The 54094-nt window shown below is 52.9% G+C and overlaps 1 protein-coding gene across 1 annotated transcript; it reads right to left on the bottom strand.

Annotated features, from left to right (window-relative positions):
• Positions 1-32137: 32137 nt before the first annotated feature.
• LOC123354637 (elongation factor 1-alpha 1-like) lies at positions 32138-52012 on the bottom strand. Its single transcript, XM_044996747.1, has 7 exons — positions 51941-52012; positions 50581-50727; positions 48896-49075; positions 47648-47935; positions 46109-46235; positions 44471-44786; positions 32138-32252 (listed from the first exon to the last, which is right to left on the bottom strand). The coding sequence occupies exons 2-7, from the start codon at positions 50704-50706 to the stop codon at positions 32138-32140; spliced, it is 1152 nt and encodes a 383-aa protein (XP_044852682.1). The 5' UTR covers positions 50707-50727; positions 51941-52012.
• Between the last annotated feature and the right edge of the window lie 2082 nt (positions 52013-54094).

Below are 54094 nucleotides of genomic sequence, written 5' to 3'. Positions count from 1 at the left end.
ACTTAGCGTACCTTCTCTCGGACAGATCCCAGGCAAATGCCCTCTGTTAGCCTCCGCTGTTTGCCGCGGCTCATCAGTACAAGATTTCTATATGAGGCTTTGAATCAAAGTTTCATGAAAACAGACCCAGTACAAGGGGTTATATGAAGAGGCCCAATGTAAAGTCATATGAAAATTATCAGAGATTTATCTACAGAAGCCCATCATTGGAGAATCATGGGGGGGCTAAGGGGAGGCGGCTGGGTGGCCCTGCTGCTCTCCTGTTCTAGAGGAACAGAGGTGACTCTAGGTACCAGAGCCATCAATCCATCACCTCTCCAGTGAGCCATTCAGTCAAAAAAAAAAAACTTCAAAAAAACCTCGCAAGTTCCATTTACTGCAGCAAAATGTCTTCAAAGGATCAGACAAAGGTATTACCAGTGGCATGCGCAGAATATCAACTACAACCCCATTCAGGGAGGAAGTGACAATTCCAAGTGGCTGAAGGCTTAGTGCAGAAAGGCAAGAGAGATGCCTGAGAGCTCGGATTAGGTGTCTGGATTTTATTGCTGGAGCCTACATCATACATAAAAGAACCTGTGGGGATGGGTGTGGGGAGCACCCCACCAACCCAGATCTGCAGGGGGACTGCATGATACGTGAGAGGGATTCAGTGGGGACCAGGCCATCTTCTGTGCTGGCATGGGAGAGGGGGCTGATCGCGGATGTATTTTTAGTGAAGGGGGGGAATCAGATTCACTCATCTATGGGTGTAACCATTGGGTAGGCTGTGGGAGTGTGGTGCCCCCTGGTGGCTGGTTCCACTTACAGCCAATGAAGTTGTTCCCTTGGCTCAAGGGAGTTGGTACTTGTGGAGCTACAGGTCCAGGGCACAAGCTCTGGGGCAGAGGGTATTGTAAATATAGCATTTAAAACAGCCAATCTTGCTGCTGCTAGAGAAAACTCAGCTGCCATCTTGGAAAGCGTGGGGTGCAGACATGAGCTCTGGGGCCTTTCTCATTCTTTAGGGGACAGCTTAGGGACATGGGCTTCTAGATAAGGCAACAGACTGACTCTTGGGAGATGTAAGTTCAGTTCCTGCCTCTGCCGCAAACTCCCTGGGGGGACCTTGGATGAGTCACTTAATCTCTGTGGGCCTCAGTTTCCTGTCTGTAAAATGGGGATAATACTCCATCCTCTGTCTGTTTGGAGAGAGGGGACTGTCTCTTACTAGCACACTGGACCCTCATTTGGCTAGAGCCTCCAGGAGCTACCTTCCTACTACCAGAAGGGTTTTTTCAGACCGTATAGGCCCCCCTTCCATAAAGGTGACCTGAATGAGTGGAACAAGAAGGGATCAAACTCAATACATATGTGGGCGATGGCATGGGTCTGGTGGATGGGACACTGGACTGGGAATCAGGGGAGCTGGGCCCTGATCTGAGCTCTGCCACTGACCCATTAAGTGGCCTTGGGCAAGTCACTTCCCCTCTCTGTGCCTCTGTTTCCCCTCCCAACCTGGGCCTGTCTTGTGCACGTAGATTGCAGCCTCAGTCTCTTTCCACGTGACTATACTGGGGGTCCAGATCTTTGTTACGGTCTCTGACTGCACCTATAACACAAATCCTGCAATGGAAGAACGCTTCTGAAGTGTTCTAGTCCAGACCTGTATTAGCCAGGAGTGTTGTAAGCAAGACACGAGAAGTAATTCTTCTGCTCTGTTTCACGCTGATTAGCCTCAGCTGGAGTATTGTGTCCAGTTCTGGGGGCCACGTTTCAGGAAAGATGTAGACAAATTGGAGAAAGGCCAGAGAAGAGCCGCAAAAATGATTAAAGGTCTAAAAAACATGACCCATGAGGAAAAATTGAAAAACTTGGGTTTGTTTAATATGGAGACTGAGAAGGGGACATAACAATTTTAAAGTACATAAAAAGTTGTTACAAGAAGGAGGGAGGAAAATTATTCTCCTAACCTCTGAGAATAGAACAAGAAGCAATGGGCTTAAATTGTGGTAAGGGTGGATTAGGTTGGACATTAGGAAAAAACTTCCTGTCAAGGTGGCTAAGCACTGGAATAAATTGCCTAGGGAGGTTGTGCAATCTCAATCATTGGAGATTTTTAAGAGCAGGTTAGGCAAACACCTGTCAGGAATGGTCTGGGTAATAATTAGTCCTGCATGAGTGCAGGGGACCGGACTAGAAGATCTCCCAGGGTCCCTTCCAGTCCTACAATTCTATGGTTCGATTTAATCAGCCATTTTGTTGCCCAGTCACTGAGTTTTGTGAGATCCATTCGTAACTCTTCAGTCAGCTTTGGACTTAACAATCTTGAGTATTTTATATTGTCTACAAACTTTGCCACTCACTGTTTACCTCGTTCTCTACATCATTTATGAATATATTGAACAGCACTGGTCCCAGTACAGATCCTTGAGGGACCCCGCTATTTACCTCTTTCCAATTTGAAAACTGGCCACTTATTTCTACCTTTTGTTTACTGTATTTTAATACTGATCTAGAAGAGGACCTTCCCTCTTATCCCAGGACTGCTTAGTTTGCTTAAGAACCTTTTGGTGAGCGACCATGCTAAAGACCTTCTGAAAGTCCAGGTATATCTATTGGATCACCCTTGAGCATATATTTGTTGACACCTTAAAATAATTTTACTAGATTGAATTCTACATGATTTCCCTTTACAAAAGCCATTGACTATTCCTCAACATATTCATATATAGCAGGGGTAGTCAATAGGCGGACCACGGGCCAAATCCAGACTACCAGATGTTTTTAAATGGACCCCAAAACCTTATTTACTTATAATTATTGTTACTGCACTGTATTTTATTATTTTCTCTGGAGACTGGACTTTGCCTACGTCTTGACCAAGATATTTGGACCTTGATAAAAAATAATTGACTACCCCTGAGCTATAGAAAAGAATACAATTGTCAGGCACACAGTTTCAGCCAGTTTGCCTGATTGTGATGTTAGGCTTACCAGCCTGTAATTGCCAGCATTGCCTTGAGGCCTTTTTTTTTAAATCGGTATTATGTTAGCTACTTGCCAGACATCTAGTGCAGAGGCTAATGTAAACAATAGGTTATAAACCACAGTTGTTACCCTGCAGTTTCATGCCCTGTCACAATTTGCTGCTTCTGCCTTTCCCCACCCTACAGCCCCAGGGCAGTAAGCTGTGATGTATGGAGACATTCCCACCACAGTTTGGTACCTCTCACCTTTCCCCACTTTCTGCTCCAGGGTAACAGACTGTGGTGGATGGGGTTCATCTAGCATCGTTTTCCCAGCTCGGCCTCTCTCCATCCTTTGGTCCAGGGTTGGTAAATTCTGATGGCTGGGGACATTCCCAACACAATGACCTTTCCCTGTTCTCTACCTTCCCCTATCTCCTAGACCGGGGGTAGAGAGTTGTGATAGATTGGGGATATTGAAGCCTATAGGGCTAGCCTGCTTACTTACCTATATATCTTTTCTTATGGGTTTGACTATTTGTTTTATTATAATAGGTTATAATATGTTTAGAGATGTATATTAGAGTGTTTTGGCTGCAATGCAAGAGACCTCCAGGCCACATCCTGTATGTTGTTCTAAGGCAAAGTTAGTGTACATGTGTTTAGGGCCTTTCACCTCGAGAGGTGGTGATGAGTAAAAGCATAAGATCCATATATGGTTGCAAACTTTAACAGAGCTAGATAAAGAATGTGTCGAAGCAGGGTGGTCAGGGGGGCTACCTCAGTGCATACCCTCTTTCAATGGCTAACAGGGGAGTTTGAGTGGGAGTTCCCATTGGAGGAGCCAGGTATTTTGTGTTTGCGTCTGTCTTTGGGGTGCTTGTGTCTCTCTCTGTCGGGGCAGACTGCTGAGCCCTGATTAGGGGGCAGAGCTAGGCGGAGGAGGGGGGCCTATAAAAGCGGCTGCCCAGCCAGGCAGCAGCACAGCTGATCGCAGTGGCCCAGGAGCCGGCCAACAGGGCGGCTAACAGGGGAGTTTGAGTGGGAGTTTACAGGGGGAGGTGGAAGGGGGCGGCGCCGTGTCCCCCGTGTTCCCCAGGTAAGAACGCCGAGCGAGGCCGAGACAGCAGCAGCCATGAGCCAAGCTGTGGAGGATACACCGAGGATGAGAGCATGCAGCAGCTGTGGTATGTACATGGTTCTAGCGGGGGACCCAGAACAGTACTATGTATGCATGAAGTGCCGCCTAATAGAGCTGCTGGAGGAAAAGATCCAAGGCCTAGAGCTGCAGGTAGAAACCCTGGTAGAGCATAGAAGGGGGTTCGAGCAGCTGATGGAGCAATGGCAAGCAGTGACCGAAGGGGAATGCCCAGGGGTACAGGGGGAAGCAGGGGCTAAGGCCAGTGAGGGGGGACCGCCGGATGAGGAAGATGGGCGGTGGAAGCTTGTGACCGTGAGAAGCAGGCTGAGAAAAAGGAGAGCCAGTGAGGGAGAAATAGAGCTAAGGAACAGGTTCGAAGGTCTGGAGAATGAGGAAGGGGTAAAGCAGGTGGTAGCTGACAGTGGGAGGCCAAGGAAAAAGAGAAGAGCGGCTAGTCCGATAGAAAGAGGGGAGGAGTCCATGGAGGCAGCACCAAGTGTGGGCCAAGGGAGGATACAGGATGGCTTAACGGGAACCACAAGGAATGATAGGAATGAAAGGAGCTTGCAACCAGGGGGGACGGAGGATAGGTTAGAGGACCGCACTGTCCCCAGGCAAAGGCAGGTCTACGTGATTGGGGATTCCATACTGAGAAGGTTGGACAGGCCTGTGACCAGGGCCGATCCGGAGAACAGAAGGGTGTGCTGTCTACCGGGCGCTAAAATACGGGATGTGGACCTGAGGTTGAAAAGGATCCTAAGAGGAGCAGGTAAGAACCCTTTGATCATCCTTCATGTAGGAACGTATGACACGGCTAGATTCTCGCTAGAGAGGATCAAGGGAGACTATGCCAGGTTGGGTAAGACGCTCAAGGAAATTGAGGCTCAGGTGATCTTCAGTGGGATCCTACCTGTCCCTAGGGAAGGGCGCCAAAGGGGTGACAGGATCGTGACGATTAATAGTTGCCTGAGGGAGTGGTGTTACAAGGAGGGCTTTGAGATGTATGGGCACTGGGAGGCTTTTGGGGACAGAGAGCTGTTCTCAAGGGATGGGCTCCACCTAAGTAGGGAAGGAAGTAGACTTCTAGGAGGGAGGCTGGCTCATCTGATTAAAAGAGCTTTAAACTAGACACTGGGGGGAGACGGTTGGGAGAGGTCCAGGTGCTCTCCACGCCAAATTTATACATTGGGAGTGAGAACAACAGGATAACAACAGATATAGCCGGAGGGGGACGGTTAGGTGTAAGGAAGAGGGGGGGGGACGGATACTAGATCGACAGGTCATACTGGTAATACTGTGTCCCTACCAAGTTGGGTGAAAAGGGTGAGAGGAGCCAAACAGCAAAAATTAGGATGTTTGTTCACCAATGCGAGAAGCTTAGGTAACAAAATGGAGGAACTGGAGCTCCTGGTCCGGGAATTGAAACCGGATATCGTAGGAATAACCGAAACATGGTGGAACGGTAGCCATGACTGGAGTACAGGTATGGAAGGGTATGTGCTGTTTAGGAAAGACCGATGCAAAGGTAAAGGTGGGGGAGTAGCATTGTATGTCAATAATGAGGTGAAATGTAACGAAATAACTAGCAATGCAATGGATAATACGGAGTCTGTTTGGGCAATGGACACATTGGGGAAGAAAACTACTAGAGCCTCCCCTGGGATAGTGATTGGGGTGTGCTATAGACCGCCAGGATCTAGCCTGGATATGGATAAAGAGCTCTTTAATGTTTTTAAGGAGGTAAATACTAATAGGAACTGTTTGATCATGGGGGATTTTAACTTCCCGGATATAGATTGGGAAACAAATGCTAGTAATAATAATAGGGCTCAGCTTTTCCTAGACGTGATAGCTGATGAATTCCTTCATCAAGTAGTTGCTGAACCGACGAGGGGGGATGCCATTTTAGATCTGATTTTGGTGAGTAACGAGGACCTTGTTGAGGAAATAGTTGTAGGGGACAACCTTGGCTTGAGTGATCATGAGCTAATTCGTTTCAAAATAAATGGGAGGATAATCAAAATTGCATCTGAGACTAAGGTATACAATTTCAAAAGGGCTAACTTTACTAAATTAAGGCGACTAGTTAGGGAAGTGGATTGGACTAACATATTTAGGGATCTAAAGGCAGATGATGCCTGGAGTTACTTCAGGTTGAAGTTGCAGGAGTTGTCAGAGGCATGTATCCCGAGAAAGGGAAAACGGCTCGTAGGTAGCAGTTTTAGACCGAGCTGGATGAGCAAGCGTCTTAGAGGGGTGATTAAGAAAAAACAGAAAGCGTACAAGGAGTGGAAAATGTGAGGGATCAGCAAAGAAACCTACCTTATTGAGGTCAGAGGGTGTAGGGAAGCAGTGAGAAAGGCAAAGAGCCGGGTGGAGATGGACCTAGCGAAGGGGATTAAAACCAATAGCAAAAGCTTTTTTAGCCATATAAATAGGAAGAAAACCAAGAAGGAAGAAGTGGGACCGCTTAAAACTTTAAACGGAGTGGAGATTAGGGATTATCTTGGAATGGCACAATATCTGAACGAATATTTTGCCTCGGTCTTTAATGAGGCTAATGAAGGGCTAAGGAATAGTGATAGAGGGACTGGTGGGAATGAAGATATGGGGGTAGACATTACAGTATCTGAGGTAGAAGCCAAACTTGAACAGCTAAACGGAAGTAAATCGGGGGGCCCGGATAATCTTCATCCTAGAATATTAAGGGAATTGGCGAGTGAAATTGCAAGCCCGTTAGCGATGATTTTTAATAAATCTCTAAACTCGGGGTTTGTACCGTTTGACTGGAGATTAGCTAATATAGTTCCTATATTCAAGAAGGGGAAAAAAAGTGACCCGGGTAACTACAGGCCTGTTAGTTTAACATCTGTAGTATGCAAAGTCATGGAAAAAATTTTAAAGGAGAGAGTGGTTACGGAGCTTGAGGCCGATGGCAACTGGGACAAATTACAGCATAGATTTACGAAAGGTAGATCGTGCCAAACCAACCTGATCTCCTTCTTTGAGAAAGTAACAGATTTTTTAGATAAGGGAAATGCGGTGGATCTAATATATCTTGATTTCAGTAAGGCGTTTGATACGGTACCACACGAGGAATTACTGGTTAAATTGGAAAAGATGGGGATCGAAATGAAAATCCAGAGGTGGATAAGGAGCTGGTTAAAGGGGAGACTGCAGAGGGTCGTATTGAAGGGGGAACTGTCGGGTTGGAGGGGGGTTACCAGTGGAGTTCCTCAAGGTTCGGTTTTGGGTCCAATTTTATTCAATCTATTTATCGCTGACCTGGGAACCAAGAGTAGGAGTGGGCTGATAAAGTTTGCGGATGACACCAAGTTGGGAGGTATTGCCAATTCGGAAAAGGATCGGGATATCCTCCAGGGAGATTTGGATGACCTTGTAAACTGGAGTATTAGTAACAGGATGAAATTCAATAGTGAGAAGTGTAAGGTTATGCATTTAGGGATGACTAACAAGAACTTTAGTTATAAGCTGGGGATGCACCAGTTGGAAGTAACGGAGGAGGAGAAGGACCTAGGAGTTCTGGTTGATCGTAGGATGACTATGAGTAGGCAATGTGATGTGGCTGTTAAAAAAGCTAATGCGGTCTTGGGATGCATTAGGCGAGGTATTTCTAGTAGGGATAAGGAGGTGCTAGTCCCGTTATATAAGGCGTTGGTAAGACCTCATTTGGAGTATTGTGTTCAGTTTTGGTCTCCCATGTTTAAGAAGGCTGAATTCAAACTGGAACGGGTACAAAGAAGGGCCACTAGAATGATCCGAGGAATGGAAAGCCTGTCGTATGAAAGGAGACTTGAGGAACTCGGTTTGTTTTCCTTAACCAAAAGAAGGATAAGAGGAGATATGATTGCACTCTTTAAATATATCAGAGGGATAAATACCAGGGAAGGAGAGGAATTATTTCAGCTCAGTGCTAATGTGGACACGAGGACAAACGGATATAAATTGTCAGTCAGGAAATTTAGGCTTGAAATTAGACGTAGGTTTCTAACCATCAGAGGAGTGCAATTCTGGAACAGCCTACTGAAGGAAACAGTGGGGGCGAAGGACCTCCATGACTTTAAGATTAAGCTAGATAAGTTTATGGAGGAGATGGTATGATAGGATAACGGGCTTAATCAATAGGTCAATTAAGTGCCACACTGGTAATTAGTACAATGGGTCAATGATAGGATATTGTTAGCCTTTTTCCAGAGGGTATGGCTGGAGAGTCTTGCCCGCATGCTCGGGGTTCAGCTGACCGCCATATTTGGGGTCGGGAAGGAATTTTCCTCCAGGGTAGATTGGCAGTGGCCCTGGAGGTTTTTCGCCTTCCTCCGAAGCATGGGGCAGGGGTCGCTTGCTTAAGGAGTGGGTGGATCGGCTTATGTGGCCTGCATCTTGCAGGAGGTCAGACTAGATGATCATAATGGTCCCTTCTGATCTTGAATTCTATGATTCTATGAACTGACCAGGTTTGCCTCAACTTGGAGAGGAACCGAAATGACCAGGTAGGGCAGAAATCAGAGAATGAGCTAACGCCATTAATATGTGGGTATATGTTATCAGTACGTACAGACACACCAGCCTATGGAGTGAGGACACCCCAGCATTTCTGTGGGAGAGGAAATGAAGTTTGGACATAGAAGGAGGGCTCAGGTGTTCACGCTCTGTGGCAGGGGGTCCCACCATGCCTAAGAGACTTCTTAGTTCTTTGTTTATCGCCCTTTGGTTGGTTAATCCGTTAGTTCTGAATTGTAAGTTTTAAGTCAGTCAGTTCAGTAAATCTCTGAAGTTATCTTGGTCAGTCTTCTCCAGCTCTCACATCTCCTAAGCTCTGTCCTTCCCACTCGAGAGCTGAGGGACCTGGACTCAGAGGCGAGGCTGGTGCTTGGTCTCTGACCTCTGACCTCCAGGTTATATCCAAGGCTGCTGGGGGCGGGATAAAGGGAGGCAAGTGCCCAGGGGCCCGGGTGACTTAAAAGGGTCCGGGGCTCCCAGGGCTGCCAGGGTAGCAGCAGCTGGGGGCTCCCTGTTGCTTTTAAAGAACAATAGCGGTGCCCCTGGCAGCCCGGGGCTCCTGGACGCTTTTAAATCGCTGGCCAGGCTAGCAGCTGTATGGGGCACCCAGAGCTGCTGATGAGTGGAGGGGGGAAAAGGGAGGCCACCAGCTAGCCCCTGCAGCCCCACCCCTTCTGGGGGCCCAACGCCATCCCCCCCTTTGCTGAGGGGCCCGGCAATTCTGTCGGTAGCCCTGGTTATAATGCAAGACTGTGAGTATATTAATCAAAAGCTTGATAGTGCATCATATCACTTATATCTCTAGACCAACGTTGTTGCCTTGGTAACTCTGATCATTTTACCACTAGATTGCTGTTTGGTTACTATTCCATTGATCTCTGGAAAAGTCTTTAAGGCTACATTTGTCTCTGTGTGAGTGTCCTTGTCATACATCCCAAGGGTCCTCGCAAACTCTGTCTAGCCTGATTCTGGGACAAGAAACTTCTTATCCTCTGATCTGATCAATTGGCAAACCTATAACCCGTATTATCTAACTCATAATATTAACCTCCTAAAATCAGGCAACAGTGTGCTGTCATAATTTGCTACCTCTCTCTGCCCATCAATGCAGTGTTGCCAATTTGAGGAGACCAAAAATCATGTCAGACCTCCAAAAATCATGAGATTGGCCCAGAAATCATGAGATTTTAATAAAAGTTTATACTGAGTTTGTAGGTCAGCCTTGTTTGAACTCCCCTCCCCTGCCCATCAGAGCTCAGGGTGTGCGATGTGAGAATTAGTGTTGCCCACTCCCTCACATACTGGATAAGATGATTTTGGTCCCTGCTACAGGAGCTCTCAGCCCCACAAGTGCATGTCTCCTGCCCAGCAATTAATCCTGTCGCCCCAACCCCCCATCAGTTCTGTCCCCACCCAACCCCTCAGTTCAGCCCCCCCAGTTCAATCCCCCAGTCGCCATCATCACCACCCCATCACTCCAGTCCCTCCACCACACTCAGTGCACCCTCCCAGCACTCACCCCATCTGCTCAGAACCCACCATCAATGCAGCCCCCCCACCCCACCAGTCCCCACCTGCCTCAGTTCAGCCCCCAGCCTCATCTCTGCTCCTTAGGGTTCTTCCCCCTTCCCAGGAAGGGGGCAAAGGGGGGCTGCACTGGGGTCCCCTCTCCCATGTCCCAGGACAGCAGGGGAGCAGCCACCTGGGCCTGGTAGCTGGAGCCCTGCCACATCTGGGGCAGCTGACAGGATTGCAAAGTAACATTTAAGCCTCACTTTTAGAATGCGCAGATGTCAGGATCTCTCCCCCCCCAGCAGGTGATTAAATTGCTTGTTTGAAGGTTGGCCCCTCCCTGTGCCTCTCTCTCTCAGCTGAAGTTCCACACACACACCCTTGTTAGCTCTGTTTCCCTGCTGTGTAAGAGGTTTCTCATTGGCTTTGCAAGTGCTCTGCAGGAACTGCCTCATGGAGGAAGCACATTCCTTTGTGTAGGTCACGTCTCTCCTGTTTGGCTGGAAACCCATTTTAACAATGTGCCTCAGGTGGAAAAAAAAACCTGCCATTTGAGAGTTCTACCAGGAGCTCCTGAAGGAGGCTTAATTTCACTCAGAAATAGTGTCTCTTGGGATCAGTTCGCAAAAGCTGGCATGTCTGATCTGCCTGGCCTGGATTGCCCCGGGATGTGGCAGCCTCTTCCCCTGAGGCTCCACCCTGACTCCACCTTATCCCTCCACCGCTCCGCCTCTTCCGCTGAGGCTCCGCCCTCACTCCGCCTCATCCCTCCACCGCTCCGCCTCTTCCGCTGAGGCTCCGCCCTCACTCCGCCTCATCCCTCCACTGCTCTGCCTCTTCCCCCAGGCCCCGCCCTCACTCTGCCCCATCCCTCCACTGCTCCACCTCTTCCCCCACGCCTCACCCCCACTCTGCCTCATCCCTCCACCGCTCCGCCTCTTCCGCTGAGGCTCTGCCCTCACTCCGCCTCATTCCTCCACTGGTCCGCCTCTTCCCGCAGGCCCCGCCCCCACTCTGCCTCATCCCGCCACTGCTCTGCCTCTTCCCCTGAGGCTCCGCCCTCACTCCACCTCATCCCTCCACCGCTCCACCTCTTCCCGCAGGCCCCGCCCACTCTCTGCCTCATCCCTCCACTGCTCCGCCTCTTCCCCTGAGGCTCTGCCCTCACTCCGCCTCATCCCTCCACCCCTCCGCCTCTTCCGCTGAGGCTCCGCCCTCACTCCGCCTCATCCCTCCACCGCTCCACCTCTTCCCGCAGGCCCCGCCCACTCTCTGCCTCATCCCTCCACTGCTCCGCCTCTTCCCCTGAGGCTCCGCCCTCACTCCGCCTCATCCCTCCACCCCTCCGCCTCTTCCGCTGAGGCTCCGCCCTCACTCCGCCTCATCCCTCCACCACTCCGCCTCTTCCCCTGAGGCTCCGCCCTCACTCTGCCCCATCCCTCCACTGCTCCACCTCTTCCCCCAGGCCTCACCCCCACTCCGCCTCATTCCTCCACCGCTCTGCCTCTTCCCGCAGGCCCCGCCCCCACTCTGCCTCATCCCGCCACTGCTCTGCCTCTTCCCCTGAGGCTCCGCCCTCACTCCACCTCATCCCTCCACCGCTCCACCTCTTCCCGCAGGCCCCGCCCACTCTCTGCCTCATCCCTCCACTGCTCCGCCTCTTCCCCTGAGGCTCTGCCCTCACTCCGCCTCATCCCTCCACCCCTCCGCCTCTTCCGCTGAGGCTCCGCCCTCACTCCGCCTCATCCCTCCACCGCTCCACCTCTTCCCGCAGGCCCCGCCCACTCTCTGCCTCATCCCTCCACTGCTCCGCCTCTTCCCCTGAGGCTCCGCCCTCACTCCGCCTCATCCCTCCACCCCTCCGCCTCTTCCGCTGAGGCTCCGCCCTCACTCCGCCTCATCCCTCCACCCCTCCGCCTCTTCCGCTGAGGCTCCGCCCTCACTCCGCCTCATCCCTCCACCACTCCGCCTCTTCCCCTGAGGCTCCGCCCTCACTCTGCCCCATCCCTCCACTGCTCCACCTCTTCCCCCAGGCCTCACCCCCACTCCGCCTCATTCCTCCACCGCTCTGCCTCTTCCCGCAGGCCCCGCCCACACTCTGCCTCATCCCGCCACTGCTCCGCCTCTTCCCCTGAGGCTCCGCCCTCACTCCACCTCATCCCTCCACCGCTCCACCTCTTCCCGCAGGCCCCGCCCACACTCTGCCCCATCCCTCCACCGCTCTGCCTCTTCCCCCAGGCCCCGCCCCCACTCTGCCTCATCCCTCCACCTCTTCCCCCAGGCCCCGCCCTCACTCCACCTCATCCCTCCACGGCTCCGCCTCTTCCCCCAGGCCCCTCCCTCACTCCGCCTCATCCCTCCACTGCTCCGCCTCTTCCCCCAGGCCTCACCCCCACTCCGCCTCATTCCTCCACCGCTCTGCCTCTTCCCGCAGGCCCCGCCCACACTCTGCCTCATCCCTCCACCCCTCCGCCTCTTCCGCTGAGGCTCCGCCCTCACTCCGCCTCATCCCTCCACCACTCCGCCTCTTCCCCTGAGGCTCCGCCCTCACTCTGCCCCATCCCTCCACCGCTCTGCCTCTTCCCCCAGGCCCCGCCCCCACTCTGCCTCATCCCTCCACCTCTTCCCCCAGGCCCCGCCCTCACTCCACCTCATCCCTCCATGGCTCCGCCTCTTCCCCCAGGCCCCGCCCCCACTCTGCCTCATCCTGCCACTGCTCCGCCTCTTCCCCTGAGGCTCCGCCCCCACTCTGCCTCATCCTGCCACTGCTCCGCCTCTTCCCCCAGGCCCCGCCCTCACTCCGCCTCATCCCTCCACCCCTCCGCCTCTTCCCCCAGGCCCCGCCCTCACTCCGCCTCATCCCTCCACCGCTCCGCCTCTTCCCCCAGGCCCCGCCCTCACTCTGCCTCATCCCGCCACCGCTCCGCCTCTTCCCCCAGGCCCCACACTCACTCCGCCTCATCCCTCCACCGCTCCGCCTCTTCCCCCAGGCCCCGCCCTCACTCTGCCTCATCCCTCCACCTCTTCCCCCAGGCCCCGCCCTCACTCTGCCTCATCCCTCCACCGCTCTGCCTCTTCCCCCCGGCCCCGCCCTCACTCCGCCTCATCCTGCCACTGCTCCGCCTCTTCCCCCAGGCCCCGCCCTCACTCTGCCTCATCCCTCCACCGCTCTGCCTCTTCCCCCAGACCCCGCCCCCACTCTGCCTCATCCCTCCACCGCTCCACCTCTTCCCCCAGGCCCCGCCCTCACTCCGCCTCATCCTGCCACTGCTCCGCCTCTTCCCCATGCCCCGCCCTCACTCTGCCTCATCCCTCCACCGCTCTGCCTCCTCCCCCAGACCCCACCCCCACTCTGCCTCATCCCTCCACCGCTCCACCTCTTCCCCTGAGGCCCCGTCCTCACTCTGCCTCATCCTGTCACCGCTCTGCCTCTTCCCCCAGACCCCGCCCCCACTCTTCCTCATCCCGCCACCGCTCCACCTCTTCCCCTGAGGCTCCGCCCTCACTCCGCCTCATCCTGCCACTGCTCCGCCTCTTCCCCCAGGCCCCGCCCTCGCTCTGTCTCATCCCTCCACCTCTTCCCCAAGGCCCCGCCCTCACTCTGCTGTGCTACATCCTGTCAAACTAAACTAACATCAAACGATGGGACCAAGCAGCCTCGAAGAAGAGGGAAAACCCAACACCACAAGGTAGGCTACAGGACACTTTCAGGTCCATAAAGTGAAATCTCACACAATCATAACTCCTCAAGGAAGGAAAACAAATTCATCCATTTTCTTCTAAACTGGTTAAACCCGCTGTACTCAGCACCTCCTCGTTATCTGGTTGTGTCATTTACAGAAGTTTTAGCATCATCCTAATGAAAAAAGGAAAAAAAAAAACCAAACTAAAGCCAAAATCTGCCCATCTCCAAATGTTCTGGACTTGGCTGGAAAAAGCCCAGAAGCCACTTTACCAATAGATGGAAATAGGGAGTTAAACTCAGAAGGCTCAGACAGCTTTGGGGTTCATTTGAAGTCCCTCTCCAGGTCTGGGACACTTTCATCTGTAGCCCTGTCTGAGTCAGGGTCAAAGTAATGAGAGTGTGATTCCTAAGCACGGAGAGCAGAAAACATTGTGGCAAGTGCCATGCTGGGAGGTGTGGAGTAGAGTGGGGAGAGGATGAATTCTCCAAGGCTTGGAGAGATGCTGCTGTGTCGGAGTGGAGCGTGACAGTGAAGGGGGGAGAAGGGAATCCCTCCAGCTCACTTCATCACCCTCAAATAACACAGAACCCAAACCACCATGTTTTCCTATCCCTGTTCCAGCACTTTTAGAATCTATTTAATCCCGATCTCTGTGGGAGGCAATCTACAAAAAATGTATGGTTTTTGGCGTAACCTGGAGCAATGTGAGACTAGGTGGTCACAAGACTCTAACAATCACTCTGCTCATTGAGGGGTTCAGAATATATAAGATGTTTGGGGAAGGGAAGGGGGACTTCGTCCAGGCAGAGGGAGCTTCTGGAGGAGTTTCTCTCTCCCTTCCCCCAGCTGGTTAGTAGGAGGCAGGAAGGCCCAGGGCTGCGGCAGGGAGGAGGGGCTGATTGGGGCTTCTCCTCCTCTGCCTGCCATTAGCTTAGACCAGGCAAAACCAGAGGGTCACTCCACAGCTCTGGGTCAGCTGCTGCTGGAACCTGACCCCAGACATGGGCAGCTGGATACTTGGGAGCTAAATACCACCAATGTGTGTGGGAATTAGGAAATGGAGATTTTACTATGGCCAGCTCTAGTCAGGGCACTGAATTTCTCTCTTGTGTGGAGGAGTCTCTGGTGTCCAATGTGGTGTTAGCTCCAACTGAAGCATTTTCCATGCTAAGGACATCTGAGAGGGCTCTTCCCTGTATTGATTTGCTGAGGCTTGATTCCCTGCAAGCACCAGATAAAGCTTCCCACACATTCAAGGTCTTATTTCTGTGAGTTTTTCAATGGGGAACAATGTGTGAGTTCAGATTAAATGTTTTCATGCAGTTATTGAAGCTTTTCCCACAATCCAATTATTTATGGGGTTTCTCTCTTGTGTGGATTGTCTGATGTCTAATAAGGTTTGAGCTCTGACTGAAACTTTTCCACAGTGGAGACATTTATAGGGTTTCTCTCCTGTGTGGGTTCTGTGATGTTTAACGAGTCTTGATCTGTCACTGAAACTTTTCCCACACTCAAGGCTTTTATAGGGATTCTCTCCCATGTGGGTTCTCTGATGTGAAATGAGATTTGATCCATTAATGAAGCTTTTCCCACACTGAAGGCATTTATACGGTTTCTCTCCTGTGTGCAGTCTCCAATGAGTTTTAAGACTTGAGCTCTGACTGAAGCTTTTCCTACAGTCCAAACATTTATACGGTCTCTCCCCTGTGTGAGTTCTCTGGTGTCTAACAAGCTGTGATCTGTTGCTGAAGCTTTTCCGACACTCAATGCATGTATAGGGTCTCTCTCCCGTGTGCAGTCTCGGATGGATAGTAAGAGTTGAGATCCAGCTGAAGATTTTCCTGCAGTCCAAGCATTTATAGGGTTTCTTTTCCTTGGGATTTGTCTGTGGGGTTGTGGTTTCTTTGGGATCCTTGTCTCCTCCCTCACATTCTAAGGATTCATGCACTTGTTTCTTGGGTGGTTTCCCAGCTTCTTCTCTGACCTGTCCCAATTACTGCAGACTTTTCTTTGTTCCCAGCACTGGGAACTGCCAAATAAATCCCATCTGCTCTTCTCAGAAACCTTCCCTGCAGTTCCACGTGCTCAGAACCTTCCACCTGTGGATTCCCCCCCTCATTCTCACTCATTGTCTCGTCTCCTGCTGGGAGAGAGAGAGAATCCAGGCAGGAGTCAGTGCCTGGGCTGGCAGAAAGGACACAAAGGGGAGTAGCAAAGAGGGAAAACACAATGTGGTAACTGTTGTGAGACTGAGAAATTGGATTCTGTCTCTACACTCCACCCAAATACTCACAGGGAAGCGAAGTGAGGGAGAAAACTCCTGATAGCGAACAGGGTGCGTGGGAAGCCATGAACAATATCTGCCATGATGATACCACGCTTGCTGCTGAGCAGAGCCTGACCTGGGTGAGATGATGCAGAACTGAGGGGGGCTCGTAGCACATTTTGGGGATTTTCAGCTTTTTCTTTCATTTGCCAGATAGTTTCTGTGTCAGTGTCACTGACTCCTCACCTGTGGAGGTGCCTCTTGTGATGCTGCTTTCCTTGGAGGCCTGGAGATCTGGGACCCACGGCTCTTCCCCTGCTTCCAGCCAGGCAATAAGGTCAGGTTTGGAAATGGGGAGTCCTGCTCAGGGGGTGAAATCAGTCATGAGCAGAGTGCACTAAGGATTTGTTGAATATTTGTCACAAAGGGCACATCTTGAGTTTTGAATGACCCCATGATTTGCTGGGGATTGCAGGATCTGAACAGATGGAAACATGGGCATTGAGCCCTCATGGGAGAGGCCAATGTCTGGGGGAGCTGGGAGCTGTCACACCCTCACTAGGAGTTCTCAGGGTCTGTGGGCTTTGGGGGACTGCTGAGGCACACACAGCTCTGGTGTTAAACCCCTGCCTGCGTCTGAACCCCCAGAGCCCTCCCCACACATGGAGCCAGTCCCAGGAAGGGAGATGCACAGAGATCCTGTGTGTGAGTGAGAATTAATGCAGAGAGGAAAGCTGGGATAGGTGGAGGGATGGGGATGAAATGAGCATGTCCATGGAGGTGAATGGCTCTCTCACACTGGAGCTGTGGACTATGTGAGTGTAGCAATGAGGTGCGGCCTCCCTTGAGAGTGCAAGGGAGGGATCACAACATGGCCTCCCTCGTGCAGAACCATGAAAGCCATGCCCACCCTGCTGGAAGCCGAAGGGTGGGACAGGAATCAGAAGTACAGTAGGCGGGTCCTGCAGCTCTGTTGGGCTGGAACCACCAAGGAACACAGATGCATCCTGCCTGCTGCTGGAACGTGCACTGCCCGCAACCCCAGCCAGAGCTTGCACCAAAAATTTTGCCCACCCCTGCCCTAGGTCTTGCCCCTTTCCTTTGTTTCTTGAATCTCAGTGAGTCAATAAAAAAAAAAGCTTGAGGAAAAGTGGGTGGCCATATTCCTCAGTGCTTCCTATTGTACAGCTTGAAAGTGCAGAAAACTAACTGTTTTAGGGTTATAATTTAAATTTTGCAGAGATAACCACTTATTGTGTCTGGGTGTGAGTAACTATCTATCTCCTCTCTGTAGAGAATTAGTATATGCACGCTATTTTTATCCTCAATTACTGCATTGTTGCTTTTAGTGTGTATTTTGAACACTTAAAAAGCTCTGGATTACTGTTTGTCCTGAGAATCCACACAGATATATTACTAGTTTTTTAAATGTCAAGGTCCTGTGTGAATATATTTTGGAGAGAACTTTCTTTATATTTTGTATTTCTAAAGATGAGGAAGAGGATGAAGTGGAAGACATTGAGGTTCTGGCACTCTTCCTCCAAGAAGACTGTTATGAATATTGTTCTAAAGCGCAGTGGTCCCCAACCTATTTCATCTGGTGGGTGCCAGACAATAAGCCACAGAGGACCATGGTGGTGGATGAGCCTCCGCCAAAATGCCACTGACAAGCGGTGTCATCCAGAGGTGTCGCCGCAGAAATGATGCTGAATTTCGGTGGCATTTCAGTGTCGATGCCTCTGGATGACGCTGCTTGTCGGTGGCAAGCGGCGTCATCCAGGGGCGTCGCTGCTGAAATGCCACCGAAATTCAGCGGCATTTCGGTGGATGCTTGTCCGCCAGCCAGTAAACGGGCACACTTAGGCGCCCCAGTGGGCACCATGGCACCCGCAGGCACCGCGTTGGGGACCCCTGTTCTAAAGCATTGCACCCCAGTTCACAAGTGTTATTATTACTCTTCCCCATACATAGAAAGTGAAGATGCCCCGCTGCAGGAAAAGCTAAAAAAGGAGGTGCCCTATGTCATAAAACCTGTGATCTAACCAGGGCCTAAGAGTTCAAGTCCTCGAAATGCAGAGTCAGAAAATAGAAAACATCTACGCCACAACAGTCTGCAATGTCAGTGGAATAAGGATCTGCGGTCTAGTTTACTCACGTTAAGGGACCATGTACCTGAACTGGTTAAAGATGAGATAACTGCAAAAATACACATCTTGACTAAAGCCATTGATTATATCCATTCCCTTCAGGCAGAGGAACACAAGTTTTTGCTAGAAAAGGAAAAATGGCAAGCCAGACAACAGCAGTTGCTAATGGAAATAGAACACATGGAGACTTTCTAAATTTTTTTTTTACCTGCCCTGAAGAGTCACTGCCACTTTGCACCTTTGATTCTTTTTTTTTAAAAATTGTGTTTTCTGATGTTAATGTTGGTTTTACTTTCGATCTGATCTTTGAAGTAATTGAAGAACTATATTATCCAGGTACAGAGCACATGGATGTTCTTGCAAGGAATTCAACAGACTGCCAAACGATGCACTGCCCTCGTATTGTTTCTTAAGAACTATAGATGTTCTTTAAAAATTGTGAGCATTTGGAGCTACTGATGGCACCTAGTTGAGTTTAAAAACATTAATTCCTAATTTTGAATGGTGCTTATGTTCTACCAGATGTAACTTCAGTGGTTACCATTTGTACCTCTGTGGGAATTTTCTGTCAACATGATGTCCACACTTGCCTTTTGTACATGTTTTGGATTAGGAGAGGAGGCTCTTGCTACCAGTATTCGACTGGAAGTCCATATCTAAGTATGGTAATACCTCAGTGTTTGAGCAGCATGTTTTTGTATACAAATATATTGTTATCTCTGTGATCCAGGCAGGGTAAGAATTAGTACAGTGCATACTTTAGTATGATACTGAGACATAACTACATTTGATCCTTATACTTTCATATAAAAATGAGTTCTGAAAGTTGGGAGCAGATATTACTGTATCACTTTTTTGAACTAAGAAAACTTTTGTAAAGAAATTTACGAAATATGCCTTGTCCTAGCCTGTTTCTTCCAGTTGATGTATTTGTTAACGTTTGGTGCATAGAACTGGCTAACTGCAAAGTTCCATTTTTAATTTCTTCCAATGAGGTACATTTAGTGCTGCTTCTTAGAGCATTTTGAAATACCTCGTGTTTATGAAAAATAAATAGTGGTCACATGATGTGCTCTTCACCATTTATTTAGGGGACAATTTCCTGGTGCAAGTGCTGGAGGAACCAACTAGGGGAAAAGCTCTTCTTGACCTGTTGCTCACAAACAGGGAAGAAGTAGTAGAGGAAGCAATAGTGGATGGGAACCTGGGAGGCAGTGACCATGAGATGGTCGAGTTCAGGATCCTGACACAAGGAAGAAAGGAGAGCAGTAGAAAAGAGACCCTGGACTTCAGAAAAGCAGACTTCGACTCCCTCAGGGAACTGATGGGCAAGGTCCCCTGGGAGAATAACATGACGGGGAAAAGAGTCGAGGGAAGCTGGCTGTATTTTAAAGAATCCTTATTGAGGTTGCAGGAACAAACCATCCCGATGTGTAGGAAGAAAAGTAAATATGGCAGGCGACCAGCTTGGCTCAACAGTGAAATCCTTGCTCGTCTTAAACACAAAAGAACAGCTTACAAGAAGTGGAAGATTGGACAAATAACCAGGGAGGAGTATAAAAGTATTGCTCAGGCATGCAGGTGTGAAATCAGGAAGGCCAAATCACACTTGGAGTTGCAGCTAGCCGGAGATGTTAGGAGTAATAAGAAGGGTTTCTTCAGGTATGTTAGCAACAGGAAGAAAGTCAAGGAAAGTGTGGGCCCCTTGCTGAATGAGGGAGGGAACCTAGTGACAGAGGATGTGGAGAAAGCTAGTGTACTCAATGCTTTTTTTGCCACTGTCTTCACAGACAAGGTCAGCTCCCAGACAGCTGCACTCTGCAGCACGGTATGGGGAGGAGGTGACCAGCTCTCTGTGGGGAAAGAAGTAGTACGGGACTATTTAGAAAAGCTGGACGAGCACAAGTCCATGGGGCCGGATGCGCTGCATCCGAGGGTGCTAAAGGAGTTGGCTGATGAGATTGCAGAGCCATTGGCCATTATCTTTGAAAAATCATGGCAATCGGGGGAGGTCCCGGATGACTGGAAAAAGGCTAATGTAGTGCCCATCTTTAAAAAAGGGGAAGAAGGAAGATCCAGGGAACTACAGGCCAGTCAGTCTCACCTCAGTCCCTGGAAAAATCATGGAACAGGTCCTCAAGGAATCAATTCTGAACCACTTAAAGGAGGGGAAAGTGATCAGGAACAGTCAGCATGGGTTCACCAAGGGCAAGTCATGCCTGACTAACCTAATTGCCTTCTATGATGAGATAACTGGCTCTGTGGATGAGGGGAAAGCAGTGGATGTGCTATTTCTGGACTTCAGCAAAGCTTTTGATACAGTCTCCCACAGTATTCTTGCCAGCAAGTTAAAGAAGTATGGGCTGGATGAATGGACGGTAAGGTGGATAGAAAACTGGCTAGATGGTCAGGCTCAACGGGTAGTGATCAATGGTTCCATGTCTAGTTGGCAGCCGGTATCAAGTGGGGTGCCCCAAGGGTCAGTGCTGGGGCCGATTTTATTCAATATCTTCATTAACGATCTGGAGGATGGTGTGGACTACACCCATAGCAAGTTTGCAGATGACACTAAACTTGGAGGAGTGGTTGATACGCTGGAGGGTAGGGATAGGATACAGAGGGACCTAGACAAATTAGAGGATTGGGCCAAAAGAAATATGATGAGGTTCAACAAGGACAAGTGCAGAGTCCTGCACTTAGGACGGAAGAATCCCATGCACTGCTATAGACTAGAGACTGAATGGCTGGGCAGCAGTTCTACAGAAAAGGACCTAGGGGTTACGGTGGACGAAAAGCTGAATATGAGTCAACAGTGTGCCCTTGTTGCCAAGAAGGCTAATGGCATTTTGGGTTGTATAAGTAGGGGCATTTCCAGCAGATCGAGGGACGTGATCATTCCCCTCTACTCAGCACTGGTGAGGCCTCATTTGGAGTACTGTGTCCAGTTTTGGGCCCCACACTACAAGAAGGATGTGGATAAATTGGAGAGAGTCTAGCGGAGGGCAACAAAAATGATTAGGGGGCTGGAGCACATGACTTATGAGGAGAGGCTGAGGGAACTGGTATTGTTTAGCCTGCAGAAGAGAAGAATGAGGGGGGATTTGATAGTTGCTTTCAACTACCTGAAAGGGGGTTCCAAAGAGGATGGATCTAGACTGTTCTCAGTGGTAGAAGATGACAGAACAAGGAGTAATGGTCTCAAGTTGCAGAGGAGGAGGTTTAGGTTGGATATTAGGAAAAACTTTTTCACTAGTAGGGTGGTGAAGAACTGGAATGGGTTACCTAGGGAGGTGGTGGAATCTCCATCCTTAGAGGTTTTTAAGGTCAGGCTTGACAAAGCCCTGGCTGGGATGATTTAGTTGGGTTTGGTCCTGCTTTGAGAAGCGGGTTGGACTAGATGACCTCCTGAGGTCCCTTCCAACCCTGAGATTCTATGATTCTATGATTCTATTTGTCAATGTAGTTCTTCTCTTTTATTCTAAGTTCTATTACTTTACTAGTGCCCACAGACATAAAGACATGATCCCAGCTCCCACACACTTTCAATCACAGGATAGAGCTCATGCTACAGGAGGGATGAGATGCCAGCCAATTACCATTTCTTGTAACAAAGTAATTGTAATGGGAACAATTGTAATGTACTCCTGTCAATCCACATTCAGATCTCTCCTCTGATACCGTGATCTCTCTAGGGTGGTGGTTTTCCACCTGTTGTCCATGGACCCCTGTGGTCTGCAGACTGTCTAAGCTTTCCAAAGGGATCTGCACCTCCATTTAAAACGTTTTAGGGGTCCGCAGATGAAAACAGGTTGAAAACCACTGCTGTATGGGCCTTATGCAAAGCCCATTAAGACTTCCATTGACTTCAGCAGGGTTTGGGTCTGTCCCTGAATGCACAGCACTCCCTGGGCTAGGATGCAATGCTGATTTCCACCAGCTGGCGATCTGGCTCTCATGCCTGAGGTATATCAGGAGAGCAGAATATTAGTGGAAGGAATTGCCCTAGGGAGGAAATTGTACCAATCGGTGAGGATATTATTCTCAAGCCTCCCCAGGAAAGGGGGTGAAGGGACTTGGGGGGATATTTTGGGGAACAGGAACTCCAAGTGGTTCTTTTCCTTGAATCTTTGTCTAACTCACTTGGTGGTGGCAGCTTACCGTCCAAGGGCAAGGAAGAATTTGTGCCATGGGGAAGTTTTTAAGCTAAGCTGGTAGAAATAAGCTTAGGGGATCTTTCATGTGGGTCCCCTCAACTCTGCCCCAGAGTTCAGAGTGGGGAGGGAACCCTGACACAGTGTAGTGAAACTACAACTAGTTGCAAAAGGGGAGGGTTGCTGTTTGTGTCTCACACTCCTTTTCCATACCTTTAACCCATATGATGTCATTCATGTGTCCCAGCCAGTTTTGGAGTTCCTGGTCCCCAGAGGCCTGAAAACAGGTCGGGGCGTAGTATTGCTAACACAACACAGACAGCAATATCTGTTGAAGTGGAGGTGTCTTGGCATTTAGACACCAATGCAATGAGGCGGTGTGCCTCAGTTTCCCCTTCTACACAGCAGCATGGGCCTGTTGTGCTTTTGCTGCTGTGCCAAGCTTCCAGTCTGTTTCCAGGTATAGGCTAAAAATTAGCATGCTTGTGGGGCTGTCTTGTCACCATCTCTAGCATGTACAACAGTTTCTTCCACAAATCAGGTATGCCCCACATTGTAAAAGACTTTATGAAGTATGAATTCCTTTGTTTTATCCCATAGGTGAATTAGCAAAAGACACAAGGTTAACAGCAAATCTACGCTGGACAGGCTTCGTTCACTCAGTTTGACTTGTTTAGCGTCTGTTGCATTTTCCCAGTTCTCTGTGCCCTCTGGTACACACTCTGATGCAGATTCTTCTGCCTCTTTGGGAAGGATTCTAATTCAGGCCTGTGTTTGGGGCTTTGGCAAGGAAAGGGTGCATTGCAACCATGCCTGATTTCAGCCCCTCCCTCTGGAATTTCTCTGTGCTGGACCCCACACACTTGTGAAGCTCCACCCATGCAGAGATCCTCCCACCCCCAATCTTGGAGAGAGAGTTTTATCTCTTACAAGTGTAGCAAGAACAACATCTTTCAATGGGGTGCTCTGGACCCCTTTAGGCACCCCAATTTCTGTTCCCAACAGGACAGCTGGATGGACCCCCCCCCATCCTAGGAGACCTGACCCCCCGATTCCCAATGCAGACTTTTCCTCCTCCTCCTGGGAAAGTCCCTCCCTACAAAAGGTGGGCGGAACCTCCTCCCTCCCCTTCTGGCTGGGCTCCCCTCTGGGTCAGACACCCCTGTGTCCCCCAAAAGGGAAGGTGATCCTGGTCCAGCTGTGGGCTCACAGCTACCCAGCTATCACCAGGACCCCAACCCCCACCTTCAGGACACGTGTCTGTGCACCCCAGGGCAGGCCCTGCCCGCTGCTGACCTGCAACTTCCTGGCAGTCAGCAGCTGGGGTGGCCTCCTTGTTACAAGGTGGTACATCTCCCTCCCCTGGGGAGATGATTACGGGATAGGAGCTGGCTTTTCCCGCCCCTCCCTCTGGAACTTGCCTGGAGCCCCCGGGCTGCAGGAACTGGCCACAACCATCCCTGCCCCCAAAGCTGCATCCTTTACTGCTGCAGAGGAATCTAAAAGACACCCTTCTATTCCCCCAGCAGTCCCTGTGATTTCAACACCCCCCCTCCCCCGGGGCTGTTACCACAGGATTCCTGCTCCCTGCTAACCAACCCTGGGACAGATTCTGCCACACTGAAGAAATCATTCCCAAGTAGAAATGGTGCAAAATTGTGCGCCACCGTTGCAACAGTCAGTTCAGCCTGCAAATCCCGAGTTTGTATGTGTACCTTAGCTAAAGGTGCAAGGACTTTGTAACCCCCAACCAGCTCTAATTCTGCCATTTTACCTGGCAACGAATCCTTCTCCTGGATCAGGTCCCTCCTGACCACAGGAATCTCAGCACCCGTGTCCCTCAATCCCAGAAGCACGTCACCATTAATTTTAACAGCATGCACATGCTCATTGCTTGGTTGTGTGGAAGCAAGCTTTACAAATCCTGTGTGGAAAGAGGCAGCAGCTTCATGTGTTACTTGCTGCTTGTTCCCACTCAGCACGGGACACTTATTCTTCAGGTGCTCAGTGGACTTACAATGCTAGCACCTCTTGGGCTCCTCTGCTTGCACAGGAAATTTGGGACCAGTACCAGGGGAATGGGGAGGTGACCGCCCAGCCTCCTTCTTCCCAGGGGCAAAACGGTGATTCTGCTTTCCCCCAACCCTGGACCCCTCTGCCAGTGCTTTAGGTTTGACTGCAGCTTGTGCTTTGATAGGGAAGAATTGCCCCCCCACCACCACCACCTGCTGCTTGGCATGATTTTGCAGGCCTTAACCCCTTGCCTTATTAGGCCCGAAAGCAATAGCTAAAGTAATTGCCATATAAAAGCAAAAGGTTTATAACTTCTGCAAAACTGTACAAGGGGTATGGGGGGGGGAGGAGACCAGAGAAAGGGGAACTGAGGGAAGGAACAAAGAGGGCCCATATGTACCAGCTCAGAATGCGACAAGAGCCTTATCCAATGCAACCGCAAAGGAGGGGGTCTTAAGGCAGGCAGACCACCAACGAACAAAGAACAATAACAGGAAAAACCAAATATGGAAAAGTACTGAGTTAGCTTGCTTAATTTGCTATTGATAATCCCAAATAAGGGTGGTTTTAAAAGCAGAAAAAATCATGGACAATGTCTGCTTTCCTTCAAAATTTGTTATGTTTTTTTAATTGAAAACCTGAAATAAGTCTGCCAAAACCTGAACATAGTTTGGGGTTTCAGAAGTGTGTGGTCAAATATTTGCTGCTTGCTGTGTTTGATTGTTTAAAGAAACAATAAAAAAAATCTGCTTAAAAAAAATCCAAAACTTTTGAACCACCTCAGCTTGTGACCAAACACCTGAACCCATCCAGGCAGAGATTTTTCCAGGTTTCTGATACTCTGCTGGCTTCCTTGACTCATATCTGTCTCCATAACTTTGGGAGCATTTAGGTTAGAATGTAAGAACATAAGAATGGCCGTACCGGGTCAGACCAAAGGTCCATCCAGCCCAGTGTCCTGTCTACTGACAGTGGCCAATGCCAAGTGCCCCAGAGGGAGTGAATCTAACAGGTAATGATCAAGTGATCTCTCTCCTGCCATCCATCTCCACCCTCTGACAGAGGCTAGGGACACCATTCCTTACCCCGCCTGGCTAATAGCCATTAATGGACTTAACCTCCATGCATTTATCTGTTTCCTAGAGGCTGGCTCCATGGGGTCCCTCACATACTGGAGACGGTTACTGTGGGTTTGTCTTTAGTATAGCTTATGTACATACTCCACGAACTGAGCATGTGAGCTTGTTCCAGAATCTGGGATGAGCCTATGTTGTGAAAACTGAAATGCTCAAAATAGCACATGCATGTGAATGGACACAGGGTGCTAAAATTAAATTAACCCAGGGGTCTCAAACTGGGGGTCAGGACCCCTCAGGGGGTCACGAGATTATTACTGGGGGTTGCGAGCTGTCCGCCTCCACCTCAAACCCCACTTTGCCCTCAGCATTTATAATAGTGTAGAGAAGGAGGATCGTGGTGTAGGATATTGCTCTTCTCATGTGATCCCTCCCCGTGGCTCTATCTCTGTTAATCTAAAGTGGCTATTTTGAAATGACGCTACCCTCCCCTGACATGAATCTCCCTATGGCACTGAAATTAAATGTAGACTATAATTTGGCATTTGAGAAGTGAAAGGGATGGCAGCCCTAAGGGAAAAGATAACAGCTTGGCTATTTGTGTTAAATAGCTGTCTGCAAGCCTCAGACTGCTGAATGAGCTTTAGGGTAGGGAAGGCTGTGCCTCCCCAAACAGCCTGGCCCTGCCCCCTAACTGACCCCACCCACTTCCTGCCCCCGGACTGTTCCCCTCAGAATCCCCAACCCATGCTGCTCCTTGTCCCCTCACCGCCCCCCCAACCACCACCCCGGGATGAAGCTGCGGGATCAGCGGACCCTCCACAGGCAAGCTGCTGAAGGCAGCCTGCCTGCCGTGCTTGGAGCGGCAAAATGACTAGAGCCGCCCCAGTGTCGATCTAACTCTGTAAGCATCTGCACTAAATTGTAGCTCCCACTGATGTAAATCACCCACTACAAGGACTTAACGCCCCCAGGGGGTGGGGGTGGGCATGGCAGGGAGCAGGTGGTTTGAGAAAGCCTGGAACTGCAGTTCCAGCAATCCTGCCCCCAGGGAGCCTCAATACAACCTGATGACTCAGTCAGTTCCATTGAGAGCCTTGTGTGGCCAGACAGGGGCATCCCTGGCAGCGTGGTGGAGAAAGGTGTCCAGGTTTCATACAGAGTTCTCTCTCTTGGTGCTGAGAGTCAGCCACTTCTGGGGTGGAGGCAGTTTATACTGGGATCCCTCACCTGGTGCTGAGATGCAGCCCCTCTGGAGTCAGGCACAGAGCCCCTCCGGATACCCTTCAATTTTCCCTGTATGGTGCTAATTTGATCCCAAACACTTGTGCTTCTCCCTGCTACTCAGAGACAACAGCTCAGTGACGGGCTACGTAGGAGCCAGCACTCCAAGAAAGTCTATTGCTGCTTCTATAAGAACTGGCCTGTTGAAAATACAGGCCGTTTTTCACCTCAGTTCCGGCACCCCTGAGCCAGCCAGGCCCCATCCTGGGGCTGGATCAGAGCCAGTGCCCCCTAGAGGGGAAAGGCCCCATGTCCCATTCTCCAATCCTTTAACTTTCCCAAATCCTCCAAGTAAAGTCCCACCAAAATATAATCCCTCAAACCACAACCCAGCTGAAATACGAACAAAACTTTTATTCACAACTGCAGAGAACTCGACAAACGCCAACCGGTCCTAAGTTACATTCAGTTACAGTTATTATGAAGCCTCCTTGGGACACAGCCGATATTCACATCCTGGGGGTCCCACTGTGGTCCCCGTCTCCCATCCTGAGAGATCCGACACTGGTCCCCTTTCAAGACAAAACACCCAATTCAACTCTTGGGCTTTTGCTCTGAAGATCTGAGGCTGTTTCTTGAGGTAAACCACACACATAAGCCCAATGCTTTTTTAAAAAAAAAAATCACCAAACACCGTAACCAAAGGGTGACGCTTTGCTCTTTGGATTTCAAAAGGGACAGGTTTCATGATGAATCTGAAAGCATCTTTTGCTCTCAATACCTCACGGCCTCTGTTAAAGATAACCCCCCAAGCCATAATCCAATAATAATGCTCCCTGGTGTTCATACACACGGATCTTTGATGAATCATTCTTTGTGAGGTCAGACGCCATTGCTGGAATATATATTCACATATGCAGTATAATTTCTCTCCACTATACAAGGAGTTAAACAGTTAATTTACTTATTGCTCAAGATACACATATCACACAATTTCTCTGTGCTATAAATTCAAATGGTAAATTTGATTGCAGATATACGATATCATAATATGCAAATAATATATGCAATATGTCTATGTATAGGTCAAATTCACCTTTTTTAATCTCTACATAGCACAGAAATTATATTGCATATATGTTGAGATCATAGCAATATAATTTCTGTGCTACATATATCATATATGTGATATAATGTATATACTAGACAGAAATTCACCATTTTATTCTATTAATGCATCTATGTCATATTTGCAATGTCATATTAACATTTTAATTTATACATATCACAAGATATAGTTCTATGTGCAATATAATTTGTCTGGGGTACATATGCAATAATACAAAAATAAATATATATGCAATAATTCAAATTCACTATTTTAATCTCTACACATGGCACAGAAATGGTTTTAGGTAGAATTATTTTTCATATAGATAGCAGCAATACAATTTTTCTGTGCTCTCTCTCTCTTTATATTTATCATATGCAATATAACATCTGGGCTATATAGATTAAACAAGCAAATTTCTGTTGTTACATCTGTATGTCATATGCAACCAATCATATTGAAATTTAACCTCTATGTCGTTCTAAGTGCAATAACATTTCTCTGGTATACACAGAGGTGAAAACGGGCGATTTGAATGATTGATAAACCATAAATGTAGTAAGTTAAATTCACATTTTTTTCCTTTGTAGTGCACAGAAGTTACATTGTAGATACGACATATACAGCATGTGTGATGAATTAAATTCACTTTTTAAATCTCCATACAGTCAAGAGAAACTGTATTGCATGTCTAACATCTATAGTTTAGCAATCAGTCAAACCCTCCACTTTACGCTCTGATTTCCGGTGTAGCTAGCAGGTCAATACAGACTGATACAGAGAGCTGAATTCAAAGTGTTAAATCACCCCAGAGACAAACATTGCCAAACAGAGAAACGTTTCAACTTGTTCAAACAACTCAAAATCCAACTGTATTTGCAAGCACAACTTAACACTGTCAGGTGAGCAACTGTAGTAAGACTTCAAAACACCCTGGTTCTTTGGGTGTTTTTTTTTAACCTAGAAAGAAAACCACAAATCTTGAGAAATTCCAAATGTGATGATACAAAATCAGGGATGGGGTGGGGAGATTGGTAAAATACATGGGATATTTGGGGTGGGTTTTAAACCTAGGCCTAATCCCCAGATCTCCAAGGTTAAAAATGTAGGCCCTCATCTTGAAAAATTAGGCAGCAGTTAACTTGAGTGCCCTGGGTAACACGTCCGCTAAGCACATGCTAAGTATTTGCCATCTGGGGGATTTATAAAGCCATAAACCACATTGTAAATTAGCAGAATATGGGGCACACATTTGAGCTTCATTTTCTAACCTGGACAGAAAAGCAAACCTTAGAGTTACTAACTAAATGATACAAACCCCCATGAACTGGCACTCTGCTAGGGGAGAATATATGGGATTTGGGTTTGGCATTTAGGGCTTTTATTAAACCAAATCTTGGAATGAAACAAATTAAGAGAGACAAACAACAGAAATCTGGATCTAGCTTTTGTTTTTTAGGCACGTCCCAGTTTTAAACCTAATTCAACGTCAAAATCTTTGGACAGAGAAAGACAGAGGTTGGGAATGGAGGATCGTGAGTAGAAGGCAAGGAATGGATGGAGGGTCTGAAGGATGAGAAAGAACTTGGTTATTAACAAACCAACGCTTGGCTGAAACTGTCCCCAGCCCAGTGCTGGGACCTTTGGGCTGAGCCCAGCAGGCTGGTGGAGCTGTCAATAGAGGTGCAGTTTAACAGGAGAACCACCAGCTTAGGAACAGACACGAGCCTTTCCATGGCCCAGGGCTCACAATCTGTCCTCGTTCTCCATGGTGGAGCAGAAAGGGTCTACATGCCTGGATGGGAAAACTCACCAAGCTTGACAGACACTTGGCCATGTTGTCCTCCTTCTTCTGGGGGACGTATCCCACTTTCGGCAGCGTCCCCAGGGGGCTGTCTCTTCAGGTGTGGATCTGAGACGGTGCTAGACTTCTTGGGCAGGTCAGTGAAGAGGTTCTCAAGATCGCTGTAGAAGCTGCTGTCTTTGCTAGGTGGTAAAGCTGCTATCTTTGCTAGGTGGGAGTTGTCTTCTCCTGGAGGGGAGCTGTTGGAGCCTTCGAAGCCACCTCTGGAGGAGGGGGAACGGCTGGTGCTCATTTCAGGGGCTCTCTGGACTCTTCATACTCCTTTTCCCAGTATTCTTCTCCTTGGGAAGCTGGGAGGTTTGGTTGGGAAGACGTGGCTTCCTCCAAGACACTCCCTCGGGCGGCGGACCCCTTGTAATCCCCCTCACAATCTTCCCCCGTGGCTTTGGCTGGCTCAGTTTCTTCTGCTCCAGAGCCCTGTCTCTCTGGCCATCCGCTAGACCATCTCTTGGTCTCTGGGGTGCCCCATGGGTGGCCATCTTGGTTCCGCTTCCTGGGTGCATAACCCGAGCCCTGGACCATTCCATGAACCCCCAAGTCCTGCCTTCTATGGGGTGGAGCCCACCTTGCCCTACGGCTTCCAGCCCCCCGAGGGGCAAATAAAATCTTTCTGCCCCCCTGTTCCCTGATTCTCCCCCCAGCCGAGGCAGACCCACGCAGATCCCATCTTGGAAAGGAGTTCTGCCAGTTGGCACGGCCCCTGGATACCTCTTGGGAACAACTAGTGCTGCTCTGCGCCATGGGGCCAGACCCACAGAACCCCACCCAAGGTGGCTGGGTGCCACTGGGCTGCAGAGGATTGGCACAAGGCCACTGGGGGTTGCACCAGTATTGTGGATGGCACCTGCAGCCTATTGCATGTGGCGTAGTTCCGCCATGGCCTGTGACCAGTAGCCCTTGGCCATAAGAGAGGAGCATCTGGCTCCTGGCCACGGAGGACCCCAGGAGGGTGTGGTTGAGCAGGAAGGTGGGGGCATCCAGCCAGATAGGCACTGTGATGGAAAAGAGGCCCCTGGTGGATGGGCGATCCAGGGTCCAAGGTGTGGCAGAGATGGGGATGGGGTAGGAGGGCAGAACGGGCATCATCTCCACCATGGCCTGGTCCGAGGTGGGTGACCCTGCGGGGCTGGGCTCTCTGGGCTGCAGGGATCTGTGGGGGGAACAGAAAAGAGGGTAATAGAGAGGGTGATATCAACCCCTCCAACAGATGGGAATTCTGGAGATGGGGGAATGTGGCTATGGGGTGAAATGGGTGTCTGTCGAGAAAGGGGCAGTGGTCTGTATGGGGGATTGTGGGGCATATGAATTTGGGGGGGGCTGTATTTGTGGGGCAAGCCGAGAGTCTGAGTATGTGTAGGATTTGGGATGGCTGTGTGGATAGGATGGGCTTTCCCTGTGGGGACTGCGGGGGAGGGTGGTCCTGACTAAGGGGGGATGACAGATGGGGTGTTTGTGGGAGGACGTGGCCTGGCTTGGTGGGGCTGGAGGAGGAGAGTCTATGAAGCTGGAAGGGGAGTTCCCATGTGGGGCAGGGGGTCTATGGGGCTGGATGGGGATTCTGATGGGGGGCAGGAATGTCTCTGGGGATGGAGGAGAGGGTCTCATGGGGAGTAGGTGGTCCATGGTCGGGGGGTCTATGGCATGGAGGAAGAGGGGTCCTGTGCAGGGCAGGGAGTTCCTGGCTGGGGCTGTATGGGGCTGGAGAGGGGTCCTGTGGTCTATGGTCAGGGGAGTCTATGTGGTGGAGGAGGGGATCCTGTTGGGGACTGGGGGCTTATGGGGTAGAGGGGGGGGTCCCAGGAGGGACTGAAGATTCCCTGGCTGGGGGTTCTCATGGGGCACTGGAGGGGTACTGGGTGCAGGGAGTCCCATATGTGACCTGGGGGGTTATGGGGTAGAGTGGGGGTCAAGGAAGGAATTGAAGATTTCCTGGCTGGGGTTCTCATGGGGCACTGGAGGATTATTGGGTGCAGGGGGTCCCATAGCTGACCTGGGGGTATATGGGGTGGAGTGGTGTCCCAGGAGGGACTGAAGATTCCCTGGCTGGGGGTTCTCATGGGGCACTGGAGGATTATTGGGTGCAGGGGGTCCTATAGCTGACCTGGGGGTATATGGGGTGGAGTGGTGTCCCAGGAGGGAGTGAAGATTCCCTGGCTGGGGGTTCTCATGGGGCACTGGAGGGGTATTGGGTGCAGGGGGTCCCATAGGTGATGTGGGGGGTTATGAGTGCGGGGGGTCCCGGGAGGGACTGGAGGGACTGGCTGGGCTGCTCCATGGGAGGCCAGGGGTCTATGGATTGGAGGGGGGCCATGGAGCACCGGGGGTTATTGGGTGCAGGAGCCCATAGGTGGCTTTGGGAGGGGAGGGGAGGGCAGCGCCCCGCCCCTGACCCCGCCCCTCATCCCGCGCTCTGGGCGGCCTCGCTCGGCTTCTCCATGGTCGCTGATGTCGCAGCTCCGCACGCAGCAGAAACGCGCTCACAGGGCGGGGCTGGACGGGGCCGTGGTCATCGGGGAAAGGGGCGGGGCCTGGAGCGTGATGGGCGGGGCCTGGAGCCGATAGGGCAGTGTGTCTTGCGGGCGTGGAGGGGGCCTTTGTGGGAAGGGGCAAGGCCTGAAAATGGGGGGAGGGGGCATTGCTGGTTCTCCGGGGTGAGGTTTATTGGGGTGTGGGCGGGGCCTATCCATATTTGGGGCCAGGGGGCGGGGCCGGAGCCTGGCTCTGCTCACAGGCTCCGTTCAGCTTCCCAGGCCCTTTGCTGGGAGGGGGGGGGCAGACTGAGGGGAGTGGGACTGCACCAATCAGGTGACACGCGGGGGGAGGTGGGATTGCACCACCCCTCTCACACGCTGGGGGGGTGGGGAGCACACCAGCTGCTCACCAGGCTCTCCGGGGCTGAGGGGGAGGGGTGTGTCACACCCCCCCCAGGGTGCTGTGGAGCAAGCCATATGGCCTGGGGGGGGGCTGGGGCAGAAGGGGCATGCCAGACTAGGGGCTGGGGTTCACCCGCTGCCCCCACACACCCCCAGCGGCCGAGAGCGAGGCCCCATCGGGCCAGGCGCTGCCCCCACACACGGTGGCCGAGATCAGGGCCCCGTCACGCTGGACGCTGTCCACACACACGGTGACCGAGTTCGGGGCCCCATCAGGCCGGGTGCTGCCCCCACACACCCGGTGACTGAGTTCAGAGCCCCGTCGGGCTGGGCGCTGCCCCCCCACACGGTGGCCGAGATCAGGGCCCCGTCACGCCGGACGCTGCCCACACACACACACGGTGAACGAGTTCGGGGCCCCAAGGCCGGGCACTGCCCCCAGACCCGGCGGCCAAGATCAGGGCCCCGTGGGGCTGGGCGCTGCCTACACACAGACAGCGGCCAAGACTGGGGCCCCGTCGCACCGGCCGCTGCCCAAACACACTCGGGGGCCAAGATCAGCCACAAAAATAATTAAAGGTCTTGAAGACATGAGCTTTGGGGGAAGATTGAAAACACTGGGTTTGTTTAGTCTGGAGAAGAGAAGACTGAGGGGGACATAAGTCTTCAAGTACATAACACACAGTCATAAAGAGGAGGGTGAGAAATTGTTTTCCTTAACCACTGAGGACAGAGCAAGCAGTAATGAGCTCATACTTCAGCAAGAGAGGTTTAGGTTGGCCATCAGGAAAAACTTCCTAACTGTCAGAGTAGTTAAGAAGTGGAACAAATTAGCTAGGGAAGTTACAGAATCTCACTGAAAAAAAAATCTCACACTTGGTAAGGCAACTCCCATCTTTTCATGTATTTATACCTGTTCCTGTATTTTCCACTCCTCGCACTTGATGAAGTGGGTTCTAGCCCACAAAATCTTATGCTCAAGTAAATGTGTTAGTCTCTAAGGTGGCACATGGCAACCCCTCTGAAACCGATTCTCACTGGAGGTTTAAGAGCAGGTTGGACAAACACCTCTTGAGGACAGACTAGCTCAGTGGTTCTCAAACTTTTGTACTGGTGACCCCTTTCCCATAGGAAGCCTTGGAGTGCGACCCCCCTTATACTAAAAAAGTGGTTTTAATTTATATTTAACACTATTATAAATGCTGGAGGCAAAGCAGGGCTTGGGGTGGAGACTGACAGCTCATGACCCCCTGTAATAAACTCAGGACCCCCAGAGGGGTCCCAACCCCCAGTTTGAGAACCCCTGGGTTAGATAATACTAAGTGCTGCTTCAGGGCAGGGGACTGGACTAGAGACCTCTCAACATCCCTTCCTGTCCTTATGTCTATGGCACAATCCTGCTCGCGCCCCCTCCCCCCCAACAGGATAGTGCAGAATTCAGTGGGGTTCAGAGCCAGGCAAAGAGAGCGAGTAGGGGGCCTGGAAATATCCCCATGAAGACGGTTACTTTTTAGTTTGAGGCCAGGTCGACACTACACACTGCTGCCACCACAGCCCTGTAGGTCAGGGGTGCGAGCCCTGACTGACAGCGGTGCTGGAAAATATCCATAGTGCAGATGCAGTTAGATTGTCTCTGCCCTAGCTGGTTTCATTTGGGTGTATGCACAATAAGCTGGCCTGGTGAGAGTGCAGCAATGGCAGTCTAAGCTGCAGGCACATGAGGAGTGGTTTCCTGGTAACTTCCTGTACCACCCTGCTTATCTGTGTCAGTGCTCCACAGAGAGACATGGCCTTAGAGAGGGGATCTTACTTTTCATCCAGGACACGTCTAGCGAAGGGAGATCAGAAATGGCTGGCCTGCACACCTCCCACACAACAAAGTGGGAATTTGAGAACTGATCAAAGGACATTTTCCTACACATGTGACTAGATTGTGGAACTCTGCCTCAGAAAGTCGGACCCAGATTAGCAAGATCCCAAAAGAAATGGGACATTTTATTCCCAAAGCTACCTAGAGTTTTAATGTTAGTTAGTTTTGGAAAGGCAATCAAACGAAACCTGTCAGGTTTAAGTGAACAGCTAGTGATCAGTTAGAAAACTACAATGTCAGGGGTGGATTATCCCTCATTTGCTTACGGTGGCATTTCTTGCCCCTTCCTCTGAAGCAGCTGCTCTGGTCCACTGTCAGAGACAGGATACCAAACTAGATGGCCATCGGAGCCTGTCCAGTCTGGCAAATTCTTTATTCTCACCCTTTTTCCTTCTGTTCTTAACAGCAGAGGAGACCTTGTCCTTGTGTCAGAGCTGCTGCTTTTCCCCACTACGTGCTGCTCAGGCAGAGACGCACGAGTTTCACTTTCTAGTTCTTGGGCTGTTAAAAATAAAACCAGCCAACTTGGCAGTCATGGGGCTAGTTTCCAGTCACACTTCTGGTTAGTGATCTTGAGTTCCCCTCCCCACGGGGAGAGGAGCCCACAGACTAGTAATAAAAGCTCCAGCAGCTTGAATTCAATAGAGAAGACACAGAAATATTTACAAGGACTCTCCCTCTGCCCCAGTGGTTTGGGATGTTTTCTGCTGGGGCTCCTCATTGTGAGTATGGCTGTGAGCTTGGGAGTGTGAGCACAGATTGTGTCCTTCCACCACCCTGCCAGATGCTTCCAGCTAAATAGGTACCCAAATCTAGAGCGACCCCAGTGGGAAAGGAGAGAGAGTTCTGGCAGCCCAGCAGCACGAGCCACACAAAATGGTTTAGAGGCTGTGCTGGGTGGACAGTGCTGGGTTAGTGGCAGTGATCAGCAAGGATGGGCTGTGTTATATCCTTGGGGGCAGCCAGTTTAGGAAGAAATCACTTGAGGCCAGAGAGCAGACAGCTAACAAAACTACCATTTTATTTACAGACATAGAGCTAACCCAGCTGGCTGAAACAGGCTGAGCTATCCCCTAATAATCTAACTCAGTTGCCATAGCAACAAACACCATGACAACCAAATACACAACATATTCCTCCCCCCCTAATAAGAACATCCCCTAAATAAAACACACTAGACTAGAGAAGGAGGGTAGACTGCCTCCATTCACGGCTAAACCCTGGGGATTATTTTGCCCCATATCCGTGGTTTCGCCCTAACTAAAGATCCAGCCAATGAGGAGGCCTTCTGTCTCTAGGTGGATTACGGCGAACTTCTGGTGTTGTTGTACCCAAAGGTACCATGGGCTTAGGGTCCGCAGCACGAACAGGTGAGGAGGTGGTATCAGCTCATGCTGGGCAAAGGGGTATCTCAGCCACCGGCAGTAATGGAGGAGAACAGTCAGGAACAGGTGATTCGTGATTCGGTGTCTCACCAGAAGAGGTGAAGTCAGACCCCTGAACTGCAGATGTGTCCTGAGGACTGGCATGACCTGGCAACAGCTGATCTACATGTCGCCACCAGGTAAGATTCTCTGCAGTCCAGACTGTGTAGGAAACAGGTCCTATTTGAGTGATGACTGTGGCTGGGACCCATTTAGCTCTGGAAGTATAATTCCGAGCCAAAACTGGCTGTCCCGGGCTAAAGGTTCGGTCTTTGCTCTGGGTGCCCATCTGATGACTTGATATTGCTGCTGATGTTGCACAATTTGTCGGGGTTCAGAAGGTTTCAGCAGATCAAAGCAAGTGCGCAGCTGTCGTCCCATCATTAGAAAGGCCGGAGATGCCTGGGTCGTAGCATGAGGTGTGTTTCTGTAGGAAAGTAAGAAAGTATCCAGACGCTTTTGAATGGAGTGTTGTCCCCTTGCTGATTTCAAAGCGTGTTTCATTCTCTGCACAAATCTTTCAGCTAATGCATTGGTGGATGGATGATATGGTGCTGACGTGATGTGGTGTATCCCGTTTGCCTTCATAAAATTTTGAAACTCCTGAGAGACGAACTGCGGTCCATTGTTGCTCACAAGTTGTTCTGGCAGACCAAAACGACTAAAGAGTCCTCGTAGTTTTTGGATAGTACTCTCTGCAGTAGTGAACTGCATTAGAGAGACTTCTGGCCATTTAGAATGGGCATCTACTGCCACCAAGAACATGCTTCCTTCAAGGGGGCCAGCGAAGTCAACATGAATACGTTGCCACGGGTTTTCAGGCCAGTCCCATGGGTGTAGGGGTGCCCACTGGGGTGCATTCCTCACACCCTGACATGACATACAAGCTTTTGCCTTCTCTTCAATAGCACTGTCCAATCCAGGCCAACAAAAATAGCTTCGTGCAATTTCCTTCATGCGCACTATTCCACAGTGACCGGAATGTAGCTGTTCTAACATCTGTGATCTCAATGGTGGTGGAATAATGACACGTCTCTCCCACAACAAACAACCAGGTTGGACCGACAACTCCGTCCGCTTGGACATGTAGGTAAAAAGGTCGGGTGAGACCGGAGAGGTTCGTCGAGATTTTCCATGCATCACCAGGTCCATAACTTGGGACAATACTGGGTCAACGCAAGTTGCCTTCTTTATCTGAGTAGCAGTGATGGGTGTATTCTCTACCTGTTCAAAGTAGAAGATTTCTTTTTGGGCACTATCTTGATGTTTGACCGGCAAAGGCAACCTTGAGAGGTCATCTGCATTGCCGTGCAGAGTGGATTTCCGATATTTGATTTCATATGTGTGTGCTGAAAGTAACAATGCCCAACGTTGCATACGACTAGCTGCTAATGGGGGAATAGTATCAGAGGGGTAGCCGTGTTAGTCTGGATCTGTAAAAGCAACAAAGAATCCTGTGGCACCTTATAGACTAACAGACGTTTTGCAGCATGAGCTTTCGTGGGTGAATACCCACTTCTTCAGATGCAATGGGGGAATGCCTGTGTAGGGTCCAAAAATTGATGTCAGAGGTCGATGGTCTGTGAGAAGAGTAAACTTTCGCCCAAACAGGTACTGATGAAACTTCCGAATTCCAAAAACAATTCCTAATGCCTCATGTTCGATTTGGGCGTAGTTAGTTTCTGCTTTGCTTAGAGTGCGTGAAGCAAAAGGTCTCCTCTCGAAGGCATAATGTGTGACACGACTGCTCCCACTCCATAAGGGGAGGCATCGCAGGCCAATTGCAATGGTAAGGATGGATCAAAGTGCGTTAGAACTTCAGAATTTAGCAATGCATCCTTAGCTTTGTTAAATGCAACATCACAGGCTTCAGTCCACTTCCAGGGCTTGTTCTGCCCAAGGAGCTCATGAAGTGGTTTTAGCAGTGTGGCTAACTGTGCGATGAACTTTTCATAATAGTTCAGTAGTCCTAGAAACGAGCGCAGCTGGCTTACATTTCGAGGTGGGGGAGCCTCCACAATAGCTTTAACTTTTGCAGGGGCCTTATGAAGACCTGCAGAATCGATGTGTCCCAAATATTCAGCAGAGGGCTTGAAGAATTCACACTTGTCTTTGCGAACTCGTAGGCCATACTCTTCCAGTCTTTGTAGGGTAGCCTCTAAATTCTTTAAGTGATCCTCTTCATTTCTTCCAGTGACCAGGATATCATCCAGATAGCACTGAACTCCTGACAAGCCACACAAGATCTGGTCCAAAGCCCTCTGGAACAGGGCAGGAGCAGATGTTATTCCGAAGGGCAGGCGACAGTATCGATAAAGCCCCTTATGAGTCACAAAAGTCAACAGCTCTTGGGACTTTTCATCGACGTGCATCTGTAAATATGCTTGACTCAGATCAATCTTACTGAACTTTTGTTCCCCAGCCAGGCCTGCGAAGAGGTCATCGATGCGGGGAAGCGGGTATTGCTCTGCACACAACACTGGGTTGACAGTGACTTTAAAATCACTGCAAATCCGGAGAGAGCCATCTTTCTTCACTATTGGAATGATAGGAGTGGCCCATGAGCTATGGATAACTGGTATTAGGACTCCATTGGTGACCAGGCGCTCCAGGTCTGCTTCAACTTTTGGCCTGATGGCATATGGCACAGTTCGGGCTTTCAGATATTTTGGTGGACTGTCAGGTTTAATGTTCAGTGTCACAGTGATTCCCTTCATACTTCCCAAATCATCTCCAAAAACAGCAGCATGTTTCCTTAGAATAGGGGTTAGACTGGTTTCTTCTTTAGTCATCTGGTGCACTTCTGCCCAGTTCAGTTGAATCTTCCCAAGCCAAGACCTACCCATTAAGGCTGGGTCATTACCTCTCACCACAAACAGTGGCAATTTAGCAGCCTGTCCATTGAGCTCCACCTTAACATCAATAGTGCCCAACATGGGCACAGCTTCTCCCGTATACGTCTTCAGAACAGTTTTTGTTGCCTTAAGCGAAAGATGCTGTAGCTTTTCTTTATACACAGTCTCGGAGACCAGCAAGACGGCTGCACCAGTGTCCAGTTCCATGCTTATAGGTTTGCCATCCAACAACGGGGTTACCCAGTATTCATGTGAGCCCACTGCCAAAGACAAAACATGCAGTGGCACTTCCTCTTGCGATGAGGTGTCTCCTTGATCATCCTGGGTCTGCTCTAGGGTATGCAGGGTTCCTCTTTTTGTCGGCCAGACCACAGGCCTCTTTTTCTTTTGTTTACAGGCACACTCAATGTGTCCCTTTTTGCCACAGTGTCGACACACCAGGTCCTACACCAGCATTCTGATGCCTGGTGACCCGGCTTACCACAGCGGTAACATTCTTGACTCTGCACCGTTTTGTGGGTCGGTTCTTGTGACACTTTTTGCACTCTAGGGGATGCACCGATGTATTGCGCCTCCCTTGTAGCCAGTTCCATGGAGGCAGCAATATCAACAGCCTTCTGTAATGTAAGCTGAGCCTCTGTCAGTAGTCGCTTATGTATAGCTTCACTGTAGAGGCCACACACTAACCTGTCACGCAGGGCATCATTTAACATCTCTTTAAATTCACAGTGTTCTGCTAGCTTTTTTAAAATTGCTACAAATTGTACAACTGTTTCATCTTCCTTTTGGTCTCTTTTGTGGAACCTATATCTTTCAGCAATTACCAGTGGTTTTGGGGAAAAATGGGACCCCAGGATTTCCACAATGTCACTGTAAGATTTAGTCGCTGGCTTAACAGGGTGTAGTAAGCTGCGTAGCAGGGAGTAGGTTTTAGCATTTAGAACACTTAAGAATATTGGCACCTTCTTCGCTTCTGTAATGTCATTTGCAATAACAAAAAGCTCAAAACGCTCAGTATACACATGCCACTGCTCTATATTCTCATCAAAAGGTTCCAGTGGCCTGGTCAGAGTAGCCATGATTTTAGTTTCACTTTCACAGTCAGTGTAAACAAGCAGTATTTTTATTTGTTTGTTCTTTACCTTGACTTCTACTTCCTTCTGTTACTGGAGCAGCACCAGGATCCCATCCATCATCGCCACTTGTTATATCCTTGGGGGCAGCCGGTTTAGGAAGAAATCACTTGAGGCCAGAGAGCAGACAGCTAACAAAACTACCATTTTATTTACAGACACAGAGAGCTCACTCAGCCGGCCGAAGCTGGCTGAGCTATCCCCTAATAATCTAACTCAATTGCCATAGGAACAAAAACCATGACAACCAAATACACAACACTGAGTCAGGGGGCTTACACCCCAAATGACATTGGGGCTGCCCCAGGGCCAGCCCACCCAGCTGGGGGCAGTGCTAGCCATAGCCAGGGAACCAAAGGGAGCAGGGCTGGTCCCCGACAGATGTGGGAGGCTGGGAGCAGCTTACCCCAAGGACGGGCTGGGGGTGGAACTGAGACAGGACCCAGGCAGCACCCTGGGATGTGGGCCCAGGAAGGGGAGCTGCAGAATAGACAGGAGCTAGGCTGTGCAATCCCTGCTCCCCAGTGGTTACTTACCCCAGAGCTCAAGGCCATGGCAGGGGTGTTGGAAGGCACTGGCAGGGGACATGCATCTGGGTCACTGGAAGAGACAGTCCCTTGAGATGCCCTGATCCAGGAGGGAGCCCTTTGCTGGGCCTGGCTGCAGCAGGTTTCCAGGAGGCCTCCTAGAATTGCAGGGCAGCCTCTGGGAGCACCCAGCCCTTCCTCAGAGCAGGGGGTGCTGCCCCTGAGTCCTACAGCAGGGCCTGGGCCATGGCAGGCAGTGGGAGCAGACACTGCCCTAGCTGGGAGGCTCTGGTCTCCCAGCAGCCTCCACCAGTGCAGCTGCCTCCCCCTCTGACAGGCGGCCAGACGGTGGAGCAGGAGAAGATCCGAACCACACAGGGGATGAGCAGGCAGAATAGGGGCTGCAGGGCCCCCAGGAGCACAACTCCCCCCTCCCCAGCTGGGCTAGGAGCAGCCCCTCCAGGGACCATCCTGCTGCAGGCCTGGTTGAATCTGGCCAGGCCTGTGCAGGGGAACAAATGGCTGTGAGCTGGGAGGGGCTGGGAGTGGGGCCAGCTGTGCACCAGGGGCCTGAGGACCTGCACCTGGGGAGGGGGTGACCATCTGAGGAGCTGCAGCTGCCTGCATTTTGTCAGCCCCCAGGGAAGCAGGAACAGGTACCCGGTATGTGTGGGGCAGCTCCTAGGTTTGGGTTCCCCCTGCAGATGTGAGCAGAGGGCAAAGTATCATCAGTCAATGCAGAGTCCTACTCCCACAGCCGCTGAGATCCCGGCCCCTGAGGAGCCCTGGGGGAAGGGGGATGCCCCTGTCCCAAGTGGCTCTACCACGGGAAGGGGAGAGCTCACAGCGTTCTATAGGGGAGAAAGGGCCATGTTTAACCCTGGCTGCTCCCGGGGCACATACCGGCCTGCCCTGCTCGCTGGCTGGAGCCCCGCTGTGGGCAGCTCTGCCCTGGCCTGAAAGTACCTTCAGTTCTTAAAGGGCTGGCCAGTGCTGAGCCATCCCACTGCTTGGCTAGAGCTTTCCAGGGCATCCATACCCCCAGCCCCCTGGGGATGTGTGTGACAGAGGGGCACCCCAGGGTCCCAGGCTGTTCTGCAGAGCAGCTGTGGGTTACGCCCATCTGGGGCCTGGCCCTGAGTGCCATGCTGGGTGTGTGCTGCAGGACCGAACCCAATCCCTTTGCAGCTGGGACAGGACCTGGCTTGGTTCTCACTTGCCTGATCATAGAATGTCAGGGTTGGAAGGGACCTCAGGAGGTCATCTAGTCCAACCCCCTGCTCAAAGCAAGACCAATCCCCAACTCAATCATTTTTCTTCTATCTTATTCTATCCTTAGGGGCTATAACATTATACCAAGGGCAATGCAAAGTTTGATACAAAGTTTTCATAGAATCATAGAATGTCAGGGTTGGAAGGGACCTCAGGAGGTCATCTAGTCCAACCCCCTGCTCAAAGCAGGACCAACCCCAACTAAATCATCCCAGCCAGGAAAAAACCTCTAAGGAAGGAGATTCCACCACCTCCCTAGGGAACCCATTCCAGTGCTTCACCACTCTCCTAGTGAAAAAGTTTTTCCTAGTATCCAATCTAAACCTCCCCCACTGCAACTTGAGACCATTACTTATTATCTAGCACATCCCTAATTGTTCCTGAGATTCTGTTTGCTTTTTTGACTCCCGCTGCACACTGAGCAGATGTTTTCAGAGAACTAGCAACAAAGACTCCAAGATTTCTGTCTTGAGCGGTAACAGCTAATGTAGACGCATCATTTTATATGTACAGTTGGGATTTTTCCAGTGTGCATTACTTTGCATGTATCAGCACTGAATGTCATCTGTTGTGTTACCCAGTCACGTGAGGTCCCTTTGTAACTCCTCGAAGTCGACTTTGGACTTGACTATCTTGAGTAACTTTGTATCATCTGCAGCCTACCCCAGTTGACTGTTTACCCCCTTTTCCAGATCATTGATGACTGTGAACAGCACTGGTCCCAGTACAGAGCCCTGGGAACCCCCTTGTATGTGAGTGAATGATAGATAGATAGACTGGAGGCCTGCTCCAGGGCAGGCCAGCACTCCCTGGCTGGCGCAGGAAGAGCTGGTGTACAAAGGGTTAAAGCAGCCAGCTCTCCCCAGGCAAAGCATGGAGGGATTCGCATTCACATCCCCAATGACTCCTTCAGCCCCCTCCCCCCAGCCGCAGGAACAGACCCACGGGAGGGTGAAAGGTGCCACTGGGCTGTGAACTTTGGGCAGGGCCCATTGCTCATCTCATTAAGCACCAACACAGCAGTAGGGCCAGCAAAACCATGGTGTAACTGAGGGGGAAACTGAGGCACAGCCCCTTTGTGCAGCAGGCTGTTTGGCAAGATGCCCACTCTAGGGCTAGGTGTCTGCTGTTAGGCACTCAGCTCTCACAGGGGCAGCCAGGGTGACAGAGGCAGAGAGCCTGGCATGGGGAGGGCTCAGCCAGACCCTTGCAGGGAGGTTTGTAGTTGTTCTCCTTAGTACATCTCCCAGGCTGGTAGCCCCTGGCAGCTGGGTGCACAGACACAGCCATGCCCTGCAGACCACCCCAGTGCGAAGAGCAGGACCCAGGAGTCCTGACTCCCAGCCAAAAGGTACCCCAGCTCTCCACTAGCTGAACCCCCTTTGTTCCTGCACAGGAGGGCAGCAGAGAGCATGGGGCAGCTGGACTGTGCTGCCATGGAAAGGCCTAATTTGAGAGCTGCTGGTCCTCACAGGTGGGTGCTCAGCATTGCTGAGTCCAGCCCTAAGGGATGCCCGTGCCAGTAGCCATGTGTTTTGCAGTGACAGCTACACGCCTCCTTCAGGAATCCAGCCCCCTTCAGGGACCCCCAAGTCCCTGCCCCACTGCACTTACCCTCCAGCTCAGCTTTTGGCACTCGCCGGCCAAAGGGGCAGCCAAACCCCACCTCTCTGCCCCACGTGTGAACACTTGGTGGCTGCACTGGAGGCCTGGCCCATGTGATTGTCTCTATCGTGGCTAGGGCTGAGCAAGCCTCTATTTGCCCTCAGCTGGTGTGGGATAGAGGGGGGCAGAAAATCCCAGAGCCAGGACTGTGGGAAACACTTTATTGTCACTTACCAACACAAAGCACAGCTGGAAGCCGCCAACCTGCAGGCCTAAGCCAAGGCTGTCCTGTGGCCATTTGGGGCCAGTTTCACCAGCGTGGAGTACCCCCTGCCCGGCCCACAGCCAGCTCCAAGAGCCCCTTCCCCCCACTAGAGCCCAGGGGCCCTGAGCAGGACTGGAGGGATGCAAGGCACGGCCCCTGGCTGCCTGTGGGGGGCAATGCCCTGGCAAGTCCAGCCTGCGAGCCAACACCCAAGCCATCAGGCCAGGGCAATGGTAGTGAGTGACCAGCAGAGTGCCTGCAGCAAGGGGCGGCTGTCGAGAAGGGATGGCGAGGAGGCAGGCCTGGGCTGCGGGTGCTGGGGTGGCAGAGGAGACAGGGCCAGCTGGCAGGGGCGTGGAGGGGACAGATACTGGAGAGGGGATGCTGGCAGCTGCTGCAGCAGATTGGGTGGCTGGGACGGGACTGGGAGCAGCTGTGTGTACTTGGGATGCTCAGGAAGGGCCTGCTGGCGCTGCTCTGGCTGGGGGGACAGCTGCTGAGGTGGGGCCTGCCAGTGCTGCCTTGGCCAGGCTAGGGGCAGGAGCAGGGAGACACACTGGTGGCACAACAGAGGGGCCTGCAGCCAGTGGGTGGGGGAGGATGAAAGCCAGAGAGATGGGGGCTGCAGCGGAGGAGGGGTGTGCCAGGACTGAAGGGGCAGGGATGGGAGCTGGAGGGGTGGGGCCTGTGGCCAGCGGGAGGGGGAGGATGGGAGCTGGAGGAGTGGGGCCTGCGGCCAGCGGGAGGGGGAGGATGGGAGCTGGAGGGGTGGGGCCTGCGGCCAGCGGGTGGGGGAGGAGGGGAGCTGGAGGGGTAGGGCCTGCGGCCAGTGGGTGGGGGAGGCCGGGAGCTGGAGGGGTGGGGCCTGCGGCCAGCGGGTGGGGGAGGCCGGGAGCTGGAGGGGTGGGGCCTGCAGCCAGCGGGTGGGGGAGGCCGGGAGCTGGAGGGGTGGGGCCTGCCGCCTGTGGGTGGGGGAGGGTAGGAGCTGGAGGGGTGGGGCCTGCGGCCAGTGGGAGGGTTCTGTGGGTGGGGCGGAAGCGAGGGGGCACTGGGTCTCCAGGATCTGTTTTTGCCAGTTTAGTGCTGTATCAAGGTCACTCCCCTGGGATGGTGCCAGCGGCTGCATGCCAGCATGAAGGGCTTCCCCTCGCGGCTTCTTCGGCAGCTGCAGGACGGGGCTCTCCGAGTCCTTCCTCTTCAGGCCGACTGATGTGGTACCGTCGAGGGAGGATGGGAGGATCAGGGACTCCTCTAAGCAGGGCACGGGGGTGCTGCTCATTCTCACAGGGTCACCCTCCAGTCCTGCGGAGGAGAAGCAGAGACCGGGGTAAGGATCCAGAGCAGGAGCTAGTGATCATGCGCAGACACAGGCTGGCTGTGTTACGACAACGCCTGCAGGCCCCAGGCAGGCTCAGTCCCACTGCCCGTCCCACTGGGTTTACAGCCCTAGCACTGGGCAGCCGAAGCCAGTGGCCATTTTCGGATGGCACTGGCCTGAGTTGCCCGTCAGTCACAGGCAGAGGCAGGCAGGGGCGGCTCTAGGTATTTTGCTGCCCCAAGCACAGCAGGCAGGCTGCCTTTGGCGGCTTGCCTGCGGGATGTTCCCGGTCCTGTGGATTCGGTGGCGTGCCTGTGGGAGGTCCGACAAAGCCGCGGGACCAGCAGACCCTCCATAGGCATGCCGCCAAAGGCAACTTGTCTGCTGCCCTAGCGGCGACCGGCAGAGCGCCCCCCGTGGCTTGCTGCCCCAGGCACGCGTTTGGCATGCTGGTACCTGGAGCTGCCCCTGAAGGCAGGAGCAGGAGCTCAGCCTGCTGTGTCCTGTCCCTTGCTGGGACAAGGCCTCCTGCCTTCCTACAGTCACCTAACAAAGCCCCAGTTAAGTCAGGGGCTTCCCTCCCAGCTGGCAGCTTTGGCCAGTGCCCCATTAAAAGCCAGGCCCAGGCTGGGGGTGGGGTTTCCAGGTGCAGGTCCCCGGGCTGATTTTGCTGGGGTGTCCTGCCCCTTGGAATGCCCAGCCTCGCAGGCGAGATTTGATGGGGCACATGAGCAGACAGTCACAAGAACTGCCTCAGAGCAAGGCCCTGGGCCAGGCCTGGATCCCCTGCTACTCCACGGGGGCCCCGGCTGCAGGGCCACTTGCTCAGAACTTTGCCTGGGGCTGGCACTTCTCTGGGAGCCTGGTGTCAGTCAGTGCTCGTGGGACTGTCTGGGCTTGGTACGTACATGGCCAGAGACTTCGGAAGAGAACAGCAAGCAGCCACCCCCGCCGTGCCAGCCATCTGTCCCTCCACATATTAATGCCAGGTCATAAAGGGCTTGTCTCCACTGAGAAGTTAATTCAGATTAAGGGTGGGTGCAAGTTTAATGCAGAATAGTTATTCTGGATTAGCTTCCCGTGTGAACGCTCTTATTCTGAATGGAGTGATTTATTCCAAGTTTAGCTTTGGAAGTGAATGAAGCTAACTTGTGATAAAGCACTTCTAGGCCCACGGGTGGCCACGTCAGTCCCTGCAGCCCAAGCAGACTTTCCTCTGAGCGTGTGCGACTCAGGCCCGTCCCCAGCACTGTGAAGGAGACCCCCACCCCCTCCCGCCAGCCTAACAAGGCAAATTACCACCCACCTCCACATGTGTAGCTGGAGTCCCACTGGGGCCACCCAGGGACAAGAGAATCCAGGACCTGCTGCAGGCTGGTGGCCATGGTACCACCCCGCTTCCTAGTGCCTGCCCAGCCTCGGAACCAGGGCATCTGCAAAGGGCAGGATTTCAGTGTTACTGTCTGGGTAACGAGGGCAGATCCCCTGCTCGAGGGGAACCTCGCCCAGTCAATGATCTCATCTCCTCCGCCTGCTGGAATGGCTCAATGGCTGCAGGTCGAAGCTAGACACATTCAGATTGGAACAAGGTGTACATTTTTGACTGTGAGGATTGTTAACCATCGGAACCAAGGGTCGTAATGGATTCTCCATCACTGACCAGTTTCAAATCCAGATTGGATGCTTTTCTCCTCATAAACACAAGAACCAGGGACACCCAGTGAAATTAATTGGCAGCAGGTTTAAAAACAAACAAAAGTAAACTCCTTGCCAGAGGATGTTGTGAAGGCCAAGACTATAACGGTTCAAAAAAGACCTAGATCAGTGCCTGGAGGACAGGTCCATCAGTGGTCAGTGGCACAGCCCCATGCTCTGGGTGTCCCTAAAATTCTCACTGCCAGAAGCTGGGAATGGGCGACAGGGGATGTATCACTTGATAAGTTGCCCTGTTCTGTTCACTCCCTCTGGGGCACCTGGCATTGGCCACTGTCGGCAGACAGGACACTGGGCTAGATGGACCTTTGGTCTGACCCAGTCTGGCTGTTCTTATGATCTGCTGTAGAAATTATTTCAGGGCAGGTCTCTTGAGGTCACAGATCACAGTGGTTCCCTTCTGGCCTTGGAATCTAGGGATCTATTAACCTACGGAGGTTTCCGTCCTGTGCCCATCACCGTAGTATCGAGCGCCTTCCAGTCATGCGTTATGCCCCTGGCCTCTCCTGGGGTTTAACGGCCTCTGCGTGGCGAGGGAGAGGAGACAATACTACTGACTCCCTGCCCCAGGGCCCGGCACAGACACAGCCCAGACAGTCCCTGCCCCAGGAAGCTCTGCGGACACACTGCGGAGGGTGACCAGGGAGAAGGGTGGCTAGCCGAGAGCCAGGCTCAGGAACCTGCTTTCCCCTCAGAGCCACAGGCCTCCTGTGCTTGGAGAGCACAGGGCCCTGGCTGGGGGGCCGGCCGGCACAGCAGGGCCAGTTTAATGCTGAGGCCTGGAGGACCAGGGACAGGAGACAGCCTGGGCATGACGGTCCTGCTCCCCAGAGGTACCCTGCTGCTTGGCACCCATTGATTTTGGTGAGCGCTAAGCGCCTAAATGCCTCAGTGGCTCTGGGCCCGCGGCACCACCTCCTCTGCCTGCAGCTGGCTTGGGAACCACGGTACCAGCCCCTGCTTTCCCCAAGGCACCGGGCCTGCAGGCAAAGAGACGTGGCATCACGAATGCCGGTCCGAGACAGCCGCTAGGACGGACAAGCCAGCGGCCTGGCTAAGCCATTCCCACAAGGAGGGCCGTCTGGCCCAATGCCCTGCAGCCCTTCCCAGGGTGGCTAGGCCCCAGACTTACCCTGGAGCTGGGTTCCAGCAGGTTGTCCCCATGCAAGCCCGAGATGGGGAGAAAAGCCACAGTTGCTGGGTTCTTGCCCAGCTGGCGGAGGCAGGCGCACACTTCCTGGCTGATCTCCTGGTAGCGCTGGCGGCTGTAGGGAGGCTCTGTGGCATCCATCTTGTTCACACAGACGACGAGCTGCTTGGCCGGCAGATTGCAGGCCAAGAGGACCTGCTGGCAGGTGACAACGCAGCTGGCCTCACGCTGTCCCCCGTCCGCAGGGACCAGCAGCACGGCAGCGCCTGCCTGGGGGAGACGAGAGCTGGCTAATGCCCAGAGCAACCCGAGTGTTACAGACGCGATGCACACGAAGCCAGGGAACCACAGACATGAGCACTGGGGCCACGCACCAGCTACGTAACAGCCACCCATCCAGAGCACAGAGTAGCCCACGCCCATTGGGGCCTGGTGCTCGATCTCGTGCTGGGTGCATGGCCCATGCCCACTGGGGCTGGGCGCTTGATCCGGCGCCAGGCACGGTCACGCTGCAGGGAGTCAGGTGTAGGGATTCCACTGTAGGGCAGGATGCAGATACCCTCTTTGGGGTGGGCTAGGGGCACAGAGACTAGGGGGGCAAACCCCTTCTTCCCCCAGAGAAGAGGAAAGGAAGGAAGGAGACAGGAGTGAGGTGTGTGGCGGGGAGGGGGCAGTAGAGAAGCCAAGGGCCACCAGCCATGGCCTGACGACGCACCCTGCACATCAGCCCTGAACATTTACTTACTGCTAGGGCCGCGTGCCCTGCGACCTCCCGGGGGGGAATTAAAGGGCAGCAGCAGAATTACTGTTCCCAGGCAGCCAAGAGATGGCTGGTCAGACAAAGGGCCCCACGGCCGAGCCCCCTTTTCGGCTGTCCGAGGTACTCGGGTGGCCACGGCCCAGCATCTGACCGAGCCTTGGCCGGCGTTCCGATAACCAGCACATGGACACGGGTTAAAGCGGGTTAGCGGCAGGAAGTCTTTAAAGCAAGATCTAGAGTTTTGAGGCCGGAAGAGATGGTTAAATCTTCCCATCCAGCCTCCTGCCGGAGACCCAGCCTTGACACAGCCTCCAAGTGCTGGAAAACCACACCCCTCGCCCCCACAGCCCTGAGTGAGTTTCTATCCTGCGTCAGCGCCCAGCCAGCAGATCCTGGGTTTGTCAGTGAGCTCCCCACCAACCAGCCAGCCCCAGCCATTCTGGTAATGCACCCCCCGGCCTGGCACTTACCGGAGCGCTGCCTGGGAACGGGTTACCGGGCAGCCCCCCAGGCTCCAGGGAATCGACAACAATGACCTCGTACTTTGGGGTCTTGAAGGGCTGCAGGAGGTGACTAGGGGCTGTGCCCTGCTGCTGCTCTGCTCTCGGCCTGTCCAGCATCCGGGCAGGCGTGGGGGGGCTCTTCCCTGTCTGCATGGGGGGACACTGGTTACAGTTCTCGTACGAGCCAATGAGAGCCACCTGTCTTAGATGAGGTGCTCACAGAGCAACCAGCCACAGCAAACCTCAGCCTCCTTTTGCCCCCCTGCCCATCACCCCCCCTCTGCGTGCAGCAGACACACCACCCATGGTGTCTCCGTGCCAGGAGTCTCTGGGAATGGGAACCTTGTGGGTGTCCCAGAGACCGGTCTCCTCGGGACAGTTGCCCTTTGTCTGATGCACCCGGCACAACTGGGAGGTTCTCTCAGCTATGGGACAGCGAGCTCACGCTGGGGCAGCTTGGCTGAGGAACACACGTGGGCCTGGGAGTTGGTGGTTCTACTCCTGCTTCTGCCACCAGCTGCTGGCCTTGGGCAGTGCTTAATTTGTAAGGAAAGAGGTGCCGGGGCTTAAGCAATTGTTTTACATTCATAACTGATGCAGCAAACCCAGAGGTGTCAGGGCTCAGCCCTGGCCCAAATGAAGCACTGGTGTTGGGGATGAATTCCCAGGGGTGGGCACTGGTTCGGGGCATGTAATTTGAGACATGCTTGGGCTTGATTCTCAAGCGCGGAACTCGGAGTCACGCCCCCAGGGGCTCCGCCAGGTCTGCAGCACCCAGAACTATTGATCTGCCCCGCCCCATGCACTGCAGGGAGCAGACGGGCCTTCCTCGCCCAGCCAGGGGCTGGGGCTGCAAAGCTCCATGGAAGTGGAAACACCGGGCTCCTGTGGCTACTCACTGCTGTGCTAGACGGAGGCCGGGCAGGGTGTTCCAGCACCATGTGTTCAGTTTTGTTACACTGGAAAGTGAAGCCTCATTTCCCTGGGCGACTGGGGAGCTCCTGGAACTCCAAGGCCAAGGAAGCGACTCCCAGCTCAGGCCGGGAGGGGAGTCAATTTCACAGCTCCTAACCCACTTTTGTTTGGCCCGTCTGTTTCACTAGCCTGCTCTGGGCACAGCCCTTGTCCTGGGGCATTGCTGCCAGTGAGGGGTGATTTTGACCATAACAGTTACATTGGCACAACCCCAGTTATCTGCCCCCTCGGAGAATAGCTGTCGGTGCAGTCGCACTGACACTACTCTCGGGCTCAGACTAGCTGCCTGCCACATTGGAAGCGCTGCAATTGTGTTAGACAAGAGCTCTGTCAGGCTCCCGCTGCCCTTCCCCTTGGCGTGAGGGCTGAGAAATCCTCACTCGGCAGGACTGTGTCCTCCAGCTGCCCAGAGAAGGGAGACCCTGGGTCACTCTGCCAGGAAGGGGGGGGGGGGCTGTGGAAACACTTCTCTTTGACGTGGAGACTGAGGCTCACTTTGTCTGTCCAGGCAGCGGCGAGGGGCCTAACCCCAGCCCCGCTGTTTGTGGGTCCACCATAGAACGGGCGTTAGGCCGAGGGACCTCACGGACCATCTCATGGCAGAGCTCCCCCCCATGCCATCCAGCCCAGGCTCTGGGAGCGAGCGGTCAGGGACGGGGCTAAAGGGCCGCGGTTACCTCTTTCTGGGGTGTCTCCAGACTCTTCCAGCTGTCGCCCCCTTCGCAAAGCAGGTGTCTGGTCATGGTGGATTTCCCAGAGGCCACGGGGCCGAGCACCAGGATCTGGAGCTGAGTCTGGCTCATGGGGCCACGGTGCAGCGGCTGCTGTTGTGGGGGAGGCAGGGGAGCGTCGGGGCTGTCTGCACCCAGGGAGCTCGCAGGACAAGCCACCAGCGGAGACGCTGGGACCCAAGAAGGGGCAAGCCCTGGATTACAAGGGGCAGTGCAGCCATGCGGCGGGGGCTGGCCAGTCCCCACACAGGGGCTGGCTGCTCAGAGGCCTGCAGGTGCTGGTGCTAATGCCCTCAGAGAGGTGCCAGGGGGCCACATGCCGCAGAGCTCACTGTGTAACCAGGGTGCCATGCATCTCCCCGTTCCTTCCAGGAGCCCCCGTCCCTGCCCTCTATTATTTCAGGGACTCCCCACTACTCCCCTTGACAGGGGGTCTGTGTGCTCCCTCCCATACCAGGCTCATGCCAGCAGTGTCTGAACCTCCTTTCCCAGACCCAGGTGTCTGTGCGCACCCCCATTCTCACCTTTCTGGCTCCCCCAGGCCCCTTCCCTCCATACCAGCCTCCCCCAGCCAGGGTAGGGTGTGCCCAGGCCATGCCCCCATTCCCCCACCCTGGGGAGAGAAGCATTCAGTGTGCGGGAGGACGGGCCAGCTACTGTTATCCTGGGAGAGGCAAATGGGTGCACCAGCCAGTCTGAGCTCTAGGCAAGTGCCCAGGTAGCTGGAGCACTGGTGGGCTAAAGAGATGGCAGGGGCTGGGCTCCATGTGCCCCCAGAGCAGCCAGGGGTGCCTGGAACTTTCCCTGACATTTCAGCACTGACTGAATTGCAGCCCAGCGGCCAGCTACACCAACAAGCCAGGGCGAGGCCTACACAAGCACAGCCCATGAGCCCCAGGCCTCTAACCTCGCTCGCTCCAACCCCCTGCCCCTCACCAGGGGGGGCTGGGAGAGCAGAAGCCAGCTGGCCCCTCAGGAGAATCACCCCAGCCCATCCAGACTGGGCCCAAAGGCCCAGCTGGGGGCAGGGAATCCAGGCTGATCTCCCCCAGCACCCAGCCCGTCCCGCTGGCATCTCCCACAGCCACCTGGCTCCAGCCCTGCCAGTGTTACACAGTGTCCAGTGCCCCCAAGACAGACTCAGGCCATGTGGGGCTGGAGCCATCATGGGTTCAGCCCCCTGTGTGGAGCCAGCACCAGGCACCCCTACCAGGGCTGCTTCCTCCAGGGGAGCTTTTAAACCAGCTGGGGAGTGGGCAGCACCAGCCCTGCATTTCAGACCAGGCCCCCAGCCAGCTGCCCTTACCTCTGTCCCGGCACTGACTCCAGACACAGCTGCCTGCAGCCTGCCCCAAGCTGCCTGCCACCGGTCTGGCTCCCAAGGGCTCCGCCCACTGCGTTAGCCACGCCCACAGCAGTGTAGCAGAGCCTGGAGGGCCAAAGCATGGCCCCATCCAGGCCTGGGCGGCGGGCAAGGGGGCGTCAGGATCCCAGGGGCTAACATGGAGTCTCCCCTTTACACCAGCCCCCACTCCGGGCCTGTCGCTCCTGTGCTCCCCCATGTGTCCCTGGCCCACCCGGCTCACCCCATGCTCAGCAAGATTCAGAGCTGTGCGTCCCCATGGGCAGAGCAGAGGGACATTGGGACTCGGGGGGCGGGGTGTGGTTCCCAGGCACCCTGAGAACAGCCAGCCCCCTCACTGAGCCAGGGGCTCCCCGGGGTGTCAAGCATTTATTCTCAGGCCTTCTCTGCATGGGAAAGTGGCACCGGTTTGACCAATGGGGCAAATTGAAACCGGAGCAAAGCCCATGTGGATGCTCTGATTTGGGTTTCAGAGGGGCTTGGGACAGACCAGTTCCAACCTGTTCCTAATCGATTTCAGTTAAACATCTTGGAGAGGCAGGGACAGCTGCACAGGGTTCCTTCTTCCCCCCAGGATGGGTAGCAGGGTCCCCCTCCTGCTAGGGGCAGCAGGGGCCCCCAGTTCTTCCCCCCAGGAGCTGGGCTGTCACTGCTGGGGTGGGGTAGGTGCCCCCAGAGCAATCGGGCTTGCTATTATCACTCCATTGAGATTCACTGGGCACTCCTCCCGGTTTGGGCTGTCCGCAGAGTTGGGCAGCATCGCTGTGTCAGTCACTTGGGGCAGCTCCTCCCTCACAGTGATAGGCTCAGGCTCTCTGCAGACTCAGGCAGTGTTGCTGTGTTGGTCACACTCAGGGCAGCACCCCCCTCTGAGGGTGATAATCTCAGGCTCTCTGCAGACTCAGGAAGATGGGGGCTATGTTGGCCATGCTTGGGCCATTTTTCAAGCTTTTCTTCACAACCACAAGCGCTCATCTGTACAGGGGAGAAGGGCGCTGCGCCACCTTACAGGGCCATGGGTTTAAATCCAGGAGAGAGGCTTAGCCAGTCAAGGGTGCTGGATAAATACCCTGGGTAGATACTTCTCCATTTCCTCCCATCCCTCCCTGCTTGGTGCCCAGGGATGTGCGGAGTTATCCTGCCCTGCGGGCAGCTAAGGGATCAGTAAAAGCCAGTGCCCAAGGAACTGGAAAGGTGAGTGGCTTGTGATCTCCCTGGCTGAGGGGCTGGAGGCACTTACTCTCATACTGGGGACCACACGGGAGCTGCCCACGGCAAGGCCAGAGCTGGGCTGTGTCCCAGGGAAGAAAGCTCGCCAGGCAACTGATGGGGAGGGAGTCTGGGTTCCAGCCAGGGGCAGCTCTAGCAATTTTGCTGCCCCAAGCACGGCGGCACGCTGCGGGGGGTGCTCTGCTGGTCGCTGGTCCCGCGGCTCCGGTGGACCTCCCGCAGATGTGCCTGCGGAGGATCCGCTGGTCCCGGTGGACCTCCCGCAGGCACGCCTGCGGATGCTCCACCGAAGCCGCGGGAGCAGCGGACCCTCCGCAGGCACGCCTGCGGGAGGTCCACCGGAGCCGCCTGCCACCCTCCCGGCAACCGGCAGAGCGCCCCCCGCGGCATGCCGCCCCAAGCACGCGCTTGGCATGCTGGGGCCTGGAGCCACCCCTGGTTCCAGCAGCAGGAGCAGCACACCATCCCAGCCCACACTCCCCACCTTCCGCTTCTGGCTGGGCCCCAATGGCCAGGCCCAGTGACCGTCCTCTCTGTGATCAGATCACACCTTGAAACCCGCTCCCCTGCAGCCCTCCTTGCGGCTGGTGGGAGGTGAAGCCTGGGGCAGAGCTGCATGGCTGGTCTGGGGGACTGGGACAGAGACGGCCCCGTGCAGCACTGAGCACACTGGCAGTGCTCGGTAAAGAATCCACTGGGAGCCCCTCAGCTCCTGGCTCGTGCCCTTCCCTTCAAGGAGGGAGGGGTGTCACTTCACAAACAGCCCCTCCCTTGCCCCAGATTCCCGTGTTAAAGTGCATTTGCCAGCAACAGGAGAAACGTTTGGAGCACAGAGCATGCTGGAATTGCAGAGCTCCCGGTGCAGCG

This window comes from Mauremys mutica, chromosome 22 (genome assembly GCF_020497125.1).
Source record: "Mauremys mutica isolate MM-2020 ecotype Southern chromosome 22, ASM2049712v1, whole genome shotgun sequence".
Classification (NCBI taxonomy): Eukaryota; Metazoa; Chordata; order Testudines; family Geoemydidae; genus Mauremys; species Mauremys mutica.
Note: the sequence above shows the minus strand (reverse complement) of the source record. Positions and strands in the feature narration are given on the sequence as shown.

Bases quoted from the DNA above. Each gene is read 5' to 3' on its own strand.
- LOC123354637 (XM_044996747.1), bottom strand. From the start codon at position 50,706: ATGAGCCAGACTCAGCTCCAGATCCTGGTGCTCGGCCCCGTGGCCTCT. The intron at 47,936-48,895 runs GTAAGTGCCAGG...CGTCTCCCCCAG, and splicing joins CGTTCCCAGGCAGCGCTCCG to GCAGGCGCTGCCGTGCTGCT. The intron at 44,787-46,108 runs GTGGGTGGTAAT...TCTCCTCCGCAG, and splicing joins CTCCAGCTACACATGTGGAG to GACTGGAGGGTGACCCTGTG.